This window comes from Neltuma alba, unplaced genomic scaffold, assembly GCF_004799145.2.
Source record: "Neltuma alba isolate B1F8T4 unplaced genomic scaffold, ASM479914v2 tig00002207_pilon, whole genome shotgun sequence".
Classification (NCBI taxonomy): Eukaryota; Viridiplantae; Streptophyta; class Magnoliopsida; order Fabales; family Fabaceae; genus Neltuma; species Neltuma alba.
Window position 1 is genome coordinate 5639 of NW_021632780.1, and position 72089 is coordinate 77727.

At 31.4% G+C, this 72089-nt stretch overlaps 7 protein-coding genes across 8 annotated transcripts; 2 read left to right on the forward strand and 5 right to left on the reverse strand.

The window, feature by feature from the left end:
* Positions 1-14653: 14653 nt before the first annotated feature.
* LOC114720015 (uncharacterized) lies at positions 14654-16563 on the forward strand. Its single transcript, XM_028905601.1, has one exon. It carries the CDS (start codon positions 14997-14999, stop codon positions 16212-16214), a length of 1218 nt encoding a protein of 405 aa, XP_028761434.1. The 5' UTR covers positions 14654-14996; the 3' UTR covers positions 16215-16563.
* A 4409-nt stretch (positions 16564-20972) lies between these two features.
* LOC114720072 (uncharacterized) lies at positions 20973-21702 on the reverse strand. The gene is made up of 2 exons (XM_028905681.1): positions 21549-21702; positions 20973-21445 (listed from the first exon to the last, which is right to left on the reverse strand). Exons 1-2 carry the CDS (start codon positions 21700-21702, stop codon positions 20973-20975), a joined length of 627 nt encoding a protein of 208 aa, XP_028761514.1.
* A 7269-nt stretch (positions 21703-28971) lies between these two features.
* On the reverse strand, positions 28972-46934 carry LOC114720050 (abscisic stress-ripening protein 1). Of its 2 annotated transcripts, XM_028905650.1 has the most exons (4): positions 36102-36112; positions 33806-33812; positions 29972-30195; positions 28972-29383 (listed from the first exon to the last, which is right to left on the reverse strand). In XM_028905650.1, exons 1-4 carry the CDS (start codon positions 36108-36110, stop codon positions 29198-29200), a joined length of 426 nt encoding a protein of 141 aa, XP_028761483.1. In that variant the 5' UTR covers positions 36111-36112; the 3' UTR covers positions 28972-29197. The 2 variants fall into 2 exon arrangements, with proteins under 2 accessions (XP_028761483.1, XP_028761491.1); XM_028905658.1 differs by lacking the exons at positions 33806-33812; positions 36102-36112 and adding an exon at positions 46914-46934.
* On the forward strand, positions 45960-47798 carry LOC114720040 (40S ribosomal protein S18-like). Its single transcript, XM_028905637.1, has 4 exons — positions 45960-46044; positions 46280-46440; positions 46618-46806; positions 47490-47798. The coding sequence occupies exons 1-4, from the start codon at positions 46042-46044 to the stop codon at positions 47593-47595; spliced, it is 459 nt and encodes a 152-aa protein (XP_028761470.1). The 5' UTR covers positions 45960-46041; the 3' UTR covers positions 47596-47798.
* Positions 47799-50245: 2447 nt separating this feature from the next.
* On the reverse strand, positions 50246-52034 carry LOC114720032 (putative pentatricopeptide repeat-containing protein At1g02420). Its single transcript, XM_028905626.1, has one exon. It carries the CDS (start codon positions 51749-51751, stop codon positions 50300-50302), a length of 1452 nt encoding a protein of 483 aa, XP_028761459.1. The 5' UTR covers positions 51752-52034; the 3' UTR covers positions 50246-50299.
* Positions 52035-54804: 2770 nt separating this feature from the next.
* LOC114720063 (thioredoxin-like protein slr0233) lies at positions 54805-57873 on the reverse strand. Its single transcript, XM_028905671.1, has 4 exons — positions 57613-57873; positions 56537-56625; positions 56225-56402; positions 54805-55126 (listed from the first exon to the last, which is right to left on the reverse strand). The coding sequence occupies exons 1-4, from the start codon at positions 57823-57825 to the stop codon at positions 55061-55063; spliced, it is 546 nt and encodes a 181-aa protein (XP_028761504.1). The 5' UTR covers positions 57826-57873; the 3' UTR covers positions 54805-55060.
* A 1970-nt stretch (positions 57874-59843) lies between these two features.
* Positions 59844-64721, reverse strand: LOC114720024 (uncharacterized). Its single transcript, XM_028905614.1, has 4 exons — positions 64348-64721; positions 62018-62412; positions 61148-61341; positions 59844-60400 (listed from the first exon to the last, which is right to left on the reverse strand). The coding sequence occupies exons 1-4, from the start codon at positions 64638-64640 to the stop codon at positions 60008-60010; spliced, it is 1275 nt and encodes a 424-aa protein (XP_028761447.1). The 5' UTR covers positions 64641-64721; the 3' UTR covers positions 59844-60007.
* Positions 64722-72089: the final 7368 nt, after the last annotated feature.

Below are 72089 nucleotides of genomic sequence, written 5' to 3' on the forward strand. Positions count from 1 at the left end.
CTTATGAACTTATCACCCTCTGCACCAACTAGATTCATGTCATCATCAAACCCTACATGCTTCTTTTGAATACACCCACGACACACTACAAGCTTTGGCCTCCTTATAGTCCCTCTACTCCTTTTTCTATTGGGTTCATCATTTGCTTGATCATCACCAAATTCCTTATCGTTTCAATTATCGTCCTTCATGTCCCTATTAAGAAGCCAAGGTCAAATAGGTCAGTAAATTGGAATGAAATGAATAAACAAATAACATATAGTAAATACAATTAAATTAAAGTGTGCAACTATTTCATTAATGTCTTACTTTATATATTTTCCCATATCCCTTCATAGTGATCATCTCAAACAGCGTATTCATCATCATCTACCAATTTTATTTCACTTTGTGCAGAGGGATTTGTAGTGAAAGGTGGTGTCTCGTCAAGGATTAAAGTTAGATCACCATCTTTTTGTTTTTTATCTTGGAGAACAATAGACAATTGTTTATTTGCCGGATCAGTGACATAGAATACTTGTTTCGCTTAGCTTACTAAAATGAATGGTTCATCTGTATAACCAACCCTATGAAGATCGACTGAGATAAATCCAAACCATTGGTATATTTTAACACTATTATTGTTGACCCACTTACACTTGAAGATAGGAATCTTGAAGTTGGTGTAACTTGCCTCTCATATCTCTTTAATAACTCCATAATAAGCCATAGATGTCAATTTAGGATTTTTAACTTTGGAGCTAGAAAAATGCATCGTTTCAGCTACTATCATTATCCCACTATTATGCATAGTACTTCTATCATCTTGAGTCTTTGTGTAGAAGGAATACCCATTTATATCATATCCACTCCAAGTGGTGACATTAAAGTCAGGCCCCCAAGCTAACCATTTTACTATATTAGACACATCGTTTTCCCTTAGGACCTTTTCATTGAACCATACTATAAATGTTTTGTTGTGCTCATTAGCGATTTGCATATAACTTTTCTTTGGATTTTGGTCCTTTAAGAACCTTTTATGATCATCTAAGTACAGTTGAACTTCTTCCATATTGTTCAAAATGTATAAATACGCTTGGAACACTTCGTCACGGCCCATTCTCTTAACTTTGAGCCCCCATGTTCCCATACCTATTCCATCATCATGTTGAGACTGTGCTTGTACCCTAGATAAATATCCTTTATAAAATCCATAGCATCCTCAACTACATATCTTTCAACAATTGATGACTCAAGCCGATAAGGATTCTTAAAAATATTTTTAACAGTTTCATATATCTCTCGAATAGATACATTCACCTTAGATAAACAGCTTCGCAAATCCTTACCTCTCTTACCATATGGATTATTAAATGCACCATGATGTCAAAGAATGTAGGAGGAAAGTACATCTCTAGTTGAGACAGAATAACATACCCCTCATTTTCCAATTCATCTAACTTTTCTGTGTTAATGAATTTGCTGCAAATAGCATTATAGAAAATACACAATCTAATTATGGTATTTCTGACATCAATTTTCATTATATCTTAAATAGCCACTGCTAATAGTTGCTGCATTAATACATGGCAATCATGAGACTTTATCCTATCAACTTCAAATCATCTAATGAGACAAGTCTTTTCATATTAGAAGAGTACCCTTGTGGCACCTTAATGGTATGCAAACATCGACACAAGCTATTTTTCTCTGCCTTGGACAATGTGTGGGCTACTGGTTCTAGATAAGCCCTCTTACCACCGTCTTTTAGTTGTTGATGTAACTGTTCTCTTATTCCCATTTTAGCCCAGTCTAGTCTTGTATTGATTCCATCTTTTGTCTTCCTTAGTATGTGCAAAAGAGTACTAATCAAGCTATCACAGATATTTTTCTCCACATGCATCACATCTAAACTGTGTCTCACATTGAGAGTGCACCAGTATGAAAGATCAAAGAAAATAGACATTTTCTTCCAAATGTTCTTCTCACCTATGATCTTCTTATTCTTCCCAAAGACGACATTAATTCCTTCTACCTTTCGATAAATTTTTTTCTCCATTCAAAGGCTTCAAAGCTATTCCATGCTCTGGTAAGCCATTGAAGACTTTTTTTAATCTACAGTATGGGTGGAATCGATCAAGAAACCTTTTATGGCCAAGATAAACTGTCTTCCTTTCATGCTTAAATTGATAGAATTGTGTGTCTGCTTTGCATATAAGATATGCTTTATGCCCCTTCACACTATAACCTGACAAGTTTTCATAGGCAAGAAAGTCATTTATCGTAGTGAAAATCATTGCACGTAACTTAAACAACTATTGCTTATGTGCATTAAACACGTCAACACCTTCCTCCTACAATTTCTTCAAGTCCTCAATCACAAGTGCCAAATAGGTATTAATATTATTTTTTGGCTGTTTTGGTTCCAAGATCATCAAAGACAGCATCATATACTTGCGTTTCATGCATAGCTAGGGAGGTAAGTTGTAAATCACTAACAAAACTGGCCATGCGCTATGCGTGCTGTTTAGAGTGTCATAAGGTTGATTCTGTTTGTACATAGCCCAAGATGAAGGTTTCTTAATTCACTGTTGAATTTCAAAAACATTTCATCTATTTTCTTCCGCTGAGGAGAATCTGCAAGGTGCTGAAAATATTTTTCATCTGATATTTTCTCATTAAAATGCCATGTCAACTTTTTTGCCTTTGTTGCATTAACAAGCAAACGTTTTAATCATGGTATTATCGAAAGATACCACAAGACCTTCAAAGGTTGCCCTTTAGTTGTCTCGTTAACTTCACCATCAGAACTCGTGTTCTTCTTCACTTTGTATCATGAAGTTTTACATTTTGGACACTCATTTAGATCGATATACTCTTTTTTGTATAGTATGCAATTATTAGGATAGGCATGTATCTTTTCATAGCTCATACCCATTTGGGATAAGATTTTCTTTGCCTCGTACACATTATTTGGAAGAATATTATTAGACAGAAGCATATCACTCAACAATTGAAACAACTCTATAAAACTTTTATCGGTCCACCCATTAGTTGCTTTTAAATTGAATAATTTCAACATAGCTATCAATCGTGTATACTTAGAACACTCAAGATATAAAGCTATCTCAGCATCATTATTCAATCTGTCATTTATATGTGATTGTTCAAAAAACCCTATTCCTACATCGTTAATCATATCACTCATTCTGTCATTCAAGCCACCCATAACTTCTTCTAATTCAACTAATAGTGTTGTTCCTCTTTCACCATGCCATATCCGTTTTATATATCAAAGATTTATCCGCTCACAAAATAAATGATCCTTTATATCATCAATAGTCAATCGTCTCTCATTTAAACAATTGACACAATGGCAAAAATACTTTCCCTTTTTGTTATAAGCATTTCTTTTAGCAAATTCAATAAATTGTTCTACCCCTTTCTCATATTCCTTACTCGTTTTCAAAGCACTCATCCAACTACGATCCATTCTGTTAATACACAACCAATTTTGAATCATTTAATTCAAGAATAACACCAACGACATTTTAATTGGATTCAGCTTAATGATAAAGGGGAAAGAAAGAGAGAAGAGATTTTGATTAATTCAAATGCATTAAAACAAATCGCATACACATAATTCAAACTTTAAATAATAAAACGAAAAAAATAAAAATTAGTATAAATAATAAAATGAAAGGCCACAAGCCTCAAATGAAATTTAATAATAATGTCATGATGTTTCAAAGAAACTTAAAGCATTTCAAAACTAGTTGAAGCAATCAAATAAAATTAAACTACTTTTGAACATAATACATAAAACAATTATACATAAAGCATTTCAAAACAAGTCCAAGAGCAACAATTAAACTATTGTTCCTATAATAAGAAAATAATTATACAACTCACTAATTTATTCAGTCTAACCATTGATAGTAGCTGAAATTCATAACTCTCAAATTCATAGCTCATACACACATAGGCATTTCATCAAACACCTTAAGTGCAACAATAAAATCTCAAGAAATAATCTTAATAAAGCAGCAACCGCCCATTCAATCTCAAATTTTCAGATTATAACAATTGGCATTTCCTCATAACTATTGATTCTAACAAGTCAAGTAACAAAACAACTTATAAATACCTTTAATCATACCTTTGTCAAGGAAAGTCAAGCTAAGCATGAGCTACAAGAAGCACGAGCTACCCACAGCAATAATGCACCATCAACACGACGGCGAGCTGAGGGACCGAGTTGAGGGCAATACAAGCTCACAGTGAGCTAGGGGAGATGAGCTCACGACGAGCTGAGGGATCGAGTTAAGGGGAGACGAGCTCACAGCAAGTTGAGGGAAGTCGAGCTCATGTCAAACCGAGGGAGATGGCTAGAGAAAGACAGAGAGCTAAGGGAGAAGAGTAAGCTTTCGACTAAAAGGGGAAAAAAGGAGCTGGAAGGAGCATTCTAGTGGTTTTTGGCCAAATTTTTTTTAAAATTTAAGGCCCATATTCATTTGTTGGACCAGAACAGATGAGTATAGGCCTTCATACTCATCTGTTGGCCCTCAACATACAAGTATGAGGTACTATTCTCCTCTGTTCTCAATATTATGCAAAAATAGACCATTTTGTAGTAGTGTAACTTGTACGGTGGCCTTACATAAGAAGGGAGAAGAATGATAAATACTCAATAAACTACACAACAAACCAATACAAACCCCCCTTCACTACCTCTCTAAAATCATTCTTAGAATAATGATGCCATCCTGAGGGAGTTAAGAGACACAATCCAAAACACAAGACATATATTAAACAAGCATGAAGAACAACTAGCTTCAATAAAAGAACAGAGTGATAGCCCAGCCAAGGGGTAAAGCCATCTTATCAACGAACCCAGTGATCGCCATTTTGCGGGGGGCCTCAAGCATGAATCTGGCAGTAATACTAGCTAGCTTATATGACACATGGCCTAAGAGTTGTGATCTCGTAAGTAACTTACACTACAAAAAAAAAAGGATATGTTAGCAATAGTTCCTTTGTAGCACTATAATGCTAAGTTTTATAACCACTTTAAGGTAAATCATTGCAAATTTGCAACACTTTGATGACGAATAAGTTTATAGTGAAATTTTGTAGTATTTTTTGGCAAAAAAAACCAATACAAAAATGGCACCAAGTTGGTGCCAACTTTGTAGCAATCACTTGGTAGCGGCTATTGCAAAGGTACTACTACAAAATTGGTGCTAAGTTAGTAGCAATTAGTGGAGGAGAACTACTATAGAATTACAGAAGTCACTCACTTTGCAGCAGTTTTGTAGAAATTGCTACACAGATCGTTATTGATGACATCAATGGTGATAACATTTGTAGCGATTACCCCAAACCTTTACAAAGTGTTATATTATTCCATGGCCAACTGACACATGTTTTGGCTTTGTAGAGGTTTGGGAGATGACTGCTACAAAATTAGGTGGCAAACTAATATTAAGGTTTAAAGTTTAGGGTGTATGAAATTTCCCAACTTATAACCACATATGGAGTTAAAACATGTCAAATGGAATGTATGGCATTAGGCTTGGGAAATCAAAATTTGGAAAATCACTTTATCGTACTATTCATTTGGTAACCCTAGAATTTTAGTCAGTTTTGAAAATTCATAACTAATTCTAGAATAATCAAAATGAGGTGGTTCCAAATTCTATTTAAAGATCTTTCATTTCTTTACATAGAAAAAAAATATTCACTAGTCTATTTCGTTTATTGTTTGAACTTCATATTTCGTGCAAAAGGATTATTCATATTGCTAAAGTTTTTAATTTTTTGTTTTTTACCATAACTTCAAAAATTCATAATTTTCTATGCACAGCTCCAACTTGAGTGGCATACCACTCTATTTAAAGCTTGAAATGTGATATTTGAGCTTACCAAATCTCATGGCCAAATTTCATCATTTGACTAGAAAAGTCATAGCCACAAGTTCATGGCTTTTCAAGTATTTTCAACCCTTTTAAATGCATTATTTTAAGGTATTTAGGCCATGATCATAAAACCCTACCAATTCCCATCCATGTAATCACATATTTATACATAATTGAACTTCTTAAAAATAGGATGATCATCTCTTCTAACCATTCACCAAAGTCACATAAATTACACAGCCTTACTCAAAAGTTCATAATTACATAAACATATTCATAAATACATATTTGCATGACATCTCATGCAAATAAAGAGGGGTAAGATTTCAAAAAAAAATTTAGTAGCAAATAACAACAATTATAATGCTAATAATACAATGCTATATTGTGCTATATATCATTCGCATTTTCATGCATTTTTCAACATCATCATGCCATGAAAAGGGAGCATATTATCATATCATCAAACAAATCAATCATGCAAACTACCAAGGCATGAAATGTAAGGAGTTAAACACATTGCATTATATCATAACTAGGTCAACCACATCATAGCATAAACACACAGCAAACAACTAACGCAAAGTAACATTAAAATTGTAAGTTCTTGCTACTTTGTATCAAGATTCGATTCTTACTTTCATTCCCTTGTTCTTGAGGCTCTTCTTGCTAATGGTCAATGCCTATCAATCATACAATAAGGACATTCTCAATATCAACTCAAACAATTAATAATAACTAAACTTGACATAAACCCTAACCATTATCTTGGATTTTGGGGTTTTTGTATCATCTTTCTTAACACGATTCCCATATACTTTTCCTACATAATTTTTCATGTAGAATCCATATTTAAACTTAGATTCATCAAAATCTAACTCCTTCCCATAATTCTCTTTTGGCTGAGAGGTATAGTTCCTAGGTTTAAGAATTTCATTTTTAATTTCAATACTTCCAAGCACTTTTTCTTTAGCATTTTTCTACGCAATGTTATCAGCTAAACGCATTAGAAGCATCAAATCAACTTAAATCAAACCCTAACCTCTTAATCCCTCTTGGCCAATACACATGCACATGTGTCATAAGTTGGAATTCTTTCACAATTTATGCATAACTACAAGTTTCCCATCCATTATTAACCTTTAATCCCTAATTCAACTTCCATTCCTTCATGCCACCTTAGGTTAGCCATTATTCTCCATCAAAATTAAATCCAATCATCTACTAATCAAGACAATTAAACACTTAATGAAAGCCTTGACTTACCTTGGATAATTGCCTGAAGTTGACTTGGTTTCTTTCTTCCTCTTTCTCTTCCTTTTTTCTTAGATTGAAAGCAAAACCTTCATTCCCTTAGTTTCCTAATGCTGGCCAAATTGTGTGTGTGGGAGAGGGTATTTATAAAAAAATTTGTGATCTAGGTTTTTCTTATTTTGCCCTTGAGAAATGTTACAATTCTATGTCTACTTGTCTCTTAATCAAGTTTTCCTCCTCTTGACCATGCCATGTATCCTCTTGATTTCCAACATATGATAAAAATATTATTAAATTATAATTTAGTCTCTTCCAATTATGTCTCTTAACAAATTGTGTAATATCATCATTGTCCTCCTTTAGCAAAAATGATGATGACAGGAAAAATTGTCCCACTAAGCTTTAGGTTATTCCACTATATAATTTCATCGTGTTGATTAAATTGTTCCTAGATGTTGTCCAATCCATGTAATTATTTTAGGTAAACTCGTCAAATTTGGTTGCAACACTTTGTAGTAGTTTCTTACAACCACTACAAATGAAGGACAAATTGCTAAAAAAGAAGCAAAAACTGCTAAAAATGTAAACTGCTACAAAAAAAGCATGATAATTGCTTTAAAGTGAAACTGCTCCCTATAAATATTCCCCTCTCATTTCTTCTCCCACCTCTTCCTCTCCTCTCCTCTTCTTCTTCACCTCATCTTCTCTTTTCTAAGCTTTGACTTTGTGTAACGGCGAAAATCACTACAAAATCGTTTGCTTCAGTTGACTTTATAGTGGTTCCATAAACTATTACAAAAGTCATTTAACCACTACAAATCAAATAAAATAACCGCCACAAAGTGATGTGTTTTTTTGTAATTTTAGGAGTTTTGGCCTTATAAGTAACTCAAGAGTTATGATCTCATAAGTAACATGGGTGTTATGGTTCCATAAGTACCTTCGGAGTTATGATGTTACAAGTAAGAAAAAAAATGAACAGTACTTCTTCCATTCTCTCAATCATTCCTTCATGCATATTAAATTGAAAGAAATATAGCAGGTAGTGTTTATTATTTATACTTCAACCCCATGACTTAATGGACTTGGACTGATCTACCAAGGATGGATAGTCATAATCCAACAGGTTATGTTACAAAAATAGAAGGTATATTGTCAAATTTGGTTATCACATTGCAAAGAAGAGGATGAAAGAATAGTTGACTTGAGACCCAATAGTTCTTATATAATTAATGAAAAATATTTTAGAAAAAATATTATTTATGATTTTTTTAAAATATCCTATATTATAAAGCATGAAGCTACTATTGTCTTTTTTTCCGCTAATTACTATAAAAAAATTTTCCTTGTAAGTTAAAAAGGGAGTACCATATAAAGTAGTCATGACATGTGTAAGCTAATAGCTTACCACACATCATATGAGTATAAATAGAGATAGAGGGATTTAATTTGTGAAGAAAATGAGGTCAATAAAGTATTTTGAACAATAAGAAATCAATGGGTGTGAAATAATAGAATCTTACCTCTCTTCTCCTTATAACAAGCTAGATTTGGGTTATGGTAGACGACAATGAACAGGACCACAGGGGTGACAGTGGTAGCATAGTAGATGAAGAGAACCACGGTAGGTGATCATAACTAACCACTAGCAACAATAAGATGCATGCATAAATGAAGAGAAGTCAATAATGGAGGAATAAAGAAATGCAAGATCAGAATAAAGAAACGCTCAATTGGATTGGAAAATAAAGTTGTAAATGCTTTCTTTGAAAAAAATTGTTAAACACAACAATTTATTTAAATAGAGACTAAATGGAGAAGATGTTTAATGGAGAGGTTCCGTGCCGTGCTAGTGGCAACTGCAACGTACCACATGTCCCTCAGCTAAAAATTTTATTATAGAGATTAGTAATATGTTTTCATTATTGAAAATTTTGTGATGAGATATGTGATTCTGTCTTGTGTTTTTCTATACGGATAACATCTGATGAGGTATAACTGTAATTAAATTATGGCACTTAGTGTTTCATTTAACAATTATTTATTTGCTTGACTATAATATTTTAAAATACGAGTAGCATTTTAAAAGGTTAAGGTGTAATTTTAATAATAAGGTATTGTGCCAAGAGCATCTGGCATCATTTACTTTTGGAGTGTGCAAAGTTAGGTATAATCATTTAAAAATAGACCAATTTTACCACTCTCGCTCATGGAAGAAAAAACCAGACCGAACTAGCTAGTTTAACTGAAAAACTAGCTAGTGGTCTAGTTTGGCTCAAGGGCTAAACTAGTCAAATATTGAACCAGCATCAAACTGGTATAAACCAGTTATAAACCGGTTTGAATAATTATGTTGCTATTGATCCTATTTTTTCTCATTTAACTCCTAATATCTGAATTACTAGAGATTTAAATGAATTTTAATGATGATTTTGGTATTAATAATTATTAATTTTAGTTATTAAAAAATCATAAAGATCAAAATTCTCAATGTTATTTTGCCTTGTTATTGTTACCATCAAACTATTATTGTATTTCTTTATATTTTGTTATTAGTGATCGTTAATGTTGTTATATTTTGTTATTTTTAATTAAATTATATTATTTTAATATGACTGTTTTGATTCTGAGTTAATCATGATCTAACCCATTGACCCTTGAACCACTACCTCAACTGGTTTAGTATTAGGTCTGATTTTTTGTTCCTTGCTCTCACTAACTACCCTTAACGCCGTCTCTTTCTTCTTATGTGGGACCTACTCATGTTATAGCTGGTTGGCTCTCTTCCCTTTCTCTTTCATCTAATCTTCATTTCCACCACACCTATCATGCTATCACTCACACATACACTCTCTCTCTATCAAACTTCCTTTCTTTTTTTGTGCCTCTTGCTTTTTCTCTCTCACTCCATTGTTTTCATAATTTCCCTCTATATTATAAGGGTTTGATGAGCCCCCTATATTATAAGGGTTAAGATGTAAAAATATCCATAAACTTTTCTCAAAAGTGTGCCTAACACCATATACTTTTCTTATGTGTAAATCTACCGATGCAAGTTAAAAATATGTGCAAAACTACCAAAACCATTAAAATGACTTAACCACCCACAACATTATTCTAAAAGGACCTAAAGAGCCCTAATTAATAAAAACACACTCTCCTTTTTCAAATTCCATTTCTCCTCATCTTAAGAAACCCAGAACATCAGGCTCTTCTTTTAAACATAGTCAACACAATCACTACGGCATCAAATAAATTAGATTCAAAAGCATGAAAAAAATAAGAAAAGAGATCAAAACACTAACAATGCTCTTTCCTTCCTCCAATCCTCCCTATCACTATTACAAGATAGAAGAATGGCAAACAGAAAGATGAAAGCATGAAATAAGTTGAAAACCATATTATGGCAAGTATTGTTATATGGATAAGCACAGTCAATAACTCTAATAGCATCCCTATTGAAATACTAGTCTCTAACAGCATTGCTTATACTCCCTTCAATCATCATAGCATCAAAGAGGATGACCTCTCTCCTCTCATGAAACCAATTAGCGTCCTCTACTCCTCCATTGAACTCATTCTCTGTAGACCCAGCAAGCACGGCCTTCCTTGATGTAGCCTCTAAGCTCCTCCCTCATCACCACCACCGCCAAGCTCCTTCAAACTTTCTCTATTCTCAAGTTAATGTGACCACACACAAGCTTTTCAGATCTCACCACTGTGATCACCAAGCTCCTCCAAGATTCCTCTACTCTCGTATCAATATGGCCATACACAAGCTTCTCCAGATCTTGTCATCACCACCACCTCTAAGATTCCTCTACTCTTATATCGATATGGCCACATATAAGTGACAATAGAAGTACGGGCGAGATGGGAGAGGGAGAGGGAGAGGGAGAGGGAGAAAAAGGGAGGGAGAGAGAATTGAGAGGTTGGGAAAAGAGAAGCAGATCAAAGGAAGGGAGTGAGATCAAGAGGTTGGGTTTTTTAGGATGAGATGAATCAAGAGGTTAAGGGAGGAGAGTTTTTTTTTTTTTTCAATTACATGTATTTCTGTCCTTTCAAAGAATATTGTGGGCCCTACTGCTAAAAGTAACGGTAGTTAAGTCACTTTAACGGTTTTGATATTTTTACACCTATTTTAAACTTCCATTGGTAGATTTACACCCTAGAAAATATATGGTGTTAAATGCACTTTTGGAAAAAAAAAATTGATCGATATTTTTACACTTTAATCTTTTATTAAATTGTCTTATACGGAAGGGCATATTGGATTATTGGTTAATCATATAAAAGAACACCACACAACACCATTCCTTTCCGGGGTTTCTAGAAACAGAGTATCATTGGTACTAATACTGTCATACACAGACTCACCCCACGCTGGCCAAAAAAAAAAAAAATACACAAACTAATTCCCTCTCCCCCCTTATGCGCCCACAAAGACTTGGCTGCTCTGTCCACGTACGCAGTTGAAGGGGGCCACTTAAGAGCGTCAAATGACTACCTTTCTCAACTACTCACATTTGTCCACGTCATCAGGCCCATCGTCACGTGCCATGAGATCAAGCTGTTCCTCCACATGACACACTCCTGGTTGCAATTCCCTAACTCCCTAACACCCAACCAAGCCAAGTATTCTTGTTCAGATTGGTTTTTGAGTTAAGGGAAATTAAAATATTTTTTTCAATTCTCTAAATTAATTTTTTATTTATTTATCACTGTAAAATATTTTTCAATAATAATTAATATTTTGATTGTTAAAAATTATTTTAAGGTAATTTTAGTACATCTAGTAACCACAAATATTTTTTTAGCAATACTTAATATTTTAAATTTAGAGTAATTGTTACTACTGTGAAAAATATTTTTAAGAACAAAATTGCACTAAAAAATTATTTTGAGATACTGAATATTACTAAAAGAATAATTTAGAACATTGCATGTAACTTAACCTTTAATTTGTTTTAAGTAATTTTACACTATAATATATAATTAAATATGTGATGGGAATCTTATCTCACAAAATCTGAAAAAAAAAAACTTATTTTAAACTAAACTAAACACACCCTAAATCCATCTATCAATTGTAACGTCCTCATGAAGAAGAAATGTGTTTAAGTATATTTTATTGGTAAGTTTTCTATTAACGCAGTCAAAAGATTTCAATTTGAATGTTGAGAATGTAGCATCATTAGCTAAATGTGTAATTTTAATCCTAATCTTATTTGTTAAATATAATTTTACTACTGATCTATTTTAGTGTGCAATTTTACTTCTGATGTGCATTTTTACCTCTGAGATTAGAGGTAAAATTGTACCACTAAAAAAGTCGGGATAAATTTGTACCGTTAGGATTAAAATTATATCTTTATCCTTAAATATTTGATGATAAAGTTTTATAACCTTCTGTGATCATATACAATTCCATTTAATTTAGACCCAATGAATCTTCCAATTGAAATGACATGAGTCATGGCTATGATCCCGTCTGTACATATTCATGTGATCTACGTAGCTGACTCGGAATCCATCACACATTCGGGGCCCCAAGTCAAGAGGATTTTCTATTAAAATTTTGAAAACTATAATTACTTCGTATGAAATGATATCTAAAACTGTACTTCGTTCAAAATATGAGATAAGTTTTGTTAAAAAGACTTCATTTTTTAAATTAGATGACATTCACTTTCACTTAAGTATTTAATAAGTTTTTTTTTCAATTTTATCCTTAGCATATATTCTCTTTTCTCTTTGATTCATTTATTAGATATTTTACTTATTCTCTTTATTAATAAGGTTATATTTTGAAAAAAAATACATCTTTTGCGTATTTATTGTTTTAAATTGATTTTGACTATTTTCTTGATAAACATAAATAAATAAAATTTATCTTATATTTTAAACCAGATGGAGTATTTTTTATCTGTAATTGCTAATGACAACTGTACTTATTTTTAAAACATAAAGTTATTAATAACATTTTAGAAATATATTACTGAATTAAGAAAATAATTGCTTATTTCTAAGAAAATTACTTTGAAGGAATTGAAAGTAATGTTTAAAAATTTAATAGCAACCTTTTAAATTGTTTATTTTGTAAGAAAATTAATCATGAAAACTTATGGTATTTTTATGTCCGTCAGTGATAATTTTAAAATTTTAGTCTTTAGATATAATTTCTTAGAATTATTCCTTGATTATAATTTCGAAAGTTATTATCATCGTTTGAAAAGTTATAATTTAAAATAACTTTCTTTAAAGTAGTTCTTCCCATAAAGGTTAAAATCAATCTAATATATTGAAGCATCATAAATCAATACAGGACTCTTGCGTAATTTTCAAATATACTACTTCCGATCCTTAATATGAGAGCTTTTGACTTTTAATTTAGTCCTAAATACAAAATCTCAATCTCTCTTTTATTTATTTATTTATTTATTTAAAGTAATTTTTATAGTAATTGCACATGTTAAAGATTCTATTGAATGATAGTTATAGCTAATACACATCACTAGCAAAAATATTCTGCCAAAGACAACACATGATTATTATAAATAACTAACTTAACAAACTTTCTTAATCTACTTAAATTAGTCAACTAGCTTTTATATTAAGGATCGGAGCGAGTAATATTTATGACTTGTAGATATATATATGTGTGCAATTAATATATAAAAAAAGATGAATTTAATTAAATATTATATTTAAAATCAACTCAAACCTTTTAACTAATTCAAATATTTAGAATAGGAGGGTGTAATATTTTGTGGGACAAAAAACATCAGCTTACTAAGAACTTGTGTTTTGAAAGGAATTATAATTTTTTAAATTTTATGGCAAGGAAGCATTTGGTCCTTGCATGTAATTTTCTTCAAAATCTTAGGAATCGTGTCTAAGACGTGTTTGTGCGGGGCGTGTAAGAAAGAGTCACCCTCACACATCCTTTTTATTCACCTGTGTGCGGGACCAAGAAGTTGAGACTTCTTTTTGGTTTTTTGGTCAAAAGAAGTTGTGACTTTAGAATTGACAATTGACAATTGAGATCAAATTATTACTTATACGGATCTATTCTTATTATCCGTATCTCAAACTCATAATTCCAAAAATACATTAAATTGATAATTTTATAACCTTTATCTTATTAAAGAAAGAATGTTAAAAATATATTTTATATTTCCTCGCATTTATTATGTTCTCTCTCTGTGTCATTTATTAAGTTAATAAAAATAAAATTAGAAAAATTTATTAATTATTCTACAAATATCTTATATTTAGGAATAAAATTTTTTTTCTTACAAGTTACAAGTAACTTATAAATAGGAAAATAATTATTAATCATTTATTTTTATTTATTTACGTATTTATTTTGCTTTTTTTGCTTTTTCTTTTTCCAACCACCATGAAACGCGGTCCGTCCAAATTGCCTGCAAATATAATTCCTCTCCTTCCCCGTTAAGAGCTCTGTTCCTCTCATTTTTCCTCATTCCTCTCTTGTTCCCTCCTGTCTGAATTTCTCTCTGACTTCTAAACTTTTTTTAATTGTTCCAAAAAAAATGGGGGTTCGATTTTTCCGCTTAGTGTTCAATTCTTGTGGGTTCAAAATCTAATTGCGTTACGTTTCTGGGTATACTGTGTACAAATTGAAACGAAAAATTTTTCTGCTTGGAGGTTGAAGGGGAGAAAAAGGAACAAGAGAGAGAAAAAAGAAATCAATTTGAGAGATTCAATTTTTTTTTTGGCCTGACTTTGAGAGATTCAATTGCAAAAAATGGGTCTGGGAAATTGGGGGAAATAGTGTGTGATACAGTCGTGAAGAGAGAGCTTCGTGATTTCGGTGCCTAGATGAAGATGCCTGCGACGGAATTTCAAAGTTCGTCTCCTTCTTTAGCTCATTTTGGCCGCGCGCTTCTGAGTCTTCGTCGTGATCCCGTTCAAGTTCATTCAATGGAAGGGTCAGCTACGCCTCAGTATCGAAACTCTAATTTGGAGCAAGAACTTGAGTCATTTCAGAAACAGGTCAGTGACAAATTTTTGGATCTCTCTTCGGTAGGCCGGGATGATTTGCTTTCCCTTTCATGGATACGGAAGTTACTTGATTCCTTTATCTACCTTCACGAGGAATTTAGGTATATTCTTCATAATTATAGAGCTCTAGTGCTTAAACCTCCGGTTGATCGGATGATGAGTGATTTCTTTGAGCGGAGTGTGAAAGCTCTAGATGTGTGTAATGCGATACGAGATGGGATTGATCAGCTTCGGCAGTGGCAGAAGCTATTGGAGATTGTTCCCTGTGCGTTTGACAATCAGAAGAGTATTGGTGAGGGCCAATTTCGTCGTGCCAAGAAGGCCCTCAATGAATTGGCAACTGGGATGCTTGATGATAAAGATTCTAATGCATCTCCAGCACAAAGAAACCGATCCTTCAGCCGCAACCCTGTTGGCAGGGATCATCATCATCATAATCATAGCCATCTTTCTACAGGTCCTTTTCGAACCCTTTCATGGAGTGTCTCTCGCAATTGGTCTGCTGCAAGGCAGCTTCAAGCAATTGGGAACAACTTGAATCCTCCAAGAGGAAATGATGTTGTGGCTTCTAATGGACTAGCAGTGGTCATTTTTACTATGAACTCGATTCTTCTATTTGTAATGTGGACCCTTGTTGCGGCTATTCCATGTCAAGACCGTGGACTCCTGGTTCATTTTTCTATTCCTAGGAGTTTTTCATGGGCAGCTCCATTACTGTCGATGAATGAATGGATTATGGATGAGTCCAGGAAGAGGGAGAGGAGAAACTCTTGTGGTTTGCTAAAAGAGATTCATCAAATTGAGAAATGTACTAGGGTGATGAATGAATTGGCTGCTTCGGTACATTTCCCATTGACGGAGGAGAAAGAAGGGGAGATCAGACAGAGAGTGCAGGAGGTTTCACAGGTTTGTGAAGCTTTGAAAGATGGACTCGACCCCTTGGAGCGCCATGTGAGGGAGGTATTTCAGAACATTGTGCAAAGCCAAACCGAGAGGCTTGACGCTCTAGGTAGGCCAAACCATCATGAATCTTGAGAGCAACATCTTGTACTCATCATTTGGTCCGGGTCTTTAAAAAATGCAAGTGGAAGCAATATCCTGATTTTGCTTCCAAGGAGCTGCAAAAGGTAAATATGATGAGGTAAACAATAGAAGAAAAAAGGAAGGGATGAAGACTGTGAAGCAAGATTATTCAAAATGAGAAATATGCCAATAACGGGAAGGGGGAGGGGGAGGTTTCTCGTATCTGAAAACTCCTAAAATGTATAGATTTTAGGATATTTGAAGTAGTCATTTGATGTCCATTCTACTTGTCTTTCACCCTTGTTTGGCTTTTGCCTTGTCATGCTGATATAGTAATGAAATTTCTCAGTATATTGCTTCATCCTCGTTGTAGTTGATTTTGTCCATGAATATATGTGCAAGTTGCAATTTACTTTTGGTTCCTATATTACTTTTGTTTTGCTCTTCTGTAAATTGATGTTTGAATAACATTGATATTAGTCAAGCATTTTCTTTCTTTATTCTTGTCCCTACAATTTCTGTTGGGAAAAATGATCTAACAAAAAGTTTGTCATAACTTAGTCAGTGTTGTCAACTTTATTGACATTGTATTCAAGAGTCTGTTTTCATTCTGAAATGCTCTACCAAAAAATGGGAAATCACATGGGAAAATTCAGAATTCGCCCTTTACACCATCAGTGAGAATTTTCCAACTGAACATTGTGCAATTCCATTGATGATTTGATTGGGTTGCTAATTTGTGACTTTCCAATCAAGTCAATAAAGAGGCCTATTTCCAACTAAAATTGAGTAGATTTGTAAAGTGACATGAGCCAAACTTCTTGGTGACAAATTAATGTATTCTTGATTAAAAAAAATCCTTTTAATTAAAGCTTTTGAGGTATTTGCCATTTTGGATAAAACTATACATGTTTTTCCATGCACAAAAATCAGTCAATTCTGCAAATCTTTCATTATCTGTTCTTTTTTTATTTATATAATCTATCCCCGTACAATCTTGCTTGCACATGTGGCGTCTGCAGAAATTTTTTGCTTTACAACCAAACTATTTCTTTCCAGCTCAATGCAACATAGGCTTGATTCTTTCATTTGAAGGAGCTGAAAGACCACGTTTTGCATTGTAGAGTAAAGAAATAAACTTGCATTGGGATAATACACACTGCAAAGTATCCAAAGGTTAGCCCAACTCCCATCCCTTATAGGAAGTTAAGGTTTAGATCAGCTATTATAGACGTGCACTTTATAAAAGATAAAATAGTTCAACACATGCCGACCAAAGTTAGTCCCGTTACTTAGGTCTCTTGGGTTAGTCCTCGGAATCTGACTCACCAAAAGTTTTTGCTATAAGAAGGCGACGGAAGGGGAAAAAAAGAAGTTCCATTGTCTTGAGGTGACAAATGGGGAAGAAAATTGAGGTTTTTGTAGCAGTTAGTTAGAATAAGTTGGGGGGTTCTGTCATGTGATGTTCAGATTTGTGTTAGAATGTAGTGGTTGTTATGTGAATTGGTCCTATTTCTCATGTTATGCTGTCTTTAAATACTGCTAGTACATTTATAGCCATTTAAATACTAATATGGTGATAACTAAATCTACTGAGCTAGGTTGTTTGACAAAAAAAAATTAATGAGAGTAATCCCTTAAGGTCCCGTTTGGTAGGAAGCATTAAAAATTAGATATAAGAATTGAGGTTAGGATTGAGAAAATCCATTAAAAGAGTATTTAATATAAGAGATTGCTTGTTATATGGAATTAAGCAAACCCATAAAGGTATGATTGGAGAATACAACTTCTCCCCTGGTATTTTTCAATCCCACATATATGGATTTGACTAATCTGATATAGCAAGCAATTATTCATATGAAATACTATTTTAATAATTTTTCTCAATTACAATCCCAATTTCTATTCTTCATTGTCAGTGCTTCATACCAAACGGAACATAATACTTCATTGGAATTAATCCATTTTAAGGGACCATTTCAGAATTCTCATATTTCAGTGATACTTACATATATCTTTCTCTCTTGAAAAGGTCTCGAAAACAAAATGTTAATGTGCGGAATTAGAGTGAGTAATAATGGCTATTTGCATGGAACTAAATCATGCCGTTTAAAATTTGTTAGTTATTTTTACATTTTTAATTTATTAATATGTTGACGTTAATCTCTAAAAGTCATCGCAAAGAATAGTAAATTAGCAACAAAAATTTTTCATTACTAAGATCAAATTCCATCACTAATCTTAAAGATGGCCTATTTCAACTTAGGATCGATTAGCAAGTTAAAAATTCTGTCAGTGATTTATTTCTATTTAACTATAATACCATCAACGATCCCGTCGCCGTGCCACGTATTTGTTGCATTCGTGCCCAAATTATATTTCAAATTCTAGACCCCATATACCTTCAAATCCTTTGCCCTTTTTTATCATTTGAGTTGAAATTAACGTACAGTCTTTATATATTTCTCAAGGAAAATTAATATGGAAATCCTAATAATTTAACCAAATTTTGAATCAAGCCCTTATAAATTTTTTTAATTAAATCCTTATGCAGATGGGCAGATATTGCCATGTAGATAAAGCAAGGTCCGGATTCATCGTCATGACCGGCTACACACACACATATGCCGACAGGTCCGAAAGGTCGCAGAACGTGTTTGCCATCATCCAATTCTCTGTCTTCTGAATATTTAGTACTTCTTCGATACTAAGTATAAAATTTATTTTATAATATAAATAGTACTATAAAATAAGTTTTATATCTAGCACTTGAGAAGTATCATCCAAAGAAATAGGATAAGGGAAATTAATCATAGAATAATAATAATGATAATTTAGCAACTTGATATGTATGTTGCAACTTAAAAGCCATTACTTCCGGTCCTAAATATAAGAGCTAGTTGACTAATTTGAGTAGATTAAGAAAATAAGTTAAGTTCGTTGTTTGTTATAAATATGTGTTGTTTTTTCTAAATATTCTTGCTAATCTAATTTATTAGTTAGAACTACTATTATTAGAACGACTATCTTGGAAAAATTTAGATAAATATGAGAGACAAAATGAATTGGGTTCTTATATTTAGGACCAAAATAAAAGTCAAATAAGATCTTATATTAATAACCAGAGGTAGTATAATTAATAGGAGAAAACTTACCTCCAGTGTCTTACATCCAGTAGATCCAATTCTCCGATCAATAAGTGCCATGTGGATTTATTAAACAACTAATCATTTAATGGCGTTCCTCCCCTGCATCAACGTCCGAAGTGTCGCAAATCATTGGAACCTGTTCAACTCTTTCTGCAGAAACTGCTCTCTCTCTCTCTCTCCCTCTCTCTCCCCGGTTTTATGTGAGAACATGGCTCTACAAATATTGCTGATGGTGGCTGGGACAGCAATTCCTTTCATACCGCGCCACCAATCAAGAACACATCAATGTGTTGGTGCAAATATCGCAACAAATTGTGTGAGACCCAATAAATCGTGCTTTATATGCCCATCGGGACTGCCCCCATTTGGGTGTTTGGGCTCAACTCATCACTAATTAATAAATGAAAAGGGGGATTCTGGGCTTGATGGATGATTAGGTTTAAATTATAACTATCCTTTAATCTTACATAAAATTTTAATTTATTCTCTTAATTTTTAAAAGTATATTTTTATTTATTTAACCTTAGTACTGTTAACAAAAGAATAATGATATTGAGATCTTGAATGTTAATAAAATATTTTCAAATTTTAACAAATTAATTTTAATTTTCAAAATAACTACGATTGTTATAAAAAAAATTGTCATTTATAACTGACAATTTTAAAGTTAAAAAAACTAAAAATATGTTTTTTAAAGTTAATGGACTAAACTAAAATCTTGCATAAAAATTAAAAAACTAAATATATACTTTAACGTTAAAGTTTTGTGGAATGAAGCATGCCAACAAATTAAAGAGAATGTTTCCATAAATAGTAATGATTGTGTGTCTGTGTGTGTGAATTTCAAAGACAATTCTTAATCCCAGGAGGGAGGGAACGGAGGGGAGAGAGCAGTAAGAAAGGAGTGAGAGAAGGTAGAGAGGAAGATGTTTTGCCATCTCAGTTGCTCCGTCGGAATCCACATAAACCCAAAAAAAAAAAAAAAAACTGTGTTAATGATTAACGGTTGTTGACTCTTGATCCACGTCTTTTTAAAAATAAAAGGACTAATGTTTCAAATGAAATAAATGTAAGAAACCAAAAACAAGACTTTCAAGTACCTGAGACTAAATCAAAATGAATGTAAATTATGAGAACAATGTATTGTAGTTATAGTGTGGGTGTGTCAAAAAAAAAAACAAATGCCACATTGCTTAAATATTGGAGGCACAGGAGTATAAATATTAACTTATGTTCTTGGGCTAATGAAAGTGTTCTTTAATCATGACTTGGATTAACCTGTCAACACAACGATATTAACCCTTTAGAATGTTCAATATTCCCCTAAGAATACTTTAAGGGCAAAAATATTTTTCAATCCATTATAAAACAAACTTATCACTTAATTTGTGCATGCTCATTGCCCAGTTTGTTGTTCTTAAAAAATGTTTAATGTTATTTTATTTTTTCATTTTTAATGGTTTTTAATTTTAATAGATGTAAAATCCAAAAGTGAATGAGATTAGGTAGGTAAAATACATTGGATTCATATAATTTCATTCTTCTATATGACTCTCTATCTCGGTATAGAATTAAGAACGTTAAGAAGAAGAAGAAGGCTTAGAATGTTTGAATTATGAAGTTATTTGTGTTTGAATCTGATAAAGCGTATAGCAAATAATATAAGAGACAAAAGAAAAGCGGATCCTCCGAGCATCAAAGGAAAACATGGCCTCCTTTGTTTTTGACGCTTCTTCTTCATTAGAGCTTCCTCTTCCTCTTCCTCTTCCTCTTCTTCAAACTCTTCTTTCTTCTCATCTACTTCACTTGGATCTTCTGGTTCTTTAATCCCAACCCTACTAAGAAATCCCTTCGCCATTTTAGGCATCACAATCGTCAACTTCCATTCATCTTCGTCGTATATTGCTTTGATCCCATCCAAGACCACCCCTTCTGGGATTTTAAACATCCTTGTGAACTCTCTCATGTTCATCTCCTCCTCTTTCTTCATCTTCAAGGGCATTACCGTCATTTCATCCACTGTCTTCTCTCCACTCACCCACAGCTCACTCCCATCTTCATTAATCTTGATCTCAATGTTCCTTCTCTTATACCCTGCATGCATAAATCTTCACAATGTCTACTTTATCGATTAAAAAAAAAAAGAATTAAAGAAATTAAAGTAAGAGAAAAGAAAATTAATCATCATGAGACCTACCTTTGAGATGGGCATGAAGGATGAAGTTGGTATCAGTTTCTTTAAAGAAGAAGACATATCCTCCTTTACTGTCTTGGGCGAAATGAAGGTTAGAAACAATGGAGGTCATGTCGTGTCTGGTTTTGGTGATCTTGAGATCTAACCCTAATTCCATTATTTTATGGAATTGAAGTCCACTGATATATATATATATATATATATATATATATAGAAGAATGTCAAAAGGACGAGGATTTTCTCAAAAGTATCGATTATTCCAGCTGCTACAGTTTATATATATAGTTGGATTAAGGATTGAGAAAAGGATAAAGCCAAGTACAGATTCATTTCTTCCTCCTGTGTAGTATTCATATTACTATAATAATATATCACAGCTTTTAATATGATATATTATTCTGCTTTTGTGCTACTATAATGTTATCTTAATTCGTGTTGGCCTGCTGGGTTGGGTGTTGCATCATGCATCGGGTTGGAATCCACCGATTGCTCTTTGAGACATGGAAACGTGTAACATTAGATTACTGTGACTCCACAGGCTTTTTCAAAATTTCTATATCAATGTGACTATGGGGGTGTTTAGATAGAAACCAAACTATGATTTTAGAAATGCTTTTACGGTTTACGAAGTAAATATGTGGAGGAATTTGTCTCATTTTGCTGAAAAGTGCTTCTGAAATCATGGTTTGAAGATTACCAAACACCCCCTATACATTCCAAAAAGAAAGATACTGAGCACCATGATACTTATCAAATCTCAACTATTCAAATTTAATATAGACGGTCGAGATTTAATATTTAATATTTTTGTTTTTCTAAAAAACATTTTTCTTTTAATAAGTACATAATCCAAAATAAATGTAATCTCTTAAGTATAAGTTTTTAAAAAAAAAATGAATTTTTTGTTTAAAAATTAATAGTTGAAAATTTTAATTCTAGATCATTAAAACTGATTTTGAATGATTTAGATCTCATTACAGTGATGAGCACCAAAACTCGTTCTACTGAGGAAGCCGTGTTTTAAAATATAACATTTTTTGTTTAGAACATTAATTTTTTTCCGCCCATATCCTTAACTAATTATAAAACTTCTGAGCTAATTAATCAAACTCCTCTGATTAATGACTTTTATTGAGGGTAATTTTGATATTTTACAAACAAAATAACTTATTGTTTTAACTAATTTTATTAATTTATGTAAAGTTATCATTAATTAGATGCTTATAAAAGAAACGAAGGGAGTAAAACAAGAAAATAAAATTAGATAGAGTTCAGTTTCTCTCTTGTATGTTATATCCGTTCCTTTGTTTTCAAAAGAAAAAAGACGATGTTTGTGTTGTTATAGATATAATAATATTTTTGTGAATATCTATATATCTCTTATTATCTTCTATATCTCCTATAATCTCTAATATATCTCATTATCTCTTTATCCTACAATTATCTCCTATTATTATGTAATTGTAAAGTTGTGCCTATAAATAGATGTTATGTATAATGTATTTAGCAACCTTAAATGGAATAAGAAATACCCCTGTCTTCTATTCTCTCTTATTTTCTTATTTTATTTTTTACTCTTTCTTTAGTTTTATAACATGTGTCTCTATGAACATAGATAACCAATTCTTTATTGTATATATTTTTTTTTTTAAAAAAAAAAAAGATAACCAATTCTTTATTAATAACAAAATATTCAATATGAATGGAACGGGTAGCACTTATATATTACATGGGGTGTATAAAAAAATAAAGTATTTAAATCAGCAGATTATTAACATATGATGTTTGATAAGATATCTCATAAAATTTTGTATGTGTAGAAAAAATAATTTAAATATTAAAAAAATTTACTATTTTGTTATTTAAAAGCATAATATAGAATAATAAAAATGAATTTCAGTTTATAATTTAATAAAAGCCTAAAAAATTGACCCGTAGATTGCTTAAATTAATTATAAACTTATCACTACTATTTACTACTCGATTTTTAGATTTTCTCAATTAACAATTTTGTAAACTAGAAAAGTCCCCTTAGACACCAATTTGACAAAATCAGCTGGCTCTCACCCAATGGAAATATGTTAGGCCTTTATCAGGGGTCTACTGCCTAACTTACATAAAGCCTTACTTGGTCTATTTAGTAAATAGGCTAGATTCATATCCAGGCATATTTCTAGGCCTATTTAAGCAAACAGGCTAGGCTTAATTTCATAAGACAGTGTGTACAAGCCTACAGTCTTGACCTATTTAGTTTTTTTAAATTAAATTTGTGTTATTATATATTATATAATATAAATCAATTTTATAAATTATTTATAAAATTACAAACTTTAGTTTGACCCTAGGTTTCATATCATAACATTCCTATATAAGATCAACCCCTTTTCATTAATTAGTCATTCACCTCTACCTCTCTTTTTTCCTATCGCTCACTATGACAAGGTTAGCTTACTTCCACTGCCCTAATTTTTGTTGTTTGCTAAAGCATAACAATTGTTGTAAGTTTATTTTAATGATACCTAAATAAAATATTATAATCTCAGTGGGAAGACTTTGCCCAATTTATGTAAAAAAACCAAACGAAGTAAAATCCAATTTTATATGCTAGTTGTTGTGCTTGGTTAATCTTTAAAAAATATATCTATTTAGTCAATAGATGATTGGTTTTTCTAATTTCTACTTGATCTGACAACTGTTGTCACTATGAATTCTTTTCTTTTTCTTGCTAGACTCTTATATTACAAGTGAGAATGGATTTTAAACTTTTAAGACATAACATAGGTTTTTAAATAGGTTTGAAGTGTTATATATGAATTTGAAGGCATAGATTTTTAAACCCATTTAAAAGCCTACATTTTAAGTAGACATTTAAACAGGCTTCAGGCCTTATCAGGTCCTTTAAAGGCTCAGGTTCAGACCTAGTAAAAGCCTATATGCAAGTTTAGTCCCAAGCTCATACTTCATATATCTATTATAGGCCCAGGCCTACTTAGCTAAAGCCTAGCCAACCTAGCCTATTTCCATCTCTACCCAAAAAAATAAATAGCAAAAAGTTAAAAATGACCCTTCTTTTGATTACTAGTAAATAAATAATGATAGGTGATTATGATTTTCATATTAATTATTTTTGGAAACTATAATTTAAAAAAACTAAAATTTTTCATAAATTTTCATAAATAATATATGATGGTAAACAAAAATCTAATGGCAGTATAAAACCACTATAAATTTATGCTTTTTAATCTCTCTTTTTTTTTTAAATTATTGTGGATCCATATTCAAGTATACCATTAAACATTATATTAAGATCAATATTATAATATTATTTATTAATTTTTTCAGCTTCATGAAGTAAATTTGAATTTCATTATGGGGCATTTCTACGGTTTATTTTAGTTTTTCTGTTTTTATCGGAATAGATATGTGGATTCCAAGGCCGATCTGTTGTGAAAATTATAATTTAAAAAAATAAAATTTTTCATAAATTTTCATAATTAATATATGATGGTAAACAAAAATCTAATGGCAGTATAAAACCACTATAAATTTATACTTTTTAACCTCTCTCTCTTTTTTTCATTATTGTGGATCCATATTCAAGTATACTATTAAAAATTATATTAAAATAAATATTATAATATTATTTATTAATTTTTTCAGCTTCATGAAGTAAATTTGAATTTCATTATGGGGCATTTCCATGGTTTATTTTAGTTTTTCTGTTTTTATCGGAATAGATATGTGGATTCCAAGGCCGATCTGCTGCTCATTTAGGAAGCTTGGCCCAATTATGTGAATGGCCCAATCCAATATACTTGGTGCTCATTAGAACTCCTATTACCAATAAATGCTAGGTCCAGCAAAAAAAGTTAATCTCCCACAGAGTGATGAGTCAAAGTTTAAATTCTAACCCTAATGAGAGAGGTGTTTATATTTAGTACCCAATAGCGCTTCAAACAAAATTACTTCTTATTGGATCATATGCCTAGTAAAAAAAAAAAGACTAATTCTTTCCACCTCTATCAAAAAAAAACTCTTGATATAGCTGGAAAAATTTGTTTTCTTTTTTAAGACTATATATATATATCAGGTTTGGTAGGATTTTCCCATTGTGAATTCTACATGAGAAGCATTATGATACTCAATACATAAAAAATATAGTAATTAGACTAGGTGAAAGCTGGCCCAAAAAAAAATATGGATTAACCCTTGGTTTGGTCAAAGGAGGGAAATGGAGGGGTGACAAAATTTTAATGAGTTTGATTTAGAAAGATCAAAGAGTAAAAAAATTAATTAAAAATTTTTAATTCAACTTCTTTAGTTTTTAAAATCAAACTTATTAGAATTTTCCTTCTCCTTTCCTCTCTTTCATTTCACTCATGCCATGCAGACCCTAACTAAGTGAAAGAAAATCAATTTCTTTTTAATAAAAGGTTGAGAGACTCAAACATTATTCAAAAAAATAATCATATTAGATGGTTCACCTCTCTAATTATATATATATATATATATATATATATTACTTGCATCTCATGTAGTACTACTAAATATTAAATAATCACTTCCTCTTAGCTTGTTCTTATTATGAAGACCTCCAATATGTTTTATACAAAGCATTACTTTTTTGAACCTAATATCCCTATCTAAAAACTATAATTCTTCTTAGCCAATTAATGACTTTTATTGAGGGCAATTTTAATACTCTATAAGAAATAACTAATTTGAACTAATTTTACAATAAATATCTCTGTCTTTTCAATATTGACATACAAGTCATTGTCTATTTCCTTATAAAGTTATTCAAGGGATTCATATTTGTTTCCCTTTAACTCAGGATTTTTAAAAGACGCCAATCACTAAAATGTGGGGAAAAAGCTTTGGTCTCTTGTCCCTGTCAGTAGGTAATATGTTTCATTTTAAATAATTACCCATCACCCAACCAATGTGGTGGTGCTTTCAAGTTTAATTATATCAACGATATATTTTTTCTGGGTAAGGAAAGAGCAATTTCACACACAAGCACACACACACATTCATGCTTGGACTAAAAGCAAAAGGTGATTCGATTTTTATCATTCAAGGACTTAATTAATTGTGTTATGGAAAAATATCGCCAGTTTCTGCAACTTGTAATGTGAGTCCGAATGAACTCCTCATTCACTTAGTTTCTTGTGTTGTCATGATTGTTCCCTTAGAGAGAGAGAGAGAGAGATATATATATATATATATATATATCACTTATATAACAATTCTTGGATGATAAATAAACAAAATGCATCTAACCCTAAAACTAATGCGCATGCAAATATATATATATATATATATATATAAAAGCTACCAGTCAAAATCAAATAGGATAACTTGAGATTATGAAACACATACACAAAAAGACAAATAGAACATGTCAGAATTAACTGTCTGATCATTCATGTTGATTTCTAAAACTCAATCGATTCAAGTTGAAATTTCATCATTTTTATTACTCATTATCTCTTCTGTCTTTACGTCTTTTTTCTTTTTCTTTTTCTTCTTGTTCAAATTTAACATCCATCCATGCATACATAACATGAGTTTAAATCTTGCTATTAATATATACTCTCTCTGGTTCAAAATATAAGCTTTTCCTATTTGTTAGGTTATTGTTTTCAGCCACCTAAAATATAATTTTAATTTAGTTAAGTTATATTATTAGCAAAAAAAATTTTCATAATAAAAGAGTTTAGATATCAATGTAAAAATTTAAATTATACCAAATATAGGATGTTAAAGAGATAGAGTGGAGCAATTAAGATTAAGGGAGAACCATACATAAAGGCTAAATTCACAAATTTTTGTGTTCATAATAATCTCATTGTTTTCACTTGTAAATTTATTTTTTAAAGCGGCAAACAATATTACCAATATTTTTAGTCATATATTTGTATTACGTAAATGGTAAATGCTCATAATTTGACCAGTAAATTTACGCTATATAAATGATCAATGTAAAGACTTTCTGACTAATTAATTTATGTTTGGTCCTTCAGTATAATAATTATGATCTCCTCAAAAATAATGCAGTCATTTTTTAATAAATATAAGACATTGTGAATCAAGAAAAATGTATCACACTTTTCCTTGACAAAGAATCCTATAATGAAAGCCCTCCGTATGGATTCTATTATTCCACCTAAAAGTTGGATTTTTACCTTATATCCAGTGTATACTAAATATCCTTCATATCTTGGCCCTAATGGCCTAGAATTTGGTGAATTAATTAATTAATTAATTTTTTATATATAATTTAATTAACTTATTTTGAATTGCTAATCTTGTTTTTTTCATTGGGGTCAAATCAATAGCGTATGACAGAGTACAAGTTTAAACCCATAACCTTCTTTCCAAAGCGGAGATCGGTATCATTAGACCTAAATTTCTGAGTGCGAATTCTTTTATATATCTTGCATACCTTGTGCTAGGGCCCATCATTTGGACTTTTGCAGTTTTCAGTGATATGATGCATTTCATTCCATTCTTCTGTTTTCTCCGTAGCTCATGATGACTAGATAATATTTATTATATCTTTTTCTATTCCCAGTATAAAAGCTAGTTGAGATTTATTTTGTTACTAATTATAATATTTCAATATATTTTATATCCTAAATTTATAATTTATTTTTAGACTATCATATATTTGAATAATAATTATGTTGATAAAGTAATTTCAATACAAATTATTAATTAAAAAAAAGGTATAACCAACATTCATTTTTTATATATAGCTAGCTTAACTAATTTTTTTAGTATTTATTAATTATTTGTTTTCTATATTTAGGAACACAAGGAGTAAAATCCAAATGATGAGATATCCTTTTATTCAGTCTTGAGTATGAAGTGGGGCTTACTTTAGACTTATTAAGAATATTAGTTGAAAGGTACTTAAAAAGGTGATTTCACACAAGTTAAAATAAAATTTCAACTCACATACTTACTTTGTATATCCTAAATTTACTTTTAAAACTATAGTTTGGTTTTTAACCAAACACTCTTGAGTTTAGTTTTCTAAAATTACCCTTCATCTTAGTTATTACACAATTGAAAAACAGTGTCTTAAATAAGGCTAGAATTGAATTAGGAATCTTAAATGACCTAAACAAAAGCTACCTTTTGATTATATATGAGACCGATAAAAATCCCTCAATATTTACTTATATAAATATAAATATATACATGTGTGTGGGTGTATATATGAGACTAGCTAGAAGCAGTACTATGTATTTATAATTTATGGCTAAAATATGACTTTTTTATAGATTTTATTTTATAAATTAATAATCGAGTGTCGGCAAGAAAAAAGGCATCGAAACAAATTCAAAAAGATTGAATGAGCATATACAGATTAATCAATGCCCAGCAATTAAAGATGATCAATATAATGAAGAAAAGGTCATCTCAAATTAATTTACTTTCATTTATTATTGATAATTCACCTGCAGCACACAGATACATGAAGCAACACACCCAGTAAGAAAAGCCTGTCCCCAAACTCACTCAAAAGTTATTCGCAGAAACCATAAAAAAGGAAACACAACACATAATTATACATAACAAAGCAGATAGGTAACGGTGATGCTTCAGCAGTCTGTGTGCTTATATATATATATATTTAATGTTTAGCCAAAGAGATGGTGGTGCTTCTTGCCATGAGCCTCCTCGTCGGCTTCCTTGGCTTCCTTCTTCTCGTGATGCTCATGGAAGGCAAGGCCACCGGATCCGACAGCGGCGGCGGCGGCAATCTCCTCTTCTATCTTGTGCTTGTGTGCATGCTCTGGGTCTTTCTCCGCCTTGTGCTTCTCATGCTACATATCATTTCAAACATTCATTCATCAATGTTAACATGAATATATTTACATATAAAATATTAACTTTATAATAAATTATAGTAGTAATATACAGAGACTAATTAAAGAAAGAAGAATACTTGGGTAATTATTCTTATAAGACTAAGCATATAAATTTTTTCCAATAATAAAACTCATCTCTCAAAATAAACCGCATCGAACCTACCTAATTTTCAAAAAGCACAACAACAAAAAACTTTATCCTATCAAGTGGAATCAGCTATATGGATCATACAATACTATTAAACCATATCAACAAAACAAATCTCCAAATAAATTGTTAATAAAAAAAAAGTAATGCTTAACAACTTTACTGATCTGCCTTTACTTTTAGGCTGTCCAATGTATACATGTTCAAACCATCCTAAACGATTTTTTACCTTTCTCTCCTCAATTTAATCAAATAATTAAAAAAATTTTTAAAAAAATTGATTTGAATTAGAAACACACATGATCAACAATATCCTAATAAAAAAAGATCATCAAAAGGCTGGGAGAATTAAAGAAAACAAAAATCAAGAAATTAAAATGAACTAGCGTATATACCAGAGCATAAACACCAGTAGCTGCAGCACCAAGCTCACCAAGATGCTCAAGATGCTTATGATGCTTCTCTTCCTTCTTGTAATCCTCCTCAAGAGACTGACCTCCATAGCCACTTTCAGGATTCTCACCATATCCGCCCGAAGGATTTTGGCCGCCATAGCCGGCATCTACAGGCTTCTCTTCGCCGTCCTTGTGGTGGTGGAACAGGTGGTGGTGGTGCTTCTCTTCGGCCATGCTGCTTCTTTGGTTATAGGTACAAACTCAGATATCACAAATTAAATATCAGAATAAAAAGAAGATGAAGATGAGTATGAAGAAGAAGAAGAAGAAATTTGTGTGTGTTTGTGGAGGATTGGAGGATGTGTATTTATAATTGGTGATGTGTGTGATTGGTCACAGGTGAATGGATGGAGATTATTAGATCTCGGTGGGTCCTCCTCCACACAATCAGTTTAATCTGTATTTATTTTTTGATTATGACTTTGCATCGAAATGGAGGACTCATTTCCTTTATTTTAGCCACTTGGATGTTTCTTAATGTTTGCTCTAGACCGGTTAGTACACGTGTGATTAATTGGAATGTATTATTTTTACTTTTCCCCCCAAAAAATAGGTGTTACTTTTACTTCTTCAACAATTAAAAGAATCTAATATTTCATTAAAATCTATATATTTATGTATAATATAAAAATTTTAAGGAGTGACACTATCCACAAATAGTACTCCTCCGGTCCTTAATATAAGACCCATTTAGCTAATTTGATTAGATTAAAGAAGTTAGGTAAGTTAATTAATTATAAGAAATATGACACATTTTTCCTAAAATACCATAATCATATTTCTTAATACCTCATTTTTCTCTTCTACTTAATTATGGTTGAAAGGGTATCCATAGGGGTAATTTAGAGATAATTAATAAATATGAGAAATGGGTCTTATATTTAGGACCAAAACCAACTCACCAATTGGGTCCTATATTAAAGACCGGAGAAGTAAATAGTTTTAGAGATGCACGAGATCGAAGTACTAGGAATAGAAAGAAGACAAAAGCAAGGCATAAATTTAAGTTTAATTTGTTTTAATATTTTTCCATGTAAAAATGAAGGTTTCAAAAGTCTAGTTGTATGAAACCTTCCTACGTCATTGTGAGTTTGGATCCCTTTATAATTTAAAGTTTGAGAAAATTAATTTTTTGGTTCTTCAAATTTTAACTCAATTATAACTCAATTTTTCAATTATAACTTGTTTCTAGGCTTTTAACTCAATTAAAACTCATTTCCTATTTTTTTCTCATTTAATTAATCAGTCCTTTCCATACGTGAATCATCTTATATGGAAAAAGGTGTTGCCCACGTGCCATCCAAATGAGCTCCAAATGAGCCCCTAATCACCCACCCCAGTCCCTCCCTGTCCGTGCGCCGGAGGAAATCAATGGTGTATAATAACACGTGTTGGCAAATATTTACCACTTCGTATTTTTAATACAAAATTTAGTTTGTAGTTTGAATTTGAATTACAAACTAGATTTTAGATTAAAAACAAAAGGTAATAATATAACCTTCAGGTTTAACACTTACTAGTGAATATTTAATTAGAAAAATGACAGTAATATATCTTTAAGAATGCTAAATAACAAGGTGAACCTCAAAATCCCGTTACTATTTTTAAATTTTTAAATATTGTGAATGTTAATGTCCTTCATTATTTTCTCTCTTTATTTTAAGAATGCCACTTCAACATCCCTAGTTGGAGGTTGGTCGATAGTGCTCTAGCGCCGGCAACCCCTCTAGCAACTAGCCACTGAATCTCTCACAGTTGGACACCCAAGCTCCAATGACTATTTTTGTTTACTTCTTAACTATTGTTAATTAGCTATTAATTACTTTTGTTTCTAGAGCTCTGATGATTATTTGTGTTTAGCTACTAGCTATTCTAATTTCATGATTGATTATTTTTATTTTTAAAAATCTCATGATTACTTTTGTTTAACTATTGATTATTCTAGTTTTGCTATTAGTTACTTTTGTTTCAAAAATTCAAAAAAATGTATTTGGTAGTAACTACTTGTGTTTAGTTATTTATTATTCTAGTTTGGCTGTTTACTATTTTTTATTTCAAAAATTTGAAAAATGTGTTAAGAACTCGTTAACTACTTTTGAGAAACAAGAGGAATAAATAGCGAAACTAGTATAGTAAATAAACAAAATTTTTCAATACAAAAATCAAAGTGATCAATAGTTACACAAGAATAGTTACTAGAACTGTGAAAAAAAAAGTAATTAATAGTTAAACTAAAATAGTCAATAGCTAAACAAAAGTTTTCATGGGAAGTAAAGGAGCAATGATATCATTTCACAATATTTAAAAATTCTAAAATAGTACAATGAGTCTTTTATTTGGGATTTTAAAATTCACTTATCCTAATTTGTCATTTAAAATTTTTGAAAATATTTTTTGTCATTTTCTCTATTTAGTTTTTTTCATTAATATATTTATGTCCTTTTAGTATGAAATTAGTCTTACTCAAATATTCTAGCTGTCATTTCACAAAACATTTTTTGCAGACACGATCAAAAATTGATAATTTTTTGTTGATCTAAAGCCTACAGGACTATTATGAGAAAATCCCTGAACATGTAAAATCTTGATTTAGGCACCTCACACTTGAAAATAATAGAGAAGGAAGTGAAGCCTAAACAGGTATTTTTTTTTATGAAATTACCTATATGCATTTTTTTGTAAACTTGTTATTTCTAATTCAATACTTGTCATTATCAATTTACAACTTATTAATTAACTAACTAAAATAATAGAGAACAAAAAAAAGTTATGAAACAAATAATTTTCAGTTCAATACTTGTTATTACCATTTTAACATATGCTATTTTCAGTTTATAACTTGTTAATTAACTAATTAAAGTAATAGGGAACAAAAAAAAAAGTTGTGAAACTTATCGTTTACAATTCAATACTTCTTATTACAAGTTAAACACTTGTCATTAATTTTCAGTTCTATTAATGTCATTTATGTCAAAAAAGGGCATAGGATAATTTCATAATATTTTTAAAATGCCAATCAGTTCATGCCTCACTTTCTTTCCTATCATTTTGAAGTGTTAGCTATTAATTAGGTGCCTAAATTAGGATTTCATATAGTCAAGGTTGTTTATAAGGGGGACTATTAATGTTTATTAATGCTTTTTTAAGTTTTTAATATTTGATTGCATTTCCTTAAATTAAGCATGCATTATCGACAGATCATTATAGGATTTATTAATTAAAATATGGTCAATATTTTTTAACATAATATTATAAGTGTATGGTTTCATTGATTGTGAAGTATTACTATAATTTTTTCTCTAAAAATCATTTACGTGCTTTAAGTAAAATATAACATTTTCTGATTTTTCTGAAAACAAAGCTTTACAAAAAAAAAATGAAAAAAAATCTTCTATCCACCCCTTCATCAGCTAATTAATTACTCGAACTTGTCGATATAACTTTTGGTTAATTGAATAAATTTAGACAACTTGAATTTGAAGTTCTATATTCAACAAAAATTTAACAAGAAAAAGATAATACGACTGACTTTATTTTTTTTATTTTTTATCGCTAACATTTATTTTCGAGTTGAATTAATCTCTCCCTCTATCTCTATCTCTATCTCACTACAGAAAGGATTTCATGCTAGAATTTTACTTTAAATATTTCAAAATTAATCAAAAATCCGATGTAACATTAATCTACAAAAACACAATACATCAAACAAGGGAACTAAACCGATCTATATAGTTCGGGGTGATAAAACCCATATTCTTTTGAAAAAAAAAAAACTCTTCCACTCCTAAATATAAAACTTATTTTGTAGTATAAATTACATTATAAAATGAATTTTATATTTAGAATCAGAGACGATACTTCTTTTGAATTGGAATACGCAACAAGCGTAAGGTAATATGTATGCGTAAGATCTTAAACATAAAATTACTTTAATAACATAATACTATCTCAGGCAAACCGGGAAAAAAAACATAATACTATCTCAAGTGCTAAATATAGGAGTTAATTAAAAATTTAATTTGGTATTAATAAATATAAGACTCTAATCTACTTTGTCTCCCATATTTATTTATTTTTTTCAAAGCAGTTCTTATGGTTATTACAGATGTTAGATTTTTATTCTAATGATATGATTAATAAGGGTATTTTAGAAAAAAACAACTTACATTTATTATAAATAACTAATTTAACTAATTTTTTAATATTTGCAAATTAGTTATCTAACTCTTATATTAAGGACAAGAGGTAGTATGTAAAATTTATTAATAATAACTTAATTGCTTTCAGAAATAAATTCCACCTTGATCTGTTGCAATACAATTCATGATAAAGGAACAATATCAAATAAAAAATAATGAAGAGATAAATGGTGGAATAGTCAAAATGAGCCCCCCTTTCTGATATTTTCCCATCTTGGGTTGAATATATGTGTTAATGAGGCGGTAAAGTAGGTGGTAAATTTTTATGCCCACTTTATAATTTTATAGTTATTAATAATAACATAATTCCTTTCAGAAATAAATATCATCTCATGTAATACAAGTCATAATCAAGGAACAAAATTAAATAAAAAATAATGAAGAGATAAATGGTGGAATAATCAAAATTAGCCCACCTTTATGATATTTTCCCACCGTCGTGATTGTGTTGATTAGGGGTCCATTTGGATCAGCGATTGGAAAAGCAGCTTATAGAAAAAGTAGCTTATGGAAAAGTGAAGTTGGTAAAAGTTAAATTGGATAAGCTGAATTGTGTTTGGATTGGAGTTCAGACAAGCTAGTTTACAAAAATGAGATTGGAAAAAGCTTGTTTGGATTATAGTTGAGTAAAAGTAATTTTGGCTGAAAAATTGCCAAAATGGGTATGAGTTTTAATAAATAATAAAACATGATTAAAAAAATAATTTCACATAATACAATGAAATTAAAATAATTTAATATGAAGAAATCATAAAAAATATTTTAAATATAAAGTGAAACATAAAAAAATAAAAGTATATTTTTAGGAGCATATTTAAAAATAAAAATATATTTCTAACCTATTCATTACTTTCAACTAATTTTAATTGATTTTTTATTATCTACAAATTAGTTATTCGAGGCTTATAATAAGAATCAAAAGAAGTAATAAATTTCTTAACTTTTTCTCTCTTCATATTTCAAAAGCCATAAGCCATAAGCTATAAGCCATAAGCTGTTAATTTTAGCTTATAGCTTATTGTAGCTTTTCAGACATAAGCCCGATTGCAAATAAGTGTTGCCAAACAGACCCTATTTTTTTCAATTGAGCTTATAGAGCTTATAGAGCTTATAAGCTACTTATAAGCTCTAAAAAAGTGTTTCCAAACAGGCACTAGATTTGGTAAAATAAGTTGGCCCACAGCGAGTTAGACGGGAGAAACCCGAGTCAAGATGAGTGGGTATTTTGTGTGTCCAAACTCGTCCAACTAATCAATTCTTTTTTTTTTTTTAATCAGCAACTTATCAACTTACCTCTTATTTTATATAATCTCAAAATAATATTTTCATATTTTAAAAAATTTAAATTAAATAACAAGTTTTATATTTTCATAAAGTTATATAGTTAAATTAACCCCAAAACTTGTAAATATAAATATATAATCTATTTTACATTACTATTATATTAATATAAAAATAATAAATTAATTTAAAAAGAGTGAGAAATGAAACATAAAATCAAGTTCCTAACATAAAGATATGGCTACTTAAATTAAGTATAAGATAATAATTTTTTACTTCAATTAAAATAGAATAATTGTAAAAAGAGGGAAAAAAGGGGCCAACCCGCGAATAATTGTATAATACATTTTTTAATATAAAAATTTAATTATCATTGGTAGCTACTACATAATTTCCTTTTTAAATATATGTCCGTTTTGTTTTTGCCATCAGATATATGTCCTCTTCTACCCGCGAAAATTAAGTTGATTTCACATTCTAAATACTCCTCCGGTCCTTAATATAAAACCCATTTAACTAATTTGATTAAATTAAGAAAGTAAGGTAAAATAGTTAAGTATAAGAAAAGTGACACATTTTTCCTAAAATACCATAATCATCTTTCATAATACCTCCTCTCCCTCTTCTACTTGATTATGGTTGAGAGAGTATCCATAGGGGTAATTTAGAGAAAATTGATAAATACAAGAAATGGGTTTTATATTTAGAACCAAAACCAATTTAAGAATTGGGTCCTATATTAAGGACGGGAGGAGTATAATATAGTACCTTAGTGTAAGTATTTCTTTTTTTTATTATTAAATATTTTCTTCTCAAAAAAGAAAAAAGAATACTAAGCGGAATATGATTAGGATAAGACTGATTTTAGTGCGGAGCCATCAAAACAATATGGTCGGTTAAGTGGGGCCTCAACGGACTTCAGGTCCCTGTAATGTGTGTCGGCAACAAGGAATATTCCATGATCTCCAATTTTAGCCTTTTATCTTTCTTACACCACCCGTCCCTTCTTTATTGATACTTGATATTAAAAATTAGTTAATTAATTTAAATTTATTAAAAAATTTATTAATTTAGTTATTTATAATAAATAGGTATTATCTTTTCTAAAATATTCTTTCTAAATTTGTATTAGTTAAAACTATCATTTAATGAAACATTTAATGCCCAACTGTTTTGAGAGAAAAATAATAATATAAAAGACAAAGTGAATAATTCTTATATTTAGGATCAAAATAAATATCAAATTAATTATTATATTAAGAATCGGAGATAGTCCAAAGTAAAAATAATCAAATTACATATAAAAGTAGATTAACATTGCCAACTCAACAAATTATGGAGAGTGGGTGGAAAAGGGAAAGAAATTAAATGAGTAGGAAATCAAAGAGTTGGTTAATACAGGGATATAGCCAAAGATCCTTGGCTCTAGTGGCATTCACTCCTTGAAAAGGGAGGCTACACGATCAAACTCGTGTGCACTTTTCATTTGACTTTTACCAGATGTGTTTCTATGATATTATTTATAAGAAAGAAAAAAGAGATTCTTAAATTTTAAGACAGAATTAATAAAAGGAAAAATGACGGAAACTTACTTGTTAATTTTTTTTTTTAAAAAAAGCCAAACTTACTACTGTTGTAAGAATTTTAACTATTTTATAATAATTTTAATAAGTTAAAATCTATCAAAATTACTTATTTGTCATGTTAAAATTTAAGAGATATTTTTCTATCATTCTCCCTTAATAAAAATCATATCTTATACGTAGAACAGGGGGAAATAATATCCCATAAATATAATTTTTGTTGTTGCAAACCTTGTAAATAAGGTCCTCTAAATCTTTAAGAAAAAGTATCAAAGCCAAAAGAAAGGAAGAAAGAAAACAATCAGGACTCTTTCATTGAAGGGTTGATATTAAAATCATTTAATTTATGGTATAGAAATGTTTCTTCTAGCTAGTCATCCAAAAGAAGAATCTTTATAATTTGGTTTATTGAATTAGGCATGATCAAAGTTTCAAACTTGTTCAATCATGATGGCTAACTTTGCTACAAATATCTAGTTCATTATTTGCTTCCCCTTTAAATCAGATCAAATTCATTGTGCCCCTTACCTAAGGTTTCCTCAATTGAGACTCAATTAAATGATACTACCTCTCGTGTTTAATATACTACCTTTGGTACTAATTATAAGATCTCATTTATAGACTATAAACAGAGTCTTATAATTAGGACTAGAGGTAATACGAGCTAATTGGCAGTCTCAAATATAAGACCCTAATTTACTTTGTCTCTCAAATTTATAATGTGCTCTAAAAAATATTCCTATTAATTGTAAGGTATTTCCACCTAAGTGTAGGTTCAATGTAAATGATTGAATAAGGATAATTTAAGAATATCAATATGCATTTGTTACAAATAACTAACTTAGCTAATTTTCTTAATCTCTTCAAATTGATTATCTAGTTCTTATATTAAGGACCGGATGCAGTATTAATCACCAATGTTGATGAGCTGATCTAATAATTTTCTACAAGAAAATAGAATTTTTTTATAGGATAGAAAAATAAACTAGATCATGATTGATGATTTATACCCCTCAGTTGAGGGAATCCAAATCCTCCTGAAATGAAGCATTTATTATGGCAATAGGATCTTCAGCTCCGTATAAATCTGGAAGCTACATGCTCTATTCACTTACCATTTGCCCAAGAAATTATGGTATTTTAATTTAAGAAGATTTGAAATTAGTGCATTTGCAAGAAAACAAATATATTGAATTAGAATCTTTTTCCTTTTCCATCCAAATTTGATGAACAAATTATTTCCAATTAGATCTGACAATGCTAAAAATTCATATATAAGATTTAGAAACTAGATTTTATATTAATAGTTGGAGGTAGTAATACTTTTTTTCCTAATACAAATGCTGTGGATACAATTCATACAGGATAAAAAACTAGCTAGGTGCATGATGCTCATTGCATTAATAAATTAAACAATCAAAAGAATGCCAAATCCCCAAATCCATGTTCATGTGATAGACTTGAAATGCAGTTTGTTTCTAAAATATCACACTAATATGACGTGATTAAATCTCTATTCTCCTTTACAATATAAAATATTGAGTGATAATGATAGGAAACCTTCTGTATATGACTTCTAAAGCTTTAAAAGAGTAGACATTATGTAGTTGGAGGCTTGGAATTTTTCATAGTGTGACACTATTTAGATAAAATCAGGGCTATCCTTGTTTTTGGATTTTAATATTCTTCTGATATTTAATTTAAGAGCTACATAACTAATTTGTATAAATTCATAAAGCTAAATAAATTATTTAATTCTAACAAATGTGACATGGTATTTCTAAAATAATACCCCTATGTAACATTATAGCAAACTCCATAAGTCTCTTTTTTATGAGATCCAAAATTTTGAATCCCTATACACTTCGAAGTTGTCTAAACATGAAATACATTTTTATCAACTTTACTTCTGATCAACTTTTTCCATACATCATATTTCATTATTTTCCTCTTATAATAAGGGCATATTTTGGAGACAAAAAGAAATACATTTCTTGCATATTCATTACTTTTAACTAATTTTAACAGTTTTCTTAAACCACATAATTTTGTTATTTGGATTTTATAATTAGAAACAGGGGAATATATCGAGTTATAAGTTAGATAAATTAATTTAAAAAATATGATGAATATAAAAGATAAAATAAATAAAAATATTATATTTAGTACTAAAGTCAACTGTCTAACTGTTTTTTATATTTAAGATCGGAAGAAAACCATTTTAATCTCAAACAAGAGAGTAAAGATGTGGGGAAATATGAGCATGAGGTAGGGGGCAAGTAGGGAGACATTATGTGGTGGTGTGATTAAGAAGGGAAGGAAGAAAAGTGAGAGATAAGAGGAGTGTAGGTTAAGCAAATGCCTGGTCGTGCCGCCACGTTCTCCAATTTTGACCTCTCACCCGTAAACATCCAACTGAATCCGACTGATTTCTTCATGTTTCGTTCATATCACTATCATCCCATCTTCCATGTGACTTGGTATGGTCTATTGTTGTATTCAATTCTATCCATGACTTTGTGTGATCATGCGTTTATTTGTTTACTTTATTTCGCACTCTTCTGGCCGATCCTCATTTCTTGGATTATTTATTTCATAGTAGTATTATTCTTCAAGCAACAAATTAAACATCATACGCGTCTTATGCGCCTTTTTTTGGGGACCATGATGCGCTTCTCATAGTTGAAACAAAGCATACTCAGTCATTTTTATTACCTAGGTTAATATAAATTTTGGTCCTTCAAGTTTGCTTTTAATTTGGTTTTAGTCCCTCAAATTTTAAACCATAGGTTTTTGTCTCTCTAGGAGCAAAATGGTTCAAGTTCTTATTGGGTTATAGGGACTAATGTTTTAAATGAAAAGAAACTTAAGGGACAAGTTTTTATTGGATTATAAGAATTAATGTTTTAAATGAAAAGAAACTTGAGGGACAAAAACCTATGATTTAAAATTTGAGGGACCAAAACCAAAATGAGGGCAAATTTAAAGAACCAAAAATTATATTAACTCTTATTACCTGAAAAGTATGTTAGTATGTTACTTCGTGAAGTCCTAAATAATACAAGAACTAAATAACTGATATGCAAATATTAAAAAATATTTAAATTAATTATTTGTTAAAAAAATGTGCACTGGTTTCTCACTTTTTTAAAAAAATTACATTGAAAACTACTCTTTTGATAAATTAAAAACCTCTTAACGTCTGTAATAAATAGGAAGAATTTAGAAAGAAAAATTATAAATTTGGGAAATAAAATATATATTAAAGTTTTATATTTCAGATCAAAGTAAATTCATCTAATTCCTATATTTAAAACCAGATATAGTAATATTTTAGTGTTCTCATTATCTCACCTTTCAAAATTAATTGTTAAGTTTGAAATGATGGTGACAATATTTTCTAGTAATATTTTAGTTTTCTCATTTTCTAGTTACGGTAATTTACCAATGAAATTTATTCAATTATTATTTAAATAATTATGATTTTTTTGGAGGTAATTTCTTTGGTAGAATTTTAGAGATAATTCTGATTGAGGATGCTTGTCTTGAAATTAAATAAAAATATTAATTTTTAAAAACTAAGATAAAAATTTTCTTACAAATTAAATTGATTGATTAATTTATTAAAAAATTGAATTAACACCAATTTTTGTAATTAATTTTAATTTAATTTGGGATAATTAATATACAAGTCCTCATAGTTTCAACCGGTTTTTAATCAGGTCCTCATAATTTTTTTATTTTTATTAGGTCCTTATAATTTCATATGTTTTTAATGAGGTCCTTATAACTTTTTTTCTTTTTATCAGGTCCTTATTGTTTTATCTCATTTTTAATTAGGTCTTTAAATTTTTTATTCTTTATTCTATAAATAATAATATTCTATAAATGACAAATTATTATAAAAATATCATGTTAATATTCTTTTAAATTTTTAGTTAAACATATATATTATTTAATTTTCAATTCTAATGTTTATAATTTGAATTAATTAGAATATAATTATAAATAATTTATAGTTAAGTATAATTGATCATTCTAATTAATTATTAATTACTTAATGATTATATTAATTATTTTGTCCAATTATATAATTATTAATTTAAAAATAAAATTAATTTTACAGAATAAAGTTAATAAATAAATTTTTTAAAACTACAAAGAACCTAATTAAAAAATAAGTGAAACTGTAAGGACCTAATAAAAAGAAAAAAAATAAAGAGGCCTAATTAAAAACACGTGAAGTAAAAAGATATAATAAAAAAGAAAAATTTTATAAGGACCTGATTAAAAATCAGATGAAATCATAAGGACCTAGATATTAATTATCCCGTTTAATTTTTTAAAATTAATTTCATAATTACGTTTATAATAATTTATTTAAATCATTATTTTCCAAGGCTTCATGTTCATGCTCCATTGGAACAAAAAAAAAAAAACAAGCACTCATTTTGTCAGAAAGAAGCCCCACAACAACTAGAAAAAAAGTTCGCTTCGGACGCTTAAAACAGGAACTTGATATGTAGGAACGGCCGATGTTAAAAGTCCCTTCTATTTACACTGATTGCGACACCAGTATAAAGATGTTACTTTTTTAAAACTGATTGTTCTTCCAATTGATGTAAGTGTTGGAAAATTTATTAAAACAAATGGTCTACTTCTTAGATAAGCTATATTTGTTATAGCAGGTCTAGGAAATAGACCTTTTTAAAATTAATTATTTTTTTTATATTAGCTAGTTATTTTAATGGCATTTGCTTTTTTAAAGTTTATTTCTTTTATTTGATTGTTTTATTTCGCCACTTCCAAATATGTTAATTGATTTTCTAGTGTTGGATTTATAGGGTGTTTGGATGGAAACCAAATCATGATTTCAAAAGTATTTTTACGATTTACGAAATAAATATGTAGAGGAGTTTGTCTCGTTTTGCAAAAAAGTGCTTCTGAGAAGGACTTTTGAAGATTGCTAAACACCTCCGAATCGATGTAATTTAACCTAACGCTTGCTCATTTTTACAAAATGAGCGAAGTCGAATCTCGCAGCTCTTGGGTTCGGCGCTATTGCTCAATAATAAATAGGCATTTTGATCATTAGTGTTAAACTGGAACATACAAAATGAGTACAAGCTATCGTTCAAACTCGCAAAAGGAAAAACTCTTATTTAATGAAATAATTACAAAACAAACTTAATTTTGAATTGGCAAACAACATTTCGTATGATTGATTATGACTGAGTGGAGCAAGTTTTGGTTTCCAAGAAACCAAACTAAAGGTCTTGGTTTCTTTTACAATCAAAACCCACCCTACTCAGTCATAATCAACCGTACAGTATATAGGTTATTGCAAATTCAAAAATTAAGTCCATTAGGAAATTGATTTCTTTAAACAAGTCTTCCTCTTTGCTGCTCCAACCAATATGTTAGCAACATCTAAATGTTCCAATTTAATTCCAGAAAGATCTAAATGCCTAAAATATATTTGAAAAATGAAACTAAACTGAATGAATGAAAATGCTATTTTGGTGGAGGGTTAGAAGGAAAATTAAAATGTTCAACAAAGAAAATGAAATAAATAGCAAAAAAATCAATAAAACAAAAATGAGAGATTCTTTTCAAATATGATAAAAGGGACAATTCAGGATTCTCATGGAGTTAGCTTTTCTAGTCTAAATCAGTTAATTAGACCAAAGAGAAGTGATGAGAGATTGGAATCAACAAGTTTAATTACTTACTTGAACATGAAAAACATTCAAATTCAATAGCATTTAGACCATTAGGTATAAGGCCAATTAATTAAACCCATTAAAGCTAATAACAATTTGGTCAAATTAATTATGAAAATTATGTTTAGAATTATCTAATTAAACAATAAGACAATTCACCAACTTAGTTGAACAATCAAGAGGAAAAGAAACCCAAATTTGTGATTTAAACCACATTGACAATTAAATCAACAATGAGAACTCAATTATAAATTTAATTAACAACTAAAATGTAGCAAGTGCCAAGCACAAAATAAGTCCAAATATCAATCCAATTCAAAAATAAAAATATTGACAATCAAGAACTAAATTATGTCAAAGAAATATAACTCAAAATTATCTAAAACTAAATAATTTCAACCTCTTGAATTAAAAAGATAGATGGAATCATTCTCTTATGATAATCCAAGGCTCTAGCTTCCTCTATACTTCTCCCAAATTGTTTCCTAGGCAAACCCAAGCCCCCATGGAAATTCTTCTAGGTCAAAGCTCCTCTAATGCCACGGCTATAAGAGAATTTGGTGAAAATGGAAATTAATTGAATGGATGGTGGTGGTGGAATATGGTGAGAGCGGGGATGTGATTATTGAAGGGAGAAAGGGACGAAGATGGTGAATATGCGGCTGTGGGTGGCGAATGGTCGCCCCATAATATTAAGAGAGCATCGTTTTATACAAGCAAAAGAGAATTTTTAAGTATAAGATTTAAGCTCATTATTTGAACTTAGCAATTTGAATGTCCTCAAGCTTTAAGAAATTATCCTACACCATTGAATTTCCTATTTTACTCATCCTTAACCTATAATAATTAAAATGATATTATATTCAAATATAATATAATCCATATCAAAATTAAATATTAGATATGTACAAAAAATAAGATAAAAAATTGCAAAACTTTTCAAAGATCTACTTTCCAAAAATATGATAGTTGATTTTGAAGAAATAGGAAATATTAGTTCCAAACCAAAAATTGGAAACTACAAAATATCCGTATTTTTACCCAAAAACCCAATTTTTATGAAAATTTTCAAAATCAATTAATTAATCTAATAATGCATAAAACATTCATTTGAGCTCAAGATATTGTTTAAATTCAAGGTTAATGTTGGATAAAATATTTAAAAAATTAAAACTTACCAATAATGCAAGTTAACAACCAGCTAGTATTTTAGAATACTAAATCAGTGAACAAAAAATAGTAATGAACATAAAAAGAAGATGCCAACAATAAACAACAAATCTAGTTAAACTAAAAGCTATTTCCAATTTCTAAAACCATGCTTCTAACCTTAAAGCAAGATAACATTATATTAATTAGAAAAGGTCAGCAAGAAACACACACATAGCAACATTACGGCTTAGAGATAAGCTTTAAGAACTAAGGAACGAGTCACCTAAGCTGAGGGAATGCATCATGTGGTTGACGATGAAAACCCCTCGACGTCAATGGCAACGATAAAGATCTTGTATAGACAGACCACGGTTATTAGGTCTCATCACAAGTAGCACAAGAAAGAAATTAAAAAAGTAACGATGAACATATCTAATTAGTCTTGGTCTTATTCATTTCATGAAAAATAACAGTTTAAGTGATGGAGTCATTGACCTTAAAAATATGGTAAAAAATTTTCAATTGTCAAAACATGCAGCAAAGTCTGCATTTCAATGGGTATACTGCAAAGGGACGTCTCTTTATGATGACAAAGCGGAGCAGAAAGTGTTTATTTCCATTAAATGGTCCTAATTTAATATCTATTTTATTTTTTTGACTATTGACATTTTATATGATTTCAAAACTTCACTTTCATAGGGCAGAACTTAACAATATTATGCATTCCCATATACTTTTTGCAGGTGATGGCGTGTTGGGTGAGGAAGTTCAAAGTCAAAACTCTTTTCTTGGGGCGATGTGAAATAGTCTGCAGAAAATTTGTCCATAGGTACTTTGTCATTGTTGGGTAATTTCACTACAAAATTTAATTCCGTATTAGTCACTAACGATTCGTAGTGATTAAGTCATTTTATGGTCTTGATTGGAATTTGCAGATTTGAAGCTATTTTTTTCCCGTCTTTCTAGCTTTGTTTTATATTATTTCTCGTTCCTCTAATCAAACACACCCCAAATCCTAAGGGCCCAACCTATTGATGACGGCCCAACAGGACCCCATATTTCATTTTTATGAAGCAAAGTTAGGGTTGGTTTGGAATCACAATTGGAGCATTCAAAAAAAACTTTTCATATAAGTTACAAAATACGAAGTAAGTATATAAAGTGATTTTTATCTTGGTTTATATAAAAGTTCTTATAATTACCACTCTAGTCCTAAATGCAAGTCATTTATAGGGAGATATGTTGGCCCTAAATGTAAATGTAAGTTTTTTATAATATATTTAATGCTTGTTTTCTAATTTTATTCTTATTGAAAAGAGAGAAAGAATGGAGAGATACTCGATTAATTTATAAATGTAGAAAGAGAGAGAGAAAACTTTAATAAAGATAAAGCTAAAAATTATTTCAATTTAATGCATTTCTTGATAGGTGTTACAAGTGCCCTATATTAAACATTAGAGTAGTATTTATCGAGAGCGTCAAGCCCTTTTCCTGCTACTAAAAAGAAGCCTTTTTTGAACTTGTATGAACAAAGTTTTTTTTTTTTTTAAAACTAAAGCATAGGTATAAAGCAATCCTATTCAAAGCACTGTCAGGTACTAAGTATGGAGATCTCTCCTAGTGAGGATTTGAATTTTGGTTCGTTACGTTATGAGAGACTAGTTCTTTCTGGTAGATTTAACTTCTATTGGTTAGGAACAGAGCTTTTGAACAGCCTAATTATAAAAGAGGGCTAAGGCCTCAAAACGTTCACCAAGTTTTTGGGCCAAGAACAAAAACACCATCATTGACCAGTGGACGAAAATAGACAAAGAAATAAATAACGAGATCAAATCGGGTTTTTTTTTTTTTTATGTTTTTGCTTGAACGAGATCAAAACAAATGTTTTGTCCTAAACCCAAAAACTTTTTCTGTTGGACCAGACCCAGGCCCAGTTATGAGTAAAGTGCCCCCTATAAAGAAAACCTAATTCTGATTTTTAGGGTTTTAGACTGAAGGAGCTGTGGCGATTTGCCTGTTACTTCTCTGAGCCGGGAGCAGCCGCATCTGTCCCTTGAATCTCAGCTTCCAAGATGGTGCGTTCTTTATCGTGTTATCCTCTTCCTGTCTTCGCCCATTTCCCTTTGTGTGTTCTCTAAATATTTGTATCTTCAAATTCTCAGTTTTGTTCGATGAGCCGAAATCTATTGGTTTTTATTGATGGTTTTGGCTGCTCTTAATGAACTTTTAGACTTCGAATCTTCTCCTTCTTTGATTTTACCTTGATTTTGTCTCAAAATCTAGTCCGTATTCTCTTTTTTTTTCCGGTAGTCTCTGGTGGCGAACGAGGATTTCCAGCACATTCTTCGTGTTCTGAACACTAACGTCGATGGGAAGCAGAGGATTATGTTCGCTCTGACCTCTATCAAAGGTATTGGCAGGCGATTCGCCAACATTTGCTGCAAGAAGGCTGATATTGACATGAACAAGAGGTTTGTTTGCGTTGACTATCACATCTCTGATCTGTGTTTAGATTCTATCAGATAGTTTGATGACAGTGCTACGGGTGACTGACTTAGGGTTTGTTTCTTCTGCTTTTTGATGTTTTGATTTTTTATGCTTTATTGAAAGGAAATTAAGCCTAGAAAGTTTGGTTATTTTACTATCAGGGCTGGAGAGTTGAGTGCTGCCGAGTTAGATAATCTTATGACCGTGGTTGCGAACCCTAGGCAGTTCAAGATTCCAGACTGGTTTTTGAACAGGAAGAAGGACTACAAGGATGGCAAGTATTCTCAGGTTGTATCAAATGCTTTGGATATGAAGTTGAGAGATGACTTGGAAAGGCTGAAGAAAATCAGGTGAATAACACTTGGATTGTAGCGTTTTTCATCCATGGTTCAACTGATATTCAACTTTTTCTGTTAAATCTGTGTCCTCTGAGCATGTGTTATTTCTATCTTAATGCTCTTAATCATGTCATCTGCATGTTCTTAAGCGTGAATAGACTCAAATCTAGCTCCAAAGAGGAGTTGACATGCGCAGTGTTTGTAAGCATCTTGTTTGAGTGATCGATTCTCATTCTTCCAATCTCTATAAAGTTCAAATCTGTTGAATAGGCTCAAGACACACTAAACTACTGAATGCGAAATATATAGGAAAACATTGTCCCCTTATCTGCGTTTTATTTTTATCATTGTCCTTATCTAAAGTAAAAATGAAGGTAGATTTTCATAGTGACTCCTATCCGACTTTTTTGTTTTGGTGGGAGCATTATGTATATCGAAGAAGAGATCGCCGTTGTATTGTTTCACTCTATTCAAACTCTTTACCATTTCTGTTTTATGCGAAGATCTGAAGCTATATGTACCATTTTGAGTTTGATTTCTTTATTTCCGCCCATAACCCTCTTGAAACGTTCTTTCAATTTCCTTGGCCAGAAGAACTATCTATTGATCCTTGATTTTGTACTGGGTTGTTAACTATATTATGGCTAGTGAAGCGTACGGATGAAATCTAACATTTGAAACCTTGTAAAATGCAGGAACCACCGTGGTTTGAGGCACTACTGGGGTCTTAGAGTTCGTGGTCAGCACACCAAGACTACTGGACGTAGGGGCAAGACTGTTGGTGTCTCTAAGAAGCGTTGAGCTCTTGCTTTAGTGATTTACTTTATTTTAAAGAATTAGATATGTGGTCGGATAATCAAGTAATTTTTGTTTTGGAAATGCAGTTGAATTTTGTTTATGTTTGAACTTTGTTACTACTAGCCATTTGATATGATCCTTATGAAGCTTTTGGTTGTGCTTGGAATACAATTTGGTGTCTAAACAGCCATTTCTACGGTGTTCCATCTTCAAAGCTATTAACTTTTATATTTAAGAATTGATGGCTATTTTCTTGATGACCTTGAATTTGTTAAATAATTGATATGCGCCTTCGTCCTAAATCCTAATTCATTTTTGTCTCGTGTTTATTAATTTTCTTCAAGCCAATTCATTTAGTTTGTTAGCTGATATATAATTATGTTAGGATGAGTAGATCACTTACGTTATAATTATATAATTTATTTTTTTAAATCTATATTCCCACATTATGGAAGTAGTAGAAATGCGTACAAAAACCCAATAAAAAGACGCCATAATTAGATAAGACCCATTATAGGCGACAGGAAATCTGTACCCGCCAATTGCTTGTGCTTAATCTATTGAGGTTCTTTACAAATTAGAGTGGAACTTCATGTCAGAGTCATTAAGAGTGTTTTTAGACGGAGCATTTGGTTGTTGGGGTTAAAAATTTTTATGTAATTATGACATTTGCATGCTATTTACATCTTATTAACGTCACAAAACATTTTGTTGATTGGGTTAAGATACAAATTTATCTCGCACAAATTCTTCCTATTTGGCAATGGTCAACGTTAGTTTTTAGCTGAAGAGGATGCTGTTGTTGTAATTTTAAATATTTGGGGCTAAAATTGTACCCAAAAATATTTTTAGGTGAAAAAATTTTGAGGTAAATTTGGAACCTTAATCCTTTATTAATTTGTAGCATGTATCATATGAATGCATCCTAGGGCTGATTGCTTTTCTCCCAACTGATGATTAGAATTGAATGGATCTGCATTGTTTGAAGTGGTTCAGGCGACGATAAGTGATTCATTCAGTAAAATCAAGACCATGCCTTTTTGCGGTGAATGGAAATTGTGAAGTAATAATCGACTGATATATTGCCAATAATAAGTGGAGGTTTGAATCGAAATTTTGATTTTCTTTTTCTTCAGTAGTCACTTTACTAAATTTTTATGTCGTAATCATAAATCAAACCATTAAGGACGAAACTAGTTTTAAGTACGCAAAATTTATGGATAAGTAGTGTTTAGAAATAATTTATAAATTGCCCTAAACTCAACAAAAGAATCACAAAAAATTAGACGTTATTAGGGAGAATTACACAAAAAGAAGGTTGAACTTACTAAATCTCGAATCAGGTTTAGTAACAATATTTTAATAGGTTGTCACAGTATTGAATTTACAAATAACAATATATTTGTGGTTGATATTTAGTAATTTCAAACTTCTTTTTGAAGAATCCTCTCTAAAACATATATGAGAGGCATAATTTATTTTTTTAATCTTAATACTACTTCTGGTTCTTAATATGAGACCCTCTTTGACTTTTATTTTGGTCTTAAATAGAAGACCTCAATCTACTTTGTCTCTCATATTTATATATTTTTTTTCAAAGTAACCCTTCTAACAATAATAGTTCTTGTCAATACACTTGATTAGTAAGGATATTTTAAGGAAGATAACACTTATTTAGGATAAATAACTAATTCAACTTACTTTTTTAATCTCTTTAAATTAGTCAATTAACTCTTATAATTAGGATCAGTAGTGTTATCCATTACATGAAGAGGCGTGTCTATCTCTTAAAATCAAGAGGACATGGAATCGATAGATTTTTTTTTTAAAACAAATTTTCTATTTCTAACTACATCAAATAACGTTGGGAATTGTAGTTCCTCTCATCATCCTATGATATTCTTTTAGAGCTTCTCCAACCAATGTTCATAAAAAATCACAAATTTATGTGCCCACGATTGAAGAACACTACACATTAGATGGTTTATTAAATATTTGATAAATTCTGGTAATTGCATAACTTGATCTTTCTGCATTGGATAGACAAGAATTTGAATTAACGTTGAAGAACTACAATCATGTCAGTCAATCCAGGGTTTCCACATACGTATCACAGATCTCTGCAGAAGTTTGGGTATCCAAACTTCATGCGTTCTGAAGAACGTACAAGCAAATAGAAATGGAAGCTTTAGCAAAGCACCATTGCCTACAACACAAGATCCTGATACTCTGGCTCAACTTGAAACGAACATATTTCTTCAATTTAGGAAGCCGTTGTCCTGCTCCCGAAACTGACCTACCACACACCGAACAACTTTAGAATAATCGAAGAGATATTTCTTGAATCTTATAGTTCGAGAGCATATTGCAAAAGGCATATTTCATATCTCAGAAGTATATGTTTCCTGTCCTAGTGGTCTTGTGTCCTAATTTATTTTCTGATTCTGCTCCGGCTTTAGCCTGCTTGATGTGCATTTCCCATTTGGCTTGAATAAATTTCACCTTCTTTATGTTTCCAGCCACTTGGGCACCTAGAGGTCTCAGGTCTCGACATCTTTCCTTCTGCAACCACAAGTCCGAAATACGATGATAGCATGTTGGTACTATGTTATAATGGTACCAATTACGTTGTCAGAGAAACAACCCCGAGAAGCATCCCTTTGAAAACCATGTTCTAATTTTGATGTCTCAAGTCGCTCTATATACTTCATTGAACTTGGATTGGACGTGCAAACATGGCCATTTTCTGTGACAAGTTCAGAATAGCCTCATGCTTATTTGCTAGCTCCATTAAAACCTTGATTCTCTTGAAAGAAACGTTGCTTGGCTTCTGACCTTTCTCAATCATCTCCAAGAAACATTTCTCCGCTTCCATTAACTTGCCCATGTCACAGAGCAAGTCAAATAGTACATCAGAAACCAAAGTATAGGACCCAAAACCCCTTTCCATCATGTCGCTCCATAGGTGCAGTGCCATCTCAACCTTTTCCTGCTTCCTAAACAACCTTATCAAGAACATGCAAGATTGTGTGTTTGGCAAGCATCCAGTTCCGATCATCGTTCTGTACAGATTCCAGGAACTCTGCAAATCATTTGACCAGTAATAAACCCTAAAGAATAAATTGTAAGTAGTTGCATTTGGACTTAGACCTTCTTTCACCATGTCATCCATCAAGCTGTGAGCATCACGCAGCCTCTTTGCAATGCAAAAATTCCTTATGGCTGCATTATATGCCGCAACATCAGGATAACACCCATACTCCTTCATCTCTTTTAAAACATCTCTAGCTTTATCTGGCTGAGCTATCAAGCCCAAGCCCCCGATGATAGAAGTATATGTGATTACATCAGGTAGTATATCCTTATCTCGCATTTCATCAACCATCTTATAGGCCTTCTCCATTTCCTTCCCTTTACAGTAGACATCAACCAAACAATTATATGATACAATATCAGGTTCTACCCCCATTGCTCTCATTTCCTTAAAGAATCCCTCAGCTTCCTCTGTGGATTTCCACCCTGACAAAAGTATATTAAAGGTTTGCAAGTTTGGCCGGAAATCATACTTTAAACCATGATAAACATTTCTGGCATCCTTCATACTCTTCTCTTGGCACAAGGTTCTCAACAAAGAATTGAAACAAGTCGTATCGAATTCAGGAACAAACTTTCTAAACCTCCTAAATGATTCCACGGTCTCCCTCACTGAGCACACCTTAGCTATTCTAGCTAAGACAACCATAAGGGTGCGAGGGGTTATTATGGATTGATCTTTCCGTCGCACTTCACGCAATAAGTCCCAAATGTGGCCAAACATACGGCTTCGTCCTAAAATATAAAGCATAGTATCGAGGGAAAACGCAGAGTGAAAAAACCCTCGTCTATTGCCAGTATACCAGAAAAATTCCAAAGCTTGCAAGGGGTTGGAATGACTAAATCTGACCCTTTTCAAAACTGCATCGACTAAATCATTGGAGAGGAAAACTCCACTTGATTTCAAAGATTGCTTGAGGTCTTCAGGAGATGAAGAGGAAGTGATAATACGCAATACTGATTCAACATCATGGTGCAAATTGCGGTTCGCGGAGCAAAAGCGAGCAATTGAGACACAAAGGTAGTACCTGGATAGCGATGCAAATGAGAGAGACCTCAGCAACATCCGTGAGGTTGAGATTGGTTCACTTGGAAATTGGAATCGATTCCAGGGTAACTCCAGGTAATCACACTAACCGACCATCCAGAGGCATTGCATATTGATTATGCCTTTCTTAATTTATTTTTGTCACATTCAAAAACCTTTAAAATAATATCAGAAATAAAATTATTCATTCAATCTCGCTGAATGAACAGGGAGAGCATTCCATCGGTATTTAATCACACCTTCGAGAACCTACAAGGCAAAGAACTTCTAGTATTCAGATTTTGAGCGTTTTGTAAAATATGCATGACTTAAAGCCAAGTGCCGGCATTATTTTGCAAGTCTTGCAAAATCTGCTCAGCAGCATTTCTCCGGCGACCTGATGGCGTGGTGACGGAGACGAAGCCAGAGGAGGCGGAGTTGAGGAGTCACGAATCAGAGATGCGACAGAGGTAGAGCTGTCGAAGTCGAACGACGAGCTTTATGGAGTTAGGGTTTGAGGATTTTAGGTCAGCGAGGCACAAAAATCTCTGTGCTAGTGTGATTATCGCATAGATGGGATAATTCGTAGGTGCCTTTGTAAACATTCTTCTTTCAAGCTGCCAACTGCCAAGCTTGTTTTCGGCTTTAGTGAGGAGTGAGCCCATGCTTGGCCGTTCCACAGAAAAGAAAAAGGTCACATTACTAGGAAACCTTATTATTATTATTTTCTAAAAGAAGTCTTCAGCATTTAAAAAGTATTAGAGCCCGTTTGTTTTCGTTTTTTTTTTATTCTCAAAATAATTTTATAAAATTTTTTTTAAGAACAAGTTTTGGAAACAAAAAACAAAAATATTTATTTGGAAAATAATTTTTAAAAATCACATTTGAAAAAAAATATAAAAAATCACTTTTTGACAAGTGATAGTTATCACCGGTAGTGATAAGTAATAGGTAATAGAGGAGAAGAGAAGAAGATTTCTTTAATTTAAAAAAAAAACACAAACAAAAACAAGAAAACATGTAAAGGTTGTTTTGGTTTTTCAGTTTTTAAAAACATATTTTTGTTTTTTTTGTTTTTTAAAACTATCAACTAAAAACAAATTGCTAAACAATTTTTTTTTTTTTTGCTTTTAAAAATAAGAAATTGTTTTCAAAACAAGAAACCAAATAGGCCCTTAACTACTAAGTGATGTAATTTGAGAAAATCACAAATAAAGACTCCTGAATTATCAAAATTACGCAGAATTTACCTAAATAAGCAAAATTACCATGAGGGATCTAGTCTCATATTGTAAATATAAAATCTTGAAAAAATGTCTGAAATGCCCCTCAGCTAAATGACAAGTTGACTATAAGAAATGACAAGTTCACTTTAGCGAATAATAACTTTAGTCAATCAAATCACAACTTGGTTGAAAGTATGATTAAATGACAAGTTGATTGTGGAAAATAACAAATTTACTTTAATGAATGAAAACTTCACTAGACCAAATCACAATTTGGTTGAGAGGCATTTCAGACATTTTGCCAATATTTCATATTTGCAATATGGGATTGAGTCAGTCATAGTAATTTTGCTTATTCAGGTGACCTTTGTGTAATTTTGATAATTCGGGGGTCTTTATTTGTTATTTTCCCATGTAATTTTTCCCCTAAATTAATAAAAAAAATGGATTTGCTACGCCCTGCTGTTTTATTAGTTAAGAGACAAAATTACACCATTTAATACTTTAAGGTGTTAAAGACTCTTCAAAAGAGAGTTTAGAATAATATTGAGTATTCCTTAATCTTAAATTAACTGCATATCTACACGTGAAGTGTTTTTTAATAGATATAAAACAATTTTTTGGTGTATTTAACATTTAAAATATTTTTACACTGGCACTTAGTATCATTAGTTTAAAATGCTCATTATTATTGAAAAAAACATTTTAAGGGCAAAATAGTATTAAAAATTAATTTAAGATACTAAATACTGAAAAAATACTGGTATTGAATGCACAAAATTTAGTTTACTATGTTAAATGTTATTAACAAAATATTTCAAGGTGTTAGTTTCAGAGAAAATGACATTAGCTTTTGCAAAAGCATCGTTTTTACTTGCTTTAGAGAGATAAAGGTTTGAGGAACAAAACTGAATTTAACAAAAGCAATTAAATAAGCATTCAATGAAAACTACCCAAACTTTTATCCAAGCATAAAAAATGAAGGAAATGATCTAAGCTACTCTGCTACTGAGATCAATCTAATGTCCACACCTTGCTGGCAAGTTACACGTCTTTACCTGTGAGAATTTCTCAGGAGAAAAACACTTAACAAATGATGGGGGTCAAAATGCACTTTTTCTAATAATTTAAACTCGCGCGTTTTGTAAATCCTCTCTAGAAGAGATGCTCACGTTTAGCTACCTCAAATAAGATTGTCTCTAATAAAAAAATACATATGCATAGTAAAGAAAAATTCAGGAACTTTAGAGCTTCACAAAACGCAATGCTTTGTTTCCTGTGATACAAAGTGCAATGCAATATTTCATTTGTTGATACAGTTTAGTGTCAAGTTCAGGTAATACCATTCCAAGGAGATTATTGATTTACCCTATTGCTGTTGCGTGTCCCTCTTTATTTTCTTTTAAATATAAGAACCGTTTTCATTATAAACATAGAACGGGCATTCAACATATTAGCATACAAAGGAGGATAAACAACACACAATAAAGAAGAGAGAGAAGGTAATGAGATGACGTCATCATACATACACAAGAAGGTGTATTGATGAAGAGTTGTGCGTGAGCGTGAACAACTGTTACCATTCCGTCCCTCCACACTTTCGATTCCACACAAGAATCCAATCTTTAGTTTGAGAAGTAAATTCATAAGAAATCACTTAACTAAATCATGGGCGAATGCCACCTGCTTACCTTCTAAGCAGATACTGAATGAGTAAGTATTTCCCTTCCTTTTTCTGGGTGATTAAATCTATTACTTGTTCACAGTATAAAGGAAGGACAATACAATCTAGGTGCAATTGGCAAGTTCAGAAAGTGCAGAATGTTAAAGACAGGGTAATTACTATACTACAACTGAAAAAAAGAATAATAATAACAATGCTAAAACAGGAATTGTCATTTTCCAAGCTAACGCCGTCTATAAGATCCAGTATTACATTATGCAATATCCATTTTTGTCTAGGGGCTTCATAACAGTTGAAGACAGCATCCTCATAAAAAATACCAATAAAAAGGGATTTCTGGAGCTAGTGTGGGGGACAATGTACATCTACTCGCTTACAGATGCCCTTAGGCAAGTATCTTTATTACAGTCATGCTAAGCTACAGAAAAACAATTATCATTATTGCTTAACCTTGAGACTGGATTCTATCCGTTCAATCAGCTGATCTGCAGTCAATGCTCCCTCCTGAAAATCATCAAACTCTGGTTATACATTCTCTGATTCTCATTGTTCAACTCAATTTGAAGTTTGCCAGTCTGCTGGGGGGCAGATTGAGTTAAAGAGCTTAGATGCTTCTTTGATTTTACTTCACAACAAAATCGCGTAGCCACTAAACAAGGCACATGATGCAGCATCACAAGAGGCACTTTCTATGTAAATAACAGAGGAAACACAAGAAAACAGGAACTAATTTGACAGTCGATAAATTTTGACGGGCAATTTAAATTAATTTGGTCAGAAAGTCTGATAATCCTAGTGATATAAAGGAGCACTGTTGGAGGGTATTAAACTTCAATTCAAGTGGCCCATATCCCGTTTTAATCAACACTTAGAGATCATACGTTTTTGCCGTATGTATTATGTTGTCCCATGTAGAGCAAGTTGGTGCACTTCCAAAACTGCCAGGAAGTGTTTATCCTATTTTCAGTTTACACCTACAAATTGAAACAAAATAAGAAACAAATTCTTTATCTAACCCACCTTATCTCCCTACTCACATAAATCACTGCCAGCCATTTGTGATATTTGAATATCACCGCCAGCCATTTGTAGAGCAAGTTGGTGTCACAAATTTCATCAGTGAAATATAATTCTCAAAAGGAATAGGGAATCTGAACATATGTGATATTTGAATATTTTAGATTCTCTGATAGGAGGGTAAATCAAGTTGAAGCTCTCCTTCATTGTTGTTAGTCTTTTAGCAATCATAAAGGCATCGATCATTTACAGTTAAATAATCATTCAAAATAAAAATCATCTTTTATGCCACCAATAAATTTAAATTTAAAAGGACACTTTATAAATGCAACTTGAACTTTTCAATAAAATTAGAGAGGTCCTAAGCATAGGATACCCCAGAAAAATTCATACAGATATATACTTCATGATGCATGTGAAGCTCTAATTTGAAGTTCGAAACTACACGTAAGAAAATGCCAGGAGTCTAGGGCAAAAGCTTCAGATGAGGCTTCCACACACTTTAAAATGCTGAAGAGACAGTTAACCACAAAGGGGCGCCTGGGGAGAGAAGAATTCAGATGAAACAGATAGAATCCAACTTACAAAGCGATCAAGGGGTTTTCCGTCCTTAAAGACTATGAAAGTAGGCAATGCCTCAATTCTGTATTTGTCAGCAATGCTAGGATACTTTTCAGTGTCAACCTTTGCTACAAGTATGACATCTCTAAGCCGAGTGCTTACTTCGCTAAGTACGGGTGCCATGAATTGACAAGGACCACACCTGGAAACAATGCCGTTATTTAAACACTTTTGAATTAAATTTTGAGATATAGAAAGTTATGATTTGCACCAAATACGAATAATATAAGTTAACATCCGCTTTACCACAAGAGAGACAACAAGAGAATAATTTACCAGGTTGCATAAAAGTCAACCAATACAGGTTTTTCAGAATTAGCAAGCATGTCATCAAATGAGGAAAAAGTTTGCTTCTTTGCCTCCACCTGCAACAAAAGTTTTTCAAAATTGAATGTCAGCTCTTCATTGACAATAAAAGCTGAGATTAAGCCAGCCACTGCAGACCCATGAAAACACAAAGAAAATCAGAACAGCTATCAGCATAAACACAGATTCATGGCATGACACAATCAACCTCAAAACCAAACATTTAACACTTCCACACATCCCAAATCAATTGTATATTACATCAAATAGAAAGCATCAATCTGAATTAGTTCACGGTTGATGTACCATGTACATACCAGATATGAGCCAGAATAGAAGGAATTATAAGCATTAGAAAGAGGTGAACAATAGATTGAATCCTGCTGAAAGTTATAAATGAAAAACCAATATGCTCCCATTTCTTAGTACCAATGAATTGAGTTATGAAGGGTCAAGTTTTAATAATCTGACAAAGAATAATTATCCGTACAAGTATCATAGTCCTTTTGAACCCACATTCACTTTCTATTTTCAAAACCTTCATAAGAAAATTTTAAGTGTCAAATTATCTAAGCATGTTTTACTAATATGATTCTGAAACAGCTATTTATTCATTGTAAATTCAATTCTTTCCATTACCTTTTTTTTTTTAATCCCCACATTAAGTCTACTTTGCCGAACGACTAACACTTGCTTTTCTGTGATCAAGTGTGAACCATGCACCCAAAAAAGCAAGAAAACCTGTTTTTTGATCAAGCTTAAGCCATACACCCAAAAAAGCAAGAAAACCTTCCCCCCAAACCGACACAGATAAATCACAAAAGATTAGAAAATAACACAATAGAAAAAGAAAGCAAGTAACCCATAGACGAAGATGATGTATTGAACATGAGACGAATAATTATAAATAACAAAAAAAAAAAAACCACGAAAATCGCCAGACGAAGTTCAATCAGACAATATGTAAGAAGCAAGTACAAAGCTCTCCCATTGGAGTTCTACTCAACAATAATGGAATTACAAACAATGAAGGAAGGACTTATTACCAGAGGAAGAATTCGAGGCCGCCGGGAAGCGACAACCCCGATGTTTCCGTTTCGAAGAAGACGAGTTCGTACAGGAAATTGTAGGGACGAGAGAAATGATAGTTTTGTCGGAGAAGAAGACGAAGAAGAAACTGCTGCAGAAGCAACACCGAACCGTGTGGAACGGTCCGACTTCAAGCAGAGAATCTTGGAAGCAGAAACGGAGACTGCCATAGAACCTCAGCTAAGGAAGAGATAATCTAGAACCGGAAAGCGGAAATCAGCTGAAAGTATCGTGTTTGGATAATCAGAAAGAGAAAATATCTGTTACAAAACGAAAGAATATCTCTAAAATCCGAAAATGAGAGCGAAGAAAGGAGCCAGAAGAGTTTTCTCGTCCGGACTCGGGATCTCCCGCTTTCTGGTCGTCGCCTTATTATTAAATAATTAAATAAATAATCGAAAATATTCTCCACAGGGGAGGAAGGAAATGGTACAATACTTGTCGCGAGGAGGTGTCACGATACAAGGTGCACAAAGGGCATTTATTGGCTGTGAAGACTCCTCCTGTCCTGATTACATGGGGCATTTTTTAGAAATAATTTATTTAAACATAAGTTATTAATTATTAACTAATTTCATCAATAAAAATTAGTTTTTAAATTTAAGACGGTTATAGCTTATTAATTGAGATTTAATGTTAAAAAGATTTACTGAAGTTCCTCTACCTATATCATTTAAGCCCAAGGCAAATTTGAAAAAAATTATTCCTTCAATCCTTAATGTAAAACTTAATTAATTAATTTAAATAGATTAAAAATATTAGTTAAATTAGTGAATATGATATTTTTTTCTAAAACATCTTAAATATCTTTTTTAATTCTTTCCTCCTCTCTGTTTGATTATTTTTAAAAGAATATTAATAGGGTTATTTCTAAAAAAATTAATAAATATATAAAATAAATATTATATATAAGACTAATATCAACGTTTTAATTAAGTTCAACTTTAAGTAAGTACTGGAGTAGTATAATTCTTGTTTTTTTTTAAACCAAGATGAAGAGGGATTCATTCAGGCCTCAAAAAAGAAGAGGGATTCAAACTCACGGTAATTTTAACCTTTTGTTAGTAGTCAAAGTTAGTTTGACTCGCCAGTGGGGTCCTCCTTACGCTTCTGATGGGAACGCGCATGGTTTGGGCTTCTGGCCCGTTGCGCTGAAGAGCCGGAAGAATGACAGATTCCGCGCGATTCCAAGCTGAGGAATATAATTTTTTTTAAAAAAATGGTTTTTCTTTTGAAAGAATTGCTTTATAAAATTCTAAATAAGAACTATAATTATTAAAATCTCAATGGCAACAGAGAATATTAGCTTGTAATGACAAGTTTAAGAGTAACAAATCTTCTTGCTCATTATTCAAACTTTTTGGTAGTTATTTACATTTTTTGAGACGTAATAGTAATTCTCACTAATTTTTTTTTTACAAAAAAACCTTTTTATAATTTTTAACACTATGTAAGGTTCTATTTTATTTTCTTAATTTTATAATGTATCCTTTTAATTGTCTAGCTCTAGTGCTATTGAGAAAAAGATAGTAATATTAAAATTTTAAATATCAACAAAACATTCTCAAATACTTATATATTAGTTTTAAATTTTTTAAAAATAATAATAATAATTGGTATAGTAAATCATTTGAAACTGAGAGGATTAAGATTGGAGGATTCAAAAAATTCTTTTCAAAATAAGCAATCAAATTAAACTAAAATTTTGTACAAGTTTGAGATGCAAAGATAAATTTTTATCCTTTTTAAATACTGCATGTAGTTTTTAATATAAAAATTCAATAATTAATTTTTAAATATTAAATTTTTTTATTAAATTAGTTATTTATAATAAATGAATATTATCTTTTTTAAAATACCCTTTCACAATTGTATGCATTAAAATAGTAACTCTTTAACATGTATTAAACTAAATCTCTAATAATTCTTATATTTAGATAGGATATTTCAATTCATTAACATTTGAAAATTTAAATTTAACCCCCTCAATCTTTCACATTTTTATCATCGATCCATTACCGTTAATTTACCATATTTTATTGACAAAAATTACCATCTTAGATCAATAGAAGCATGCTCATCAAAGTGGGACCAGCTCCATACATGCATTTTGAGGAGCACAATACCTACCTTTACAAGCATTTCAGAATGAAAACTTAGAAGGGACTCTCGATCCTATCAAACGCAATTTAGATAAAACTCTCCTTTTTGATCGCATTCACCTAATCATTTCCCTTCAAACTATCCACGATTCTAATAGAATAAAAAAGGTGAAAAATGCTTAGACAATTCAATGCCAAACGCCACGAACCGTGTGTGCTGGTGGGAAAACAGATTCCTGTCCTGAGAAGATTATCCATCACTTGTGAGTATGAAAGCTAGAACAACTATGGCAAGTGCGAAGAACATTGTCGCTGAAGTAAACAACCATGGATATTGTTCCTTGGAACTCAGATTCTTGTTCTCTTCACCAGATAACCCAATGTCTTTCAGAAGGTCTCTCACTTCATCCATGTCTGAATCCTTCGCGGCTTGGATTAGTTTACGTTGAATTTTCTTGAGCTTACTCAGCTTCGCATCAGCTTGTTTTGACCAGATGAAACCTGTCATCTTCCACAAGAGAATCCCCACATAGATGGCTACGATGCAGTCTACAGAGTAGTGATGGCGTTCTCTTACTTCTCTTTGAGCACTGTGTAGTAAAAGAAGCCATATGAATGCTGAACTAAAACCTCCATAAGCTTCCTGCAAGAAGTTTTAGAATTTTAAAATATAGAGAAGAAAATGTCTCTTGAAGCCACAAAGAGATTAAGGACTTGTTTGGATTAATGTCTTCAAACCAACTTTTGTAAACTGAAGTTGAAATAAAAAATTAGTTAATTTAATATGATTTATGTTTGGATATAATTTTATATGAAAGTCAGTTTGACATAAAATTATTTAGATGTACATTACAAAGTCAATTTTAGAAGGTTCAAATGTGAAAAAAGGTCAAAAACCAAAAAGCCAAAAACTATAAAAAGTTGCTTCAATGCTTTAGGCAAAAAAGCTACTCCCTCCGATCTTAAATATAAAAGCTAGTTAACTGATTTAAATAAATTAAAAAAATTAGTTAAGTTAGTTATTTATAATAAATAAGTATTGTCTTTCTTAAAATGCGTTTGATAATCATATGTATTAACTAGAACTACCAGTCGATGAAACCTACAACATGCGCAACTATTACAAAAACTATTTGGAAAAAAAGACAGACAAAGTAGATTATAGTTTTATATTTAGAATCAAATTGAATGTCAAGCTATCTCTTATATTAAAGACCGAAGGTAGTAGTTGTTTAAAACATAATGTCAAACATTATCTTCCCGTGTCAGTTAGCTTTTTGATTCAAAAAGTCAGTTTTGGTTTGATTCAAAAGTTCAGTTTTCATGACCAAAACGCAATGCCAAACAAGCTCTAAATAACAAAGTCTTGCAGTAAGGCTACATATCATACCGTCCAAGCCATAGCTGTAAGTACAGCAACAAGCATGTGGCCACTATATATGAGGTCATTGCACCCACCTTCAGCTTTTTTCAAGAGATGGTACCATTTTGATCCTTCTAAGGCTGTAGGTCGGAGAAAATCAATTAAGAAGTTCATCTTACCCCAATCGGGCTGGTAATCAACAGTAGGTTTTCCAATGTCAACTGTGAAAGAACAACACGTTGATTATTTGCAGGATTTTCAGTAGAAAGAAAATACCTATAAAAGTGGACAGACTCCTAGAGATGCAAAACAAGAAATTGATGATAGATTATTTACCCAGTTATCCATCATTAGAGTTAAAATGATTGAAACTTAACAATTTCAGGTTTAAGAAAAACTGGAATACAATCTAAAATTATATAACTAATAAGAATCTCATGATCAGAATTTTAAATAACTACATCATGTAAACCATTGGATCATATTTTTCTTACAGCAAAATATCAGAAAAGAATGAGGAGGAATTTTGAAAAGGCTTTATAGACGGTATTCTTCTTCTATAGTTCATACATCCACCAAGATAACAGGACAAGCACAAATACAGGCAAGCACATACAGATAATCATATCCGCATGCACAAATTCATCCCCGAGGGAAAAAAACAGTCCAGGGAGTACTGGAACCGTGCCTAATAGGCACTACTATCAACTATCGGGTAAAGCTGAAAATCCACATCCAATTTAAAAAAAAAAAAAATTATCAGTCGCAAGTAGGTAGGGTATTGATACATTGAAGGCAGCACTGAATTAACACCCCAAGCGTAAATCAGCTTAAAGTTTCATAAACATCAATTTTAGGAGAAATTACTAAAATCAAATGGACTAATGCACTGCATACCATAAGCTAAATCTTGCTTAATCAACTGGCTGATAGCATGATGGTCCGAAGAATAAGGAACATAATATTTCTGAGCCCAAAGATGAGGATAAGCTGGAATTCTGTACTTCATAGTGGCACACCAAGGCCTCGCTGATGGCACAATTGTAGACGTAAAAGTTATAACACGAAGAAGGCGACCAATCGCCATTGTAAACATATATCTTGCACCTAGTCCAAAGCCTGGAGCTTTTACAGAGTCAAACAAAACAGAGAATGCCAGCATCATAAACAACATCAGGTAATGGTGTAGTCCAACAATACGTGCTCTTAATATGTCAACAATTAATTGAGGAAGCTTCTCATTTAATGCCAGGAGCAACCACTGGCCAGTGTCGGGCAGTGGTGGTGTATTACTGTCAGAAGTGAAAGAAGAAAATCAGTATCAATCTTTTATATGGAAACACTGAAGGAGTTTAAGCATTGCCTATGTGAAATAGGCTGAACATATCATATCGCTTAAGAAAAGAAACAGGTATAAGTAAGCAGTAATTACGAATAAGTTGGTTATCTCAAAAGTTCTATTGTTGAAGAAGATCTTGAACCCAGTACGAGTAGCACAGACCATTTTCATTTGAAAATCACAATAAACAGCTTAACAATTTTGCTAGGTGGTTCAATAAGGAACTATTGCAGGCCTAAACATTGAAGGTGGCTACACTCTAAAAAAAAATTATACTGCGCATTGGAACCTAGTTGAAGCTCCTACTGCAGAAAGCTTGCCAATTACTCATAACTTCTTTAAAATAATGAAAGCAGTCTCGGCCCCTGATGAGAACCAGCAATAGGGTTATTTTATCTTTATTTTATTGTGAGATTAGGAGTATTCTCCGACAGCAGCAAAGACTAATCTTCCTCGGAATATAAAGAGCAAAAGGTAAGCCTCTCCTAATTTGGTTTGCTCCGTACACTAAGCCTAGGAATTGAAACTCTAACCACTTGTTTAAGGGACAAGTGCCCCTACTATTCATGCTAGTCTGACCTGGATTTTAAATAGTCATTTTAATTAGGATATTTAGATGAGCTTTTAAATGAATTTAGCCGCATTAAGACTTGTAAGCTTAATATTGTTACTCTATCTTATTTTGGATTACACCATTTTATCTTGGTTTCAACGCTCTGGGCTCCATAAAATAGGCCTTAGGTTTAGTTTGATGTAGAGCTTTTCACCTATTGAATATAATTGAGAATTTGCTTTCATTCTCTCCCTATCTCTCTCTAATTCTCCCTCATTTCTTTCTATCTCTTCCTCCTTCTTAGCCTTCCCCATTTCTACCTTGTCCTACATCAATCTCTCACATATGATAGACGCTCTAAAGTTGCAACTTCCACGTTGAACTAGAACTGACCATGATAATGTTTAATCATTTGGAGGAAACTTTATTTTGGTTTGATTTAGTATACTGAAATATTAAGAGTATGCTGCAAAAAGATACAAAGTAAACAAAAAACTCACTGATTTTATCACTGCCAATGATAGTCCCAAATAAGCCTGGGTCCTCTCAGATGTAACTTTATCAGACCACTTGAAAAATAAGATCTCATCATCAAATCAATTTCACCTCAAGGCAACGGAGATTAGTGGCTAAGAGTTAAAATCAAATCTATGGACAGAGACCTAAAACTTCATAAAGTTTATATTGAAACCATCAAATTTAAAATGAGAGCATTCTTGAAGATCAAAGCACAGACTCTGGAAACTAATTAACTAAATGAGACAAGCCCATGCTAGAAACGTAAATACATACTAAACTCACTATCATGGTTAGACTGTCATATTGTGGTCACTAATACAATAGGTCAGAGCTGCTTTTAGTTATTGACTACAACTGAAACGAAAGAAACTAGTTAAGCTCCTCATCCAAGATTGGTCTTAGAACCATATTTCTAACCAGATTTAAGAATCGCCGATAATTTATCCTAAATGAGATACATCAGCCTTAAAAAAGGGGGGAAAGAAGAGAACATATCGACGCTTCAAAATGCATCGTATTTACACGCAATTTGAAGTGTTTTGTCAGATACAATACGAGTGGCAAGTTGATCAGAAAATCGCATTAGTCTACATATTCAGTCAGAGGTAAGAGGTAGCCAAGATTACGTATTGCACTGAGGCTCAAGGAAACGCACCACAAGACGAGGACCGAACTGCACTCTATAAAGCGAAAATGAAACCAAATTGATACGCATATCATACATTTCGTACTACGATAACTGAAAATGAAGTTAATTTAATCCCATTAACGAAGCAATGACCATAACAGATACCAGAAAGAGAAAGACACCTTTACCGGTGCCAATCGAGGCCGAGCACGGCAGTGACAGAGCGAACGGAGATAACTTCCACAAGGAAAGCTGAAAGCATGAAGACCATGGAAGCGACGAACGGAATCGCCGCACGAAATTCAGCGGACCAGTGCTTGTAGAAGGGGATGCGAGATATGGCAATCAAAGCAAGGAGGAACCACAGAGCCGGTTGCAGCCGCGAGTGCCAGGTCGGCGATATATGACGGAGGTAATCGATGGCGATGTAGGACATAGCGGCGATGCCCAAGCCACCAGATCTGGCCGCCGGCCATCGCATGGTTTAGATGAAACAAAGATACTCAGTGGACTGTCGAATGTCAAGTGCGTCTTTGTGAACAGGGAGTGCCGAAGATGACCCACTGGAACTGGAAAAAGGCATCGTTGGCGTCTCGGTTTGAAAATTTGCAGTTTGTCGGGAGGGGGAAAAAAATCCCCAATAAATTCAGTTAAAATATCAAAATTTAAAATTAGGTTTATATTTTGAACAAATTCCTAATCGGGATCAAAAGCCTTATTAAAAGTCTAGAATGCCACATTACAATTAAAATACTAGTTGTTACCTTTACTATTTTTAAGGACTTTTTTTTTGTTACATTTATATTTTTCTCCTATAAATTTTTTTTTCTGCATCAAAAATTCTTTTCCTAAAATATAAAAATACTAAATTGTTACTAAGTGACAGAAAATTACAAGACAATTATTAATCCATATTAATAATTACTCCAATAATCTAATCAATCAAACAGTGTAGGCCACTGTTAGATTTTAATTTTTGATTGGTTAAAATTCTACCCAATTTAATGTTGATCCATCCTCCATATACATAATAATATGCACAAACATGTACACTTGAAAAACTAGTGAACTCGCAGCGGTGGAGGATCATAGTGTATAATCATTTTATTTTGAAATAATCAAAGAAAAAGGTATGTGCTGGTCATAAAGAAATAGAAAAATATTTGAAAAGCCATTACATTAAAGATCAAAGAAAAAAAATGGACCATTTGACCCCTTATTCGGACTAGAACCTTTTACAAATTGATTAGGGTTGCTGAAATAATTATTTTCATATTGTAGGAAAAGAATTTATTATGGATTTATTATGGATTGAGGATACTGTTGTAATTTCATGTCATCTACTATGGATTTATTATTTTCATATTGTAGGAAAAGAATTTGTGGGGGAGAAAAGTATAGAAGTAACAACTCATTTTAATTATAGAAGGGCATTTTGAACTTTTAACAATATTTATAAATTCCTTGGCCTGATTAGGAATTTGTAGAAAGTAAAAACTTGATTTTGAATTTTAGTATTTCAACTGGATTTGATTAGGATTCTCTTAAAAAAAGTTACTTTTTTTCTCTCTTTATTTTTATTAATTACACATCAGATTACACATTTTTTCCTACTTATTTCCTCACCTATACTCTCTACATAAATAAAAATATTTTTAAAAAATAAAATATATTTTTAATATATTTATTATTTTCACTTAATTTTGACTAATTGTTTTTATATATAAGAATAAAAGGAATATAAAATAGCTAAAATAAATAAACTCAGAATAAATAGAAGTTTGATTTATTTTATAAGCTCAAAGGATGACACAAGCTATTGGGATTGAAAAAATGATAGTTAGGACACATAACAAGAGTTATTAACTTATCCATGATTAGTTGCTCTAATGATAATGCCACCTCCTATATTTAGATGAAGTCTTAAAGTTGAGTTTAGTGTTAACATATTTGTGCTACATAATATTAGTCTGCATTTTTTTTTTAATTTGAAGCATGATTTGTCATTTGATTAAAGTACATTTTCTTCATTGATTTCTTTTTAAATTTCTATATCAAAGTTAGTATTTCTTTAGTTAAATAACGAGTAAGAATTTTATATCTAATGATCAATTCTTTTACATACTAATTTTGTTTTAATTAAAGATGTATGCATATAATTAATTTTTTATTAGAAAAAACTAGCATGTGCTTCTCCTGGTCAAGCTGTCTAATTTCATGAACATAATTATAAACAACCAATGCATAAATAGCACTTGAACTTCTTTAAATTGCAATATCGCTAACATTGAAAGTCATTGACATACAAATACATTAAATTATAAATCACCCCAAATTTCCAAAAATCTCCTTATACAAAACATTTGTTGTTGTGTTTTTGTTATTACTACCATTATCATCTAAGATGATCTTCAAACCTTCCATAGACCTAACTCTAGACAAGACAACATATAATTGAGCAAAAGCAAGTACGGGCTTTGTCAAAAGTAATCCAACATTTCTTACTGATTGGTATTGAGTTTTGTTGATTGTCATGGTAAAAGATAGTGTAACTAGGAATTGCCTTCTCTTCATGTGGAAGGGTCATCTACTCATAGATAGGTTTATGTCCATCCTATGTAGCAAAACCTTTTGATTAGGTTTAGATCCATTCGAAGTAATTGCTTCAATAACATTTCTCCCTAATTGTGATATGTGTAATCATGTTCCATTACAAAGGCTTGAAGCTTGATCAATATTCCTTAACAGCATAATAGGTGCTCCTACTTTCAATATCATCTTATGCAATGGTAAACCTAAGTGGTGAATTGTATTCAAGAATTCAGTTGTATACAGGTTGTCAAAATTATTGCTATCTTCCAAAGATATATATCATGTCGCAACTAATAAACTCATATACATCATCTGGTAATAAAGAGCACATGTGCTCATTAATTTGATTTACATGCTCTAGAGTTAGGGCTAGTGCAACTCTATCATTGAAGTATTCATTACTAGAGATATTTTCTAATGGATTAGGATAGGTTGAACAAACAACTGCCTTCACTGGATTTGAGTATCTTGTACTTAACAATTCAGGTGGTATTTTAATACCTGAAATTTCTTTTTTTTTTTTTTTAATTCTCCAAGTCAACCATCACCAACATCTAACAACCATTTTGAAAACTTTTATAATTTTAGGGTGTCGTTCGATGAAGAAGTAGAATTCAAATGCATGTTCCTTGTCAATTAAAATACCGTGCAATGATCCCAAAAGTGTGAAGAGCTTATATATGCGTTCACAATATTCACTCGAGTACCTCTAGGGATAATAGGTAACATCTGATGAAAATTACCACCTATAACAATGTGTTTCCCACTAAAGGGTTTAGGACAATGCATGATGTCATTAAATGTCCGATCAAAAACTTCCATGTAATATCATGGAATTATTAGAGCTTCATCCCCAATAACTAGCTTTTTCCTCTTAATTAGTTTTAACAGTGGAGAATTTTGCTTTATAGAGCAAACGGAGAACTCCTTAACTTGGATAGGAATAGTGAACCTAGAATGAACTATTCTATCAGAGGGTAATTAAGTTGTTACAATACCACTTGATGCAATAGTCAAGACTATCACCAATAGCACGCAATGCCAATGTCAAAGCATTCTAGAGGAATGTTTTTCTAGTGCCATCATACCCATAAATAAAGAAGAAACCATTGCTATGATGTTCTATCCTAGATATAATTGTCTTAAAAATGATGCTTTGTTCTTTATTTAGTGCATGGATTAGCTTCTAGGACTTTGCTTGAAGTGCATCACGATCGTAATTCAACTCTTGTAAAATGAGATGATTTGACATATCTAGAGGCTCAAAATTTTTTGGAAGCAGCATTGAAGGGAAGTCAGGAGAAGTTTTGTTGCTATTTTCTTTTAGCAAATGATGAATTTCCAATAAGGCAGTTTGTTCCTTATCATTCATAGAAGCATAATGCCCTATATGAATTTGATGCATGAATCAATTATGTGTAATTGGCATACATACTTAAATATAATAATTAACACATAAGAAAATTCACTTACTTGAAAAATTTGAATCATTTGGAGGAATGTATAATAAATTTTTAGACAACAATGATGAAATCTCCTTCCAAACATTGTGCAAAAAGTTGAGGCAATAACAAAGTAGCATACTTACAAACATTCTTCTCAATAAAGGTCCAGAAGCCCATGATGATGCCTCTCTTATTGCACATATGTATTCCTTGTCATCACCCAATAATCCAAGTGCAAAACATGCATGCCTAAAAGTTGGGTGGGTAACCTTACAAAAAAAAAAAAGGATAGATAACACCTACTGTTTTAATCTCATTAAATGACATAGAGCCTCTCACTTTTATTAAGAGTATCCGCAAGTAATATAACTCTCTCAAGGTTGGTGAAGCATATGTAATCATTCCTATTGAGAATCCTCTTTTTCTTATTTTCCATTCTCTCTTATCCCTCTAATAAACAAAATGATTAGATAACTCTGTATAAGTAAGAGTCCTAGCAAAATCATCCTTTGAATTCGTTTTTATCAATGCGAGAAATTGTGATTGACAAACTCTTTGTTTTTTTAGCAATTTAGCAACATCATCATAATTACAGAAGATAACACTTTGTTGATTAAGTAGATGAAAGCTTAACCTTTCAATATATAGATAGCAGTGACGTATTTCAAATCCAAATACTCTCCATGAAGCTTCATACACACACACACACACACAATTATAGTATTGTCGTATCTCATCAAATACTATTACCCCATTGTCATCAAATATCCTAGCAACAACTCTATCATTTCTTTTATTTATGTGCTTGAATAACTACTTAATTGTAATCGATTGATTGCATTTCTCTACATTGATATGAGCTTGAAATATACGTAACAATGAAAGATTATAAGACACAACATACTGGTTATCTAAAGGAGTGGACTTGATCTCTATTATTCTACTATCATTTTTACGTCTATAAGTACGATAATCATCCTCATCAATTGTCGTGTGCTCATTAAACTTTTTGGAAAAGTACTTATTGCATTTGTTATCTTTCATACATGGTGACTTAGGGTTGCTTGTACCACATAGTCTATAGACTGAGAAATTTTTCACCAACTCATGTAACAAAAAGGAAGATTGCTTGTTAGAAATTTATGCAAATTTAATTTTGTCAACATCTATAGGATCCTATAGCTCGCCTCTTTGATCAAGGAATAACAATATATATATGGGCATGACGATCCTTTATTCTGGAACTCAACTATGTATAACTTTGAAAGAAAACAAAAATGTAATTTATATCCATAAGCTTATATTATTTAACATAATTAACCACATTAACTTCAATAATCTAAGAACTAATATACCTATATGAATTTTTTCAAATATCTTCTCTTTGATGATTCTTAATTAAGATTGCAACTTCATTTTGAAAACTCTACATAAAATATCTAGTTTATCATAGGGGTGCAATGCATGTTTTTGGTAAAATCTAGTAATTTCTGACTAGGTAGGATTGCAAGTGAAAGTTATAAAGATATTTGGATATCCAGCCCATCTATATGAGCCCATTGCATCTTAGTAATTTTGAATCATGTAATGTGCTCCTTTAGTGAATGTAAAAGGTAGTATTATGTGCCTTTTAGTTGATGAAGCGTCTCTTTCTCCAATTATTAAAGCATTTGACAATCCTTAGTATAAATCAACCTTTAATTTTTTTTTATGAGTCTTCACCTAAAGCAATCTTTGAGACTCAATCATTGTGTAACCATCAACTACAAACTATTGCAACAACCTTTGTGCATGTAGTAATACAAATGATTCATTTTCACTTACCATCAATATGTATGTGAAGTAATCTCTCATGCTAAGACTATTCCTTTTCTTAGTGGCACTTAGAGTTTCTTATGTATGCTTAACATCATGCCTGTATCCATCTTCCCCATAAGAAAATAAGACTGAATATTGAAGTGGTAAATATACAAAATGTAATTCACTTAATCGTTGGATTGACCCAGATAATTGCGCCATAATAACATCTCAGACATTATTCATGTCAATATCATCTACAATTAGTGAAGCAACTTGAGATGCTGATAGAATATTAAAGGTACATCTATTATGTTCCCTACTACTAATCAAGCATAACTTGACCTCACTTCATTCACTACTCATAATCATTGATGATGCAAATCAATATTGTTGCACAATTAGGGAGGGTCAATGGTTGACTAGCCTTGATATTTGCTGCAAAAATAAATCAAAATAATTAATAATTTAATCTAATTAATATGCAATGAATGCATAACTTACCAACCAATACATACCTAACAACAGAACTTTGATTAGATATTTCATACTCTGTATCAAATGTATACAGTTGTCAATAAACTGGTCTTGCACCTTCTGGTAGTAACAAACTACTGATGGAATGGCAATTCACTCCATGCATGACCAAAGAATATAGAGCATGGCCATATTCTTAGAGTGATCAATTTTGCTGCCTAATGATGTGAAAGAAAACATATTATTGTATTGTCTGATATTTCCATGAAAGCTCTTTGACTATAACGAATTTTTATTAAAGAACCATTTTTATAATATGGGAGGTGGTGTTCTCATAGGTGGTAACTGCACCTTCCCTTTGAGGCAACATATTGAGAGAGTGTTAGCCTTTCTTTTTTTTTTTTTTGTCTTTCTTTGTTCTCTCATTATACCATAGTATGTCTTCATAGTGTTAGTATTTGTAAATAGGGTCATCTTTATCTACATAATCTGCCATATAGCCATTTATTAGAATTATAGAACCATGGTGGTTGTTAGGCAACACTAAAAGATATCAAAAAGCCATATAAACATGAATGATTGGATTAGTTATCTATATATAAAATCTATTTTTAACACAAGAATTTCACAAACAGAATGAAAAGCATCAAATATATGTGAGTTGACCTTCAGGGTTTAGCAAATCAACATTTACTCCGTTGATGTTGGTGGCCTCATTGCTTTCAATTACTGTGTTTGTAGTTCTTATTTCATCTGCAAAAAAGTAAACTTAATCACATTTAATTGATGGTTTGCATGTAAACTTATACTAAATAGTCCTCACTACTACATTTAAATTCTTCATAATCATTACTTCTAGTTGATTCACTCTTATCAGAATGAAATGAGAAATTAATATTGTTATAGTCCACTGCCTTATTTGGAAAAAAAAATGAAATGAATTTTGAATTATATGATATTGATTTAGATGTGTAATAGAATGGTATGAAATTTGGGGACATGTAAATGAAGATGAATATAATATTAATTCCAATGACTAGCTTACAAGTAGGCTTTTCCCCCCTGAATGGATTGGTTTCTAGCTTTCTTCGAGTTCAGGCCTTGAAATATTCTTTCTAGATCTTACTAAGGCATATGACTAGACATCTTTGCACATATTCAAAATTTATGACGGACTATGTTCGTAGCATCGCCTATATTTGAAGTTCGTCTAACATGTGTCTTATGACGTCCTAAAAAAATGATTAATTGTAAATTAATCTCAAACATTTTGAAATCCATTGACATTATCATAATCAAATTAATTGTAAGAAAGTTAACTAATGTGAAAGCTCTAAACCTTATACTTGTCCTCTTGAAAACATGATTTTTTAGTGACTCTATCCCTTGGATTGAACATTTAGTAGGAGAATTGAAACAACCTTCATAAATAAATGGATAAACTTAACTTTTTCATAGTAACTTTAAGAAATAACTTTTTATAACCAAACCACAATAGTACATTCAAAGGACATAAGACATAATAATGCATGAATCAATTAAAAACAATTTATCCTAAGATGACAATATATAGGATACAATATAGCTCATAAATCGAGGAGACGCTACAAGTCGCTAAT

Bases quoted from the DNA above. Each gene is read 5' to 3' on its own strand.
- LOC114720072 (XM_028905681.1), bottom strand. From the start codon at position 21,702: ATGGAATTAGGGTTAGATCTCAAGATCACCAAAACCAGACACGACATG. The intron at 21,446-21,548 runs GTAGGTCTCATG...TTATGCATGCAG, and splicing joins CCTTCATGCCCATCTCAAAG to GGTATAAGAGAAGGAACATT.
- LOC114720024 (XM_028905614.1), bottom strand. From the start codon at position 64,640: ATGCGATGGCCGGCGGCCAGATCTGGTGGCTTGGGCATCGCCGCTATG. The intron at 61,342-62,017 runs GTATGCAGTGCA...GTTCTTTCACAG, and splicing joins TAAGCAAGATTTAGCTTATG to TTGACATTGGAAAACCTACT. The intron at 60,401-61,147 runs GTATGATATGTA...AACTTCTTGCAG, and splicing joins TTACAGCTATGGCTTGGACG to GAAGCTTATGGAGGTTTTAG.
- LOC114720032 (XM_028905626.1), bottom strand. From the start codon at position 51,751: ATGTTGCTGAGGTCTCTCTCATTTGCATCGCTATCCAGGTACTACCTT.
- LOC114720050 (XM_028905650.1), bottom strand. The intron at 29,384-29,971 runs GTATATACGCTA...AATGATATGTAG, and splicing joins CTACTGGTGTTTATGCTCTG to CATGAGAAGCACAAGGCGGA.
- LOC114720040 (XM_028905637.1), top strand. The intron at 46,441-46,617 runs GTTTGTTTGCGT...TTTTACTATCAG, and splicing joins GATATTGACATGAACAAGAG to GGCTGGAGAGTTGAGTGCTG. The intron at 46,807-47,489 runs GTGAATAACACT...TGTAAAATGCAG, and splicing joins GAAAGGCTGAAGAAAATCAG to GAACCACCGTGGTTTGAGGC.
- LOC114720063 (XM_028905671.1), bottom strand. From the start codon at position 57,825: ATGGCAGTCTCCGTTTCTGCTTCCAAGATTCTCTGCTTGAAGTCGGAC. The intron at 56,626-57,612 runs GTAATAAGTCCT...CTTTTGTTGCAG, and splicing joins GGCCTCGAATTCTTCCTCTG to GTGGAGGCAAAGAAGCAAAC. The intron at 56,403-56,536 runs GTAAATTATTCT...CATTGTTTCCAG, and splicing joins GTTGACTTTTATGCAACCTG to GTGTGGTCCTTGTCAATTCA.
- LOC114720015 (XM_028905601.1), top strand. From the start codon at position 14,997: ATGAAGATGCCTGCGACGGAATTTCAAAGTTCGTCTCCTTCTTTAGCT.